This window comes from Mustela erminea, chromosome 7, assembly GCF_009829155.1.
Source record: "Mustela erminea isolate mMusErm1 chromosome 7, mMusErm1.Pri, whole genome shotgun sequence".
Taxonomy (NCBI): Eukaryota; Metazoa; Chordata; class Mammalia; order Carnivora; family Mustelidae; genus Mustela; species Mustela erminea.
Genome location: NC_045620.1, coordinates 19,524,905 through 19,596,993, shown reverse-complemented (window position 1 = coordinate 19,596,993; position 72,089 = coordinate 19,524,905). Strand labels below are relative to the sequence as shown.

The 72,089-nt window shown below is 43.2% G+C and overlaps 1 long non-coding RNA gene across 1 annotated transcript; it reads left to right on the top strand.

Moving 5' to 3' along the window:
• The first annotated feature begins 45,529 nt into the window (after positions 1-45,529).
• LOC116595253 lies at positions 45,530-52,283 on the top strand. Its single transcript, XR_004287578.1, has 3 exons — positions 45,530-45,647; positions 49,314-49,359; positions 52,209-52,283. It is a non-coding gene; the product is annotated as an uncharacterized LOC116595253 (long non-coding RNA).
• The last annotated feature ends 19,806 nt before the right edge of the window (positions 52,284-72,089 follow it).

The following is a 72,089-nucleotide window of genomic DNA, read 5'->3' as shown; positions in this document are numbered from 1 at the left end:
AGTGGTATAGTGCCGGTGTTCTCGAAGGCCCCGGGCCCACTCCTATTCCTTACAGGAGGACTAGCAAGAGAACCAAGAACCAAGGCTTTGGTCATCATGTGGGGGAAGCCCTGGGTTGCTGGCAGTGGCTCAGGCATTTTTTTCACAGGACAGGGAAGCACTACCATTGATTTCTGGAGATGCTGAAGAATGGCTTTGAGGAGGCAGAGCCCGAGTCAGGCAGGAAGACTGCGATTTCCTGTCTGCACAATTAACATCATTATGGAGGTGTAATCTTCCTAATTAGTTTATTTCATCAAGATTTGATTGAAGGCTTTTCTCATCTGCCTCTGTGGCCTCCTTCTACCTAAGGCTCATGAATAATAGGAAGCAAGATGTTACGTCTGACTCGGCTCCCTCCTAAAGAGACCAGCCCATAAATAAAACATCTGGGTCTTGCTGGGGAGGGGATGGTGAGAGGGGCTCTGAGTGGGAGCCCACTGATTGATGGAGACAGGAGAGTGTTTTCTTAAGTGATGCAGGCAGTGATTTTGTCTCTGGACCTGGGCCACAGAGCCTGGCTTTCCTGCGAGAGCAGCCTGCCTGGACGTAGGCACTGATAAATGGGGAAGGGGGGGCAGTAATGGGGAGGCTGTGGTACCTGCCCACAGACTCACTCTCTTTTCTCCTTATCTTTTTCTATTTCCTAACTAGACTTCTCTTAGAAGAGAGGATAATTATCCCTCCAGAAGTCTCTTCCTAATAGGTTCTAACAGATCTTCCTATTGTCATGAACGTGACAACATCTCAGTGATTTTTCAGCAACCTACAGAGAGAATGGGTCCTTGTCCAGTTCTGTCCTTTACTGGACCAGATTTCAGGGACTTGTCCATATCATGGAGGTTGGACAAATGGCAGACGGCACCTGTTCCCCTCATGCTTACCAGTGGCAGACATTGCTAATCGATCATAGCTGCTGACCTGGGAGGACACCTTCTCATTGTAATGCCCAGACGGCCATTTTCAGTACATGCGGGTTGGCCCAGGAAAACTGAAATCTATTTCTCATCCCTGGAATCCAGGATCCTTTTCAGTCTTAAGCTTTTTCTCTGATGATGGCTGGGAAAAATGAAAACAAAACAAAACAAACAAAACAAAACACAAATATATCCAAGTGGACTTTCTGCCCTTGGGGGTAAGAGATTGTCTGGAAACCAAAAAAGCCATCATACCCCAGAACTTGGAGGGGAAATTTTTGTCAAGATGGTGAGTCCTTGACAATGAGGGCAGGTGGCATAGGTTTTAAGGAATGCCTAATGATGACACCAGGCAAAACTCTGAAGGCATAAAATACACTTCAAGCCATTCAAGAATATTTGGGGTGGCAAATGCCCCTTAACAGTGAACACAAATCTTACCATTTATAGGATCGTGTTCTATTTAAACAATGGAATACCATTGCAATGAGAATGTCTATGACAACACACACATCAGTGAGGAGAGATCAGGCAACGGAGAAGACGTTAAATGAAAGAAGACCAACCAAAAAGAGGCCATATTCCATGGACACAGAATATGACAGCAGTGAAACTGCTCTACGTGGTAAGGCATCATGTCGGTGTCACTCTTGGGCAGGGTAGTGGCCAGGAGAGAATATGAGAAAGGCTTCTGGGAGGAGGTAATGCTTTGCTTTTTGACAGGGTTCTACTTTATGGGTGTACTCAGTTTGGGGCAGAATTCATCCTGTTCTACACTTGTAATGAGAGCACTTCAAAATAAAGTTGAAAAAATTCTGGGGGCTGGAGAGGCACACTTGCCAATGGGAATTCCCATTCTCCCAGGTCCTGGCCTCTGCTTGCTGCAGCTCGTCACATCTCCCTGTGATGTACGATGGGCATTCCTCCTGGTGAGACTTGGCATCATGAAGTGAAAAAGAGTTAGAGGCAGAGTTAAAACACCTGGACTTGATTTTAGGGTTGCGACTTGTGGGATGCAGGATGAGTGGCCTCAAGCCGGCCTCATGCACCGGTGAGTTTCAGTTTCCTGGTCTCGAAAGTGGGATTTGGCCTCACCTTCTTTCAGGTGAGCTTGGGTGCCCTGCCTCTCCAACTCTTGCCTCTAGTCAGTCTGTTGCACAAGAAGGTAGAGGGGTGGAGATTGTAAGCGGGTGGCGTTAGGCTGCTGTGGAGAACAGAGCCTTGAGCAAGGATTCTGGATTCCTTGAGCCTCTAATGGAAACTGACTCTAAAGTTATAGCTGAACCAGAGTCTCTTATTCAAGTCCTCAAACAAATACGACAATTACCCGGGGAGGCCTCCTAAGCCAGACTTTCCCCCACAAAGCAAAACTGGCCAACTTGCGACAAGCAGAGATTATCTTCTTAGCAGTGTGAAATCTTAAGGGCCACCCCCACAGGTTCTTGGGGGGAAAAATGTGCCATTTAAAACCCCATTGATCTCTTCCACTTCACAAATCTGTTTAAAATGTGGTTGAAGGAGAAGTTAAACAAACAAACAAACAAACAAAAAACAACCAACAACTATTGAAATTGAGAGGGAAAAATAAAAATCTCTCCATCCCAGAAACCCAAGGGGTTAATCCTCTCCTATGGCTGAGGAAATGCCAACAAGCCTTTGGCAACCTTCCTCCTTCTTTATATAACAACACTTCCAAAAGCTGATGCTAGGACCGCCCAGTAATGCTTTTAATTTGTGTGCAGTTGGGAAGGGGCCAGGATTTAATCGAAATCGTTAGGATGGCTTTGCTTGGAGTAGCTGAGTGCTCACAGTGGAGCTGGGCAACAAGGTAGCGCTGGAATAATTAAAAGAAATACCTAAGGTCATCATCGTTGTGTGCCTTATTCCAGATACCAGGCTACAGAGTAAAAACGGTGGGATTAAATAGCACTTTTGTAGCTGAAACAAAATTTGTGCACAGTTACGTTCCTATTACACTTCAATTTTCTCTCTTTCCTTCCACCTAATATAAGGAGTTGGGGCTCCATGTTTATTTAATGGAGGTGAGGGACAGGCCCTGGGAGCTGGCTCTTCCTCCACCAGCCCAGGTGCTCAAGGTTCCTATTCTTAGTCCCCTCTGCACTGTGGGTGGTCTGAACCGGCTCACCCTCCTGAATTACACGTGGTACACAGCTGCACGGAGAACATTCCACTCGCCCCACCTTCCCAGGGTAGTTCTACCCGCATGAGCCCCATGCTTGGGTAAAATGTGGAAAAACAGGCGCAGGCATTGGGATTTCCATACCTGCCCTCATTCCCATTCTCTTTCTGAGGGGAACCATAGGTCTCAAAGCCCCCAGGCAACATATGGTCAAGATTAGGAATCATGTCCCTTAAAGGCTGAATAATTCAGGTGAAAAAAGAGCACATCTGTGAAGTGGAGATATTCACCTGACTTATTTATATGTTATAAACACTTACAAGTGTCACAGGGGACCAACCATATGCCATAGCAGTTATTCCCTCAATCAACAAGGGTTCATTTACTTCCACAAACCAGCCATTCTTTCTTTTCCCCAATTCTGTAAAGCCTTGTGTTAAGTTCTATCGTGAGGATGAGAGGAAGAGCTGAGGCTACTGAACGCTGGCTAAAGACAGGTCTCACACACAGAAGGGTTCCTGTGGGTGTTTGTGCACTCATTCGGGCCAACAGGGCATCTTGTCTTTCTCTGAAGCACCCATGGTATCAAGGACAAAAGCCTTAGCTCTCTGTCGCCAATGATTTCAAGGACAAAGGCCTTAGCAGACATCTAGGACACACCCTGGTTCAACCTTATCTTGTTCTCCATTCTCAGCTCTTCAGACAATCAAGGTCATTGGTGTCATTAGGGGACAAGGGGAGGACTGTGATGGTGGGAACAGGCATGACCACACAAGTCAGGCACGTGGCTCTTTCCTGTCAGTGAATAACCCCATTAAAAAGAAACACACAAAAAACTATGACTTAGATACTACTATGATCTCCATGTAGGTGCCAGAACACTGAGTTTAGAGAATTTAAACAACTTACCCAAGGTGATTCAGATAGTATGGAGCAGAACTGAAGCTCCCACTTGAGGCTGCCTGAGCCCACATGTAAGATCCTCATGCTGAGGAGAAGACAGGGAGTGAGCCAAGGAAACAATAGTTTAGAGAATTTAGGAGATGATCTGAAGAGATATGCTAGTATATGCAAAGAGTGGAAAAACCATGAAGAAAGATAGATTCACAAAGGAGAAGATGTTAAGTGTGCTGGTCCTAGATCAGGGAGCTGATGGTAGAATCACTAGCACTAGTCGCCTTGGAAAAGAGGGACATCTCCTCCTTGAAATGGGAGGAAGATGGGTGAAGCTTTGGGATGCATTATATTTGTCATTATTTATTATTTATTTATTATTCATATTACCACATATTATTTATTTAATTTTATCTATTTATTTAAATTTATTTATTTATTAATTTTATTTATTTATTGAGAGAGAGAGAGAGAGTGAGCCTACGTGCACAAGTAGGGGCAGGGACAGAGGGAGAAGGACAAGCAGACTCCCCGCTGAGTGTGGAGTCCCATGCAGGGTGTGATCCCTGGACCCTGAAATCATGACCTACACTGAAGCCAGACATGTAACTGATGGAGTCCCCCAGGCAACCCTTGGGATACTTCTTAATGGAGGGGGCCACGTGTGGGATAGAGGGGAGGAAAGATGGGGCGTTCTTGCCGTTGTCACTTTGAGTTCTACACTTGTGAAAGTATCAGTTATCAATTGCTGCACAACAAGTCACTCCACAAAATAGTGGCACACAACAGGCCAGCATTTCTTCTCCTCTAGCTGCAGTCAGTAGATGGATCAGCTGGGACAGCTCTGAAGGCTGGGTCTCTCTTAGTGTTGTCTTTCATCCCATGTTTCTTTTCTTTTTTTTTTTTTTTTAAAGATTTTATTTATTTATTTGACAGAGAGAGATCACAAGTAGGCAGAGAGGCAGGCAGAGAGAGAAAGGGGGAAGCAGGCTCTCCGCGGAGCAGAGAGCCCGATGCGGGGCTCGATCCCAGGACTCTGGGATCATGACCTGAGCTGAAGGCAGAGGCTTTAACCCACTGAGCCACCCAGGCGCCCCTCCCATGTTTCTTTAGAGCATGGTGCCCTAATGGTTCCCAGAAGGTAAGAGTGGGAGATGCAAGAAACATTAAGGTCAAAACCCTGGAATGTACACAATGTCACTTCGCCACATTCCAAAGGTCAAGTCAAATCCCAATGCCAGCCCAGGTCCATGGAGGTAGAGAAATGGCCTCCATGTCTCAATGGGAGGAGATACAAATCCCAATGCATAGGGCCTGGTTAAAAGGACGCATGATTAGTCGGGACTATTATTTTAGCCATCTATCACAAGGTGGAGGCCAAGAGGAATGGGTGTGGTTGAAGCTGAGGTTGGAGGAGGTGAACTAAAAAATATCAGAAGAAGATTTCAAAAGACTCCATGGAGGGACCAAGTAAGGGCATATCTTTTTTTGGTCGTACAGCTTGAAGGCAGTTCCATTAATCTGGAGTATCATCCCACTTCAGAGGGTCAAGTTTGGGCTCCTGCATGAGAGGACACAAGTCATGACCTAGCTGTGCGGGAGCTGTTATGCAGTAGGTGCTCAGGAAATGCTAAGGACTGGACACCAGTTTCCGTTTCCTGTCTGTGTCTTTTAATTCCAAGGTGGGACATAGGAAGTAACATTTTCAGAATCCCATGAGAATAGCAGTGAGCGTGAGATCCTCTATTCATCTCAGGGTCCTCTGCTTACCCAAATCCAGCCACAGCAAGCCTTTCCCCCACTGGGGGTGCTTACCTTGGGCTGCAGGGCTGATGGCTATACATTTGACCTCCACAAGCAAATCGAGTTGGCGTCTCAGGAGAATACACTCATCTGGGCAGCTAAGTGCCAGTAAGGTCCCTCTGGTCCATATCCAGGATACTGAGTCTTAATTAATAGCCAAGGTAAAAACGTCCAGGAAATGCAGTGTGTCTTAAAAGGGCAACATGGAGGCAAAGGGCAGTGTCTCTTTTTTTTTTTTTTTAAGATTTTTTATTTCTTTATTTGACAGACAGAGATTACAAGTAGGCAGAGAAGCAGGCAGAGAGAGAGGAAGGGAAGCAGGCTCCCTGCTGAGCAGAGAGCCCGATGTGGGACTCATCCCAGGATCCTGAGATCATGACCTGAGCTGAAGGCAGCGGCTTAACCCACTGAGCCACCCAGGTGCCCCCAGTGTCTCTTTTTGAAGCAAAGATCAGAGACTCTGAATTTCACTAAGGAGGCTGGATCCCATATCCCAGTGAGTGGCAGTCCCTCAGGGTTGACCTACTGGAGCAGGGACTTTCTACTCCCTGCTACCAGTTCTGTCTGCTGAGAAGCCTGGCTATGGTTTCCTCACAGGTCCTGTTTGGTCTGGCTGCGTATTAGCTTATGTGATATTTTATACAACCCCCCCCTCCCCCATCACTAGGGGATATACCCAAATACTAACACTGAATCCTCAACATGCTTGTTTTGTTCACAAGTCACTTCCGGAGCCATCTACTTAGCTTCTTACATGCACCTTGGATTCCATGTGCCCAAATATTCCTGATTCCTTCAGCGTAGGCTTCCTGGCTTGTCTTCTATTTTCAACTTAGCCCATAGTAGCAGTCCTTGTCAGTGCCCTACCTATTTGGTAAGTCTTGGAAGGCCCAAGACTTCCACCCAGTAGCACAGGCACACCTTGGCCTAAGGCTGCTCTGCTAGCCCCAACCCCATGCCACCTGCCTGCTCAGCAAGAACTTTCCACAGTCAGACCACACCTGCCCTCCGTGATCTGCTCTGCCCCTTCTCATGTGGATCTAGCTCATGTTTCCTAATAACTTCCCTCTTGGCTCTCCTCTATACCCACTTGCAAGCATGAACATCAAAATCCAGATCTGGTGGTTGCCTGAAAACAAAGGACACTTTTCTTAGGGGGAATGGCTTCATGCAGCTCATAGTTTAAGGTGTTCCTTCTGATTCTTCTTGTGTTGCCAGGCACCATCTCCAAATCATGTTTGTCTTGGCTGTACCTGAAAAAGTGGCAGTTCAGATACTCAGAGCCCTGCTGCCACCAGCATCTAACAGAGGACCCTTAGCTCCTCCTGGAGCTCTGCATTTCCAACCCAAGGATCCGCCATGTTTGGATGGTTTCAGTTGAGTTTTTCCCCCCTTCCCTGATGGGCATTGTCCTCTGTTTCCCCCCAAAATAAAAGGATGATGTTGTTTCCCACACTTGAAGCCAACTCTTTTGTCAGCAGCGGCAAACAACTTAATTCTGCTACAAGGCAGGGCTGGAGCTGATTCAAGCACACCGCCAATGGCCAGCAGGAGAAAAAAAAAATCATTAGAAAATCAATTTTTACTTAATTGAAGATTCTTCCTCTGAACAGGAACAAAGTAGGATTTATCACCTCAGTTGCCTTGCCACCTAGGTGATGACCACACTTCTGCCTGCCTGGATTTCCGTTGGTAGATAAGATGTCTCTAACATCCAGGTCTAGCTGCACCATGTTGCTGATTTCTGAAAGTTTGAGCGTGCTCATGATGGCGGTATCTTAGCTAATGATTCCACTCAGGACATGGGCAAGGGTTGCTCCATCAAAGGTTGATGAGAAATAATACTCAGAAATGGGATAAAGAAGGGAGATTGACCGGCTGGTCTCTCTCTTCTTGCAGACAATTTAAAGTAAACTTCTCCCTAAGGCTGCTTATTTCTCTTCAGCACCTGCTACTGAGACTCCTACAAAGTGCCAAGCCATGGTTATCAGCATCTGTTGGGACAAACCTGGAGTTCCAGCAGAAGTGGACACCACACTGGGTCCCTGACACCCCAGAAATGATGAGCAGAATCATGGTTCATCCAGGAACCATAGTATCTGAGAAGCAACTGGAGAAATTGATGGCATTTCTTTTTGAGAAAGGGAGGTTCAGAGGAGCGGGAGGAACTGTCTTCAAACCTATGAAGGGGATGGTCTTGCTCAGAGTTGCTGACATGAGCAGAACCAAGGTGCCTCTCGAAGGGACAGATAATGGTGCAAATAATGAAGAAGCTGTTCCCAGGCTGCTTTAGAAATGTTTAGGATTGGTTTAGGAAGACTGGGCTTGAGGAAAGTTAACATTTTTGAAGTCCTAAACTTGCCATTATTTTCCCCCAAACAAAACAAGTTTCTCTCTCTCTCTCTCTATCATCATCTATCTTTATATAGTGATTGAACAGCAAATCTCAATTAATAGGGATATCTTAAGATATCCCTTGAAAACTTCATAATATAGCCCTTAGAGAAATCAGAACATGCTAGCATCACCTGAACTTTAGTTACTATGCTTTCTGCCAGCCAAGATGGAGTCTTCATGGAAGGGAATGCAGTGTACTTCACAATCTGACTCCAACCTTCCTCTCTGCTTTACGTCTTTCCCTTCTCTCTCTTACAACACTTCTTCTCTGTAATGTAGACACAGTGACATTCCAGTCCTTCTGCACAAAGGCCGTGCCTTCTCCCATCTGCTCACCTCTACCAACCCTATCCTGCACGGAGACTCTTTCTTCCATTGTCTTTGGGAAAAGCCCACTCATCCTTCCAGACTCAGAAATTGTGGGCCTGACCTCTCTGTCCCTGGAACACCATTTTGAGTTCTTCAGCATATTGTACTGTGAACTTGTGTTTATGCATTTGGCCCATTAGACCAAGACTCTATTCAAGGATGATTATCATGTCTTCTTATGTGTTTGGAAAAGTTGTCTCCACAAGGCCTGTTTGAAGGGGCAGGCATTGCTTGTAGAATGTTCATCCCAGAAAGGCATCAGTTTATATCATGAGTCACACATTGGGGAATAAAAGGGGACAGAGCTAAATTATCAAGCGGAAGTGTTAAAGGAACTTTAGATTCACCCAAGGGATATCAAATGTGGTTGTCATGGCAGGGGAAGGGCTCTGAAGGGGCACCGAGTGCCTTGGGCCTTCCAGAGTATGGAAAAGATTTTCTTCATTTATCAGCTACATTCATGAAGACCTCTGCTTCCCAAGAACTCTCAGAAACAGGTGAGGCCTGGATGCTCAACCATTTTCAGATGTGCGAACTCAGGCCCAGACAGGCTAAGGTATGGGATTCTGCTCTTGAGGGCGCAGGGGACTGTCAGATGAGATGCTGCCCAGAAGTGTGATGACGATCAAAGGGAGAAGAAGACCGACAGAATATTCTTAGGCTGCACCCAAGAGCAGGCCAGTGGGAATGTAGCACATGACTAGTCCTAAGCTCATTACACTTCCTCTGCTTCTGTACCATATTCCTCCCACAGCATTTATCTCTGAGTGGCTTGGAATCACCTTTCTAAAGGTTTGGGTGAATCAGAATTGGGGTCTCCACATAACACTATTTCAACATTGGTGTTCTCTGAATTTTAATCACCAGGAGCAAAGTCCTGACCATGGCCGCAGGTTGTTCCCAGCTTGGCTAGACCCTCAGTGGTCCACAGATATCTGTGGAGGAGAAGTAGGTGGTGAGGAACGTGTGTGCCCACTTCCTGGAAATGACTCAGGACTGACCTTGTGGCTACCTGAAAATTCTATTTCCTTTCCTCTACCTTTCCTCCATACTAGGGTCCTCTACAAATGGCCATTTTGGACACCTCTTTACCCCTGCAAGAAAACCATTGCTAACAGTTCTGGGTCTGGAGTAATCCAAAGTCTATTCCCTTTCTAACAAACGGGTCTAGGAGACTCAGTTTGAAATAAGCAAGGGGACAGATCATCGGGATAAATCAGATATGGGTGAACTTATCAAAGTTCAATAAACATAAAAGTGATGAATTTTGAAGTCACATAATTAACTCAGGATTACATGAGCAATAACTGAGTAATTACACCTTTAATAATGCATTGAACTTGTCAGGAATACTTACTCATTCTGCTCAAATTTTTTAACAAGATAGCCTATAGCAAGTGACTGTAATTAGATATTGCCTCTGAAAACATCGACAGCAGCTAATTGATACCTTTTATTATAAAGCTAGATGCCAAACATTGCCGTTGAGTGGATTAAGGAATAATATGAGATGTGTTAGGATCATAATACATACTTGCAAGAATCTAATGCAAGTGGGAAAGAAAAGCCCCCTCGACCCATCAATCAGGCACATAAAGTTGGTTCAAGTTTGCAGTGGTTTGCTTTAAATTATAGCCTGACAGCAATTGCTGCAGCCTGGGCTGTCAGGAAAGGAAACTGGGGGTGGAGGGGTGGGTTGGAGACGTGGGGGACGGGGCTCCTCCTGCTTCACGCTTTCAGGTGGACGACAAGAGAGGGGTCTGGAAGATTGGAGATGGTAGAAGGTCTCCATGTGGGGAGGGAAAGGAGAGAATGTGCATGTTTTAACCTTTTGAGGAGAGAGAATTTTTTTCTCACAAATCAGGCTTTTATGTGTTGTTTTAGTTTTCTCTAGTGCTATTTGAAACAGAGTTCGGATGTATATAAAGGTAAGAGAGGCTGTGGTTTGGGGGTCCTGGGGAGGTTCCCCATTGTCTGCTCCAGTCCCAGGGTATTTTCTCAGGGAATTTCCCCCGGGCCTGGATTTCCTATTAACAAGGTAGTCTTGAGAACCTTCTCAAGGGGGCAGGGGTTTAACTGGAGCAGGGAGCATGCGCACTGTCCCTAAACATCAAGCACTTCCAAAGGCCCAGGAGAGGGAGCCTCTCCGTGGTCAGGAGCCTTGCCCCTGGCTTGTTTGGATTCAGCTCTGCCAGGGTTCTCAGCTGCATGGTATCAAGTGAGCCCCACAACTGCTCTGTGCCTCAATGTTCTGGTCTGTAAAATAGTTTACAGTCTAGACCATCAATGTTTGCAGGATGAGGGCGTGGGCACAAACAGGGACTGTCATAGCAATGACCAAGTTTTTAAAAACTGTACACCAAGCTAGCGAACTCTTAAAGCAAATATTCTCTATCCTCCTGCTTTGACAAATAACACCCTCAAAATGAACACATGCAAGCTATGGTAGGTATATGACTAAAAGACATCGGAATCTAAAAGATAGTTGAATTTAATTATTATCGCATGGGTCTGGGTGTGCTGTGAGAGGAACAGAGATGTTTGGTGAGTAATCAAGGCATATGTGATCTACAAATTATTTTATATTTATTCTGTAAAATGTATTTATTCTTTCAATTTCTCAGCAAAATCACTAATGATGTTGTTATGATCAGATAGCATATAATTTTTGATCAATAGGCAAAAACGACATAAATATTATAATAGATATTCAAAGTGTGCATATATTTTCATATACTCTTATCTTAGATCCATAAGAATTGGAAACTGAAGTCAATGTTGAAAATGAAGTATCAATACCAAGAATAAAAAAGTAAACGTAAAATATAACTTTGTAATGTTTTAAAAAGTGTTAGTATTCTCAAATATTGAAAAGTACTTATTAAAAGTAATGGGTAGCATACGCAACTGATAAATTATTGAACGCTGCATCTGAAACGAAATATGTACTATATGTTGGTTTATTTTTAATTAAAAAATAAAAAATAATAAAAGCAAAAGGCAGAATAAAAAGTTCATTAAAAAAGCAAAAGGGCAAACGAAAATTAAAATAAGTATTAGTAATTTAATTGCACTTGAATAAAACTGTATTTTTAATTTATTGAGAAGTTAATCAAAATTTTGCAGAAAATTTTTTTTAAGAACCACCACTCTGGGATTTAATATTCATCTAGTTGTCTGTATAACAAAGTGGTATCATGCTTCATGCATGTTATGTCTAGACTTACATATATTCAACTTTCAAAGAAAGACGAATTGCTTAACGTTGCAAAATACTCTGTCGCTGCTATGTGCACTGTTTTGAATACTGCACTGATTTGTGAATAACCAGAGAACTCTAAATTGGAACCCGAAAAGAAGAAAGAAAATGGATGTTTGTCACCACCAAGAAATCATACTTTATTATAAGAAGAATCTATCGCATTCCTGCCCAGAGGGAAGATTTGACAAGCTAATTGATGCACTTTTTCTCTTTTCTCAAATCCTCCTCAACTCCAGAGCAGTGTTCATCTCTGAAGACAACAGACCTCATGACATTCGAACAGTCTCTTTGGGTTTCAAGGTCATCGATGGGGCAAAAGCAGTGACAAGCATTTCCCTGGGATCTCAGTAGTGTTAATCATGACAGTGGGTACATAGGGCGCTGGTTCCCATGTGACAGAGGCACTGTGACATATTTTAAAACATTTTTTTAAATAAACTTTTTATTTTAGAATGATTTTAGATTTGTAGAAAAATTGTGAAGACAATACAGAACATCCTAGACATATAGATGGCCCAATCTTTAACATCTTACACTACTATGGTAATCTTTGTTACAAGTGATGAACCAGTATTGATACACTCTTATTAGCTGAAGTCCATACATTTTCTCTGTTTTCCCCTAATATCTTATTTCTATTCCAGTATCCCAACCGGAATATCACATATATATTTAGTAGTGTTGTCTCCCTTGGGTCCCCTTGCCTGTGACAGCTTCTCAGACTTCCGCTCTTTTTGATGGCCTCGAGAAATTTGAGACTTGAATTTTGGAATGTAATTGGGACTTGTCTGATGTTTTTCTTATATTTTACTGGGCTGATAGGTTTTGGGAAGAAGACCACAGAAGTGAAGTGCAGTGCAGACTCTCCACAGGACTTATCATGGTCCACATTGACCTTGGTCACTTGGCTGAGGTTGTGTTTATCGGGTTTCTACCATGTAATGTTACTCAGTCCCACCCCCTGTACTGAGCTCCTTGGCAGGAAGTCACTGTAAGCAGAGACTTCCCGGTGGGGGAGTTACGCCTCACCTCCTCGAGGGTGAAGTATCTGCATAAATTATTTGGAATTTTTTTTTAAAGATTTATTTATTTATTTGACAGGGAGAGGCAGAGAGAGAGAGAGAATCTTAAGCAGGCTCCACTCCCAGGGCAGAGCCAGACATGGGTCTCGATCTCACCACCCCAAGGTCACAACCCTAGCCAAAATCAAGAGTCGGGCGCTTAACTGACTAAGTCATCCAGGCGCCCCTTTGATAAATCATTTTTTGTATCAGTGTGGACTGATGGATGTTTATCCTTTATTTTGGGCTATAATCCAATACTACTTTAAACAATGCTTTGCCCTTCTGTTGACTCCTGTGTCCCTTAGACATACTTCTGTCTTTCTTTTTTTTCTTTCAACATTTCTGTGCACATCCTTACTTTCTGATGCTATAGGAGGCTGTGAGCTCATCTTGTATACTTTCCGCCCCAGTCCTAGAAGCAGCCATTTCCCCATGGAGCCCATGAGGTTGTAATAAAACGATTTTTGTGTGCGCGACTGTGGAATGCAGTGTCCAAAGTGCAGGGTCCAGGAGAGGTCCAAGAGCAGCGCCCTTCACCCTCCCTCTATCATGAAGTCGACGGGGCGGTTAAAGGAGTGAATGTGTTCCCCAGTGCATGGAGCCATTGCTGGCACATAGTAAAGACTCAGTAAGTATTAGCTATTACATAACTGCATGCAATTGTCTTGCCTGTGAGTCCTGCCAACAGTGGTGATACAGCAATAGAAATGAGAGCCAATGTTTGAATGATATGCTACAGTGTAAAAGCACCCAGAGATCGGTTCCATCTAGAGATGATTTCTGTGGCTCACTCTCTGGGGCAAACCTTTGCAACCTGGGTGCAGGCAGGTTGTTCTTTAAGTAGAGACCAATCTTCTGATACCCTTGCCTGTACTCTGTGTACTTTCTACGTGGGGAGCTTTGTGCCTTAGTGGCTCCCTTCCTGGCATTCACCTTGGATGGACACAGCTCCCTGAGATTGCAGCAGAGTCACTGTGTGCCCGAGGCTTGCTGAGACCCCTGGAAGTCCCGCCTGACTACTTGGACATGTCCCACCTTCCAGCCCAACCCAGGCATGACTTGCAAAACGTCCTTATGCTGCTGTAAGAGAATGTAAATATTTGGAGGGATTTGGGTATGTGAGAAAAACACATAAAACTGTAATACCAGGCATTCTGCAGTAGCTGTCAAATGACTGTAAGGGACAGTTCTGTTCTGGAGGACACTGGGGAAGAGAAGGGGACAGGAGAGAGACTACAAGCACTTACTGAGTATAGTTGCAGAGGCAAGTTGCAAGGGTGCAGGTGCTGGGATCAGGTGCTCTGGGCTCCAATTGCGGCTCTGCCACTGGTCAGCCATATGACCTTGGGCACGTGATTCAGCCTCATTTTGCTTCAGTTCCTCATTGGTCTAAGGGGCACTAAAAACCTACCTGCAGGGTGCCTGGGTGGCTCAGTGGGTTAAGCCATTGCCTTCAGGTCATGACCTCAGGGTCCTGGGATCGAGCCCCGCATCGGGCTCTCTGCTCAGCAGGGAGCCTGCTTCTCTCTCTCTCTCTCTCTCTCTCTCTCTCTCTGCCTGCCTCTCTGCCTACTTGTGATCTCTCTCTGTCAAATAAATAAATAAAATCTTAAAAAACAACAACAACAAAAAATGTACTTATATCATAGTTTGGAAAATAAAACGAATTAATGTAAAATACTTCAAACAGAGACTGGCACATATTAAGGGTTATCAGAAGTTGTTGTTTTTCCTAGATGCCGGGAACCGTGCCGGGATTATCTCCTTTTGCCTTTCAGGCAACCTTTTCAGGGGACTTGATGTGCATTTGAGCAATAAACTCACACAGGAGAGGCTGAGGCTCCGGGAGGTTGGGTGTTGGTAGGAATGAATTTGGCCTCAGTGAGGACAAAGTCTGATTTTGGCAGGTGGAGGAACTGGAACTGGAACTTGCTTGGGTTTGGAGGGTCAGGGAGGAAAGACAGATCCCACATCATGGGAGGAGGTGACCCCAATGGTCTGGGGCTACAATCTGCCTTTTTTTTTTTTTTTTCTACCTACTGTGTGAACTTGGGAGTATAACGTAAGGGCCTTGAGCTTCAATTTTCTCATCTGTAAAATGAACATAGACTGACATATACCACCGTGGTTTATTGTATGTTTAAGTTCACGTATCTGTAAAAATCATTTTTCTTTGTGCATGGAAAAAGCATTTTTACATGTACAGCTTTGTAACTGTCCCAAGCATCTATCTGGTTTGTATGACGTTTCTTCAAGTCTAAGCCGCGGGAACTTGCCAGGCTCACCATCGACTGAACAGCAGGTGTGCAGAGGCCAAGAACACATTGCTGCCTTAAGTGTGAATGTTACATTGAAAATGAGTCCTTATTACAGAAATGATCAAATATAAAATGAGAGTCCTTGTAAGAACAGAGAAATGGAGCAGCGGAATCTCATTAAGTCCTCTCTCCTCCGTCTCTTTTGGTAAGCTCTCCTAAATTACAGACCTTCTCTCTGGGACCTAACCCACAGCCCCGGGCTTGCCCGGACTCCGCCTGTGGTGGCCCCAAAGGCAAGGCCTACAGCAGGGAGTGGGGTCTCACGGCAGTGCTGCGCACGTCCCGCCAGCTCTGGGGAGGTAGAGACTGCCTTAGGGGGTGCACGCATTCCTCCGCTTTGAAGAACTTCAGAGTTAAACATCATTAAATCATTAAACAGTCCCCCCCCAAGGGGAATTAATACACAGAGAAGCAAAGCTAATTTGGACTCTCAGGTGACTCACTCAGAATTGCCCACTTAAACTCTGACCCTTTAATTCATATAAATATGTCCCAGAATGTATTTCTCCTGAGAAGACTTTCCTTGCCTGCGTCAAAGTCTGGTCCTCTCTGCTAGCCAGGGTAGAGGGCTGCGGTAGCCTCACTGGAGCCGGTCTCAGCATCCCAAAAAATCTCCATTAATAATCTGCAGAGCAGAGAGCTCTCGGTGAGAGGACAAATTATTGGCTACCTCTGGGGACTCCTCAGCAACCTCAGATTGTAAAGGATTGCAAAGGTGGCTCTTTCTTGCCAGGGCACCCAGAGATGAGATTAAGTCAATGCTTCTCAACTGGGGGGTGGTCTTGCTCCCGTATGCTGTCTGAGAGGACATTTGGAAAAATTTGGAGATGATTTTGGTTGTCTTTCAACTTGGGGGGGGGGCGTGGTTTGCTACTGGTTGGATGTTGGCAGGTAGAAGCCAGAAACGCGCAGGCCAGCCTCCTCACCAAATGTCAACAGTGCTGAGACAGAGGAATCCTGGGTTAACTGCCAGAAGGTGACCTCTTGTGAGGACGGTCTTCCCTTAGGCAGAGGGATGCAGAATGCCCCCCACTCCCTTTGCCTCCAATTTCTGTCCCTGAGCAGACAAGGAGAAGAGGTATCTGGGTTGTGGAATCAGCCTACCTCACCTTGAAACTCTGCTCTGTGACTCAGTAGTTACAGGATTCTGGGGAAGTGCCTTCGCATTTTTAAGTATCAGTTTTCTCATCTGTGAAAATGGGGTAAGGAAAGTCATCCTTGGGCCGCTGTGGGAATTTGACCCTCCTGTAGTCATTAGTACTGAATACACGTCTGCTGTGATGGCCGTCCCAGGACCGAAAAAGCCTGGTTTTGGGTTTCAGGCGCTGTACTGGACGCAGTGTCTGTAGAGTCAAGCTGAATGTACTTCCCAACTGACACCGACATTTCTCGAAGTCAGGGAGGCTCCCTTCCCCGTCACTGATCCTGTGGCCCTTCCTCGGGCTTCAGCTTCGACCACCAGGACCATTGCAGTAGGCTGCATCTCCAGCCTCAGGGGGGCAGTCATAATGTCTGCCTGAGTGAGCTGTTGGAAGTGACCATCTGAGCAGATCACTCCCCTGCTGAGTCTGACCACAGACCCCAGGTGCCTGCCTGCAGACTAAAATTCCTACTCCCTACCACACCCCCCAGGCCCCACACCTGAACTCATACTATTTGTCTTGCTTCCAGATGCACTCACTTTATACTGTTTCCCTAATATATCAGCCCCTGTCTTCCTCTTAGCCTCTGCTCAGGACATTTCCTCTGTCTGCAGTGTGCCATCCTTTTACAGTTTTTCCCATCACATGCTTGATTTCCAAGATTCAGGCCAGGGGTCACTCTGCTGGGAATCCTTCCCCAAAGCTCAAGGCGGTCCGGGCTTCCTTCCTTTGCACGCCGATGGCACAGAGGACATGCTGTTAGCACACCACGCTCCTTATAGTGCTGGACTGGGGCGACATATCTGTTTCATCCACTGATCTTTTCACAAAGACATTCTCCTAGAAAGAAACCATGGACACCAGACTCTCCTAGCTCTTCCTTTGGGTCAGAACTGGTCACTGCTATGGGACATCCTTCATGTCCAGCCTCGTTGTCCTGGGGTCCAGAAGCCAAACTTGGCTCTGCAACTTCCTAGCTCTGTGGCCCTGAGCCAGTTACTTAACCTCTCTGGGCCTCAGTTTATTTATCCATAAAAGTGGAGGAATGACATCAGCCCCCCAGGTTTCTTTGTGCAGATGAAGTGAGACTGTTCATGCAGATAACTCCATGCCGGGCCCGGCATGAATGCCCATCGGTCACCCTTGTTCACGGCGCGGGGCTTCTCAGCCTTGGAGGGAGCGGTCAAGCCGGCGTTCATGGTCATCTGGGAGATCTCCTTTAGAGTTCAGCTGGGTGTAAGGCAGGCTGAACTGCCTGGGCGCTGGAGAGCATGCATGTGCCCGCACATGTGCCTGTGTGTGCCTGCAGGTGTGCTTGTGTGTGCATGTGCCTATGTGTGCCTGTGTGTGCACGGCTGGGTGATGAGGGGGTCAGTATTGGGCAGCGTGGTTCAACACCGCATTCAGCCATCAGCGGCTGCTCTGACAAGCGGGAAGCTAAGCTTTGCTCAGTTCTGAACACATCAAAGCCAGGGCTGGGGTGTCTGCAGTCAGGAGGGATGATGGGGGTTGGGCTCCCCTGCTGGGGTTGGCTCCTGCCAGAAGGAAGCGCAGGAGGACCCTCAAAGGTCTGCAAGCGGTGGAAAGGCATGAAGGCCCTTTGGTGACAAGCCCCAGGGAGAAAGGGAAGAGCCAGGCAGAGTCTAAATCTCCCCAGAGCCATATGAGTTGGCCTCAGGGAAGGGAAAGAAGTAAGGGAGTGGGGGAGGGAGGGCGAGCAAGAGTGGAGAGAAGGGGAGGGGAGGGGAGGGAGGAAGGGGAGAAGTGGGAAGAGAAGGGGGGAGGGGAAGGGAGGTTTTCTGTTGTCAGGCTCCCCTCTAAAGACTTATCTTGAAGGATGAAAGGCAGGAGCGGGTCAGCCCTTTAGCTTCTGTCCTGAGCTCAGCCACTGCTCCCAGTGTCCTTGGGGAGATGTCCCCTCCCCTCTCTGGTCTCAGTGTCTCCGTCTTCACAACGCCATGGCTGTGTCATCCGGAGATCTGATTCTGGGTGTTTCCACGTTTGCCTCATGGGGTCTGAGTTAGGACCTGCATCGCCTTAGCCTTGTCAAGGGAGAGTCCCTCTTCTCTGGGCCTGTGGCTCTCTCCCCCTTGTTTTCTGCACACCCTGTCCCTTGAGGGAGCCGCCCAAGCCCAGTGCCCCCCAGCTTTTGTCCCCTCGCTCTGCTTGTGAACCTGTTCCCTGTGAACCTGTTCCCGGCTTGTTTCAGGAACATGCCAATTTCATGCAGTGGTTCAATGTGCGAACATCCGGGTCGGACATGTAGAGCTCCGTGTGGGATGTCCTTGGGCAAAGACTTGAGCTTCTGTAAGTAAATACCTTTAGTTATCAGGTGGGGATGACAACGGACCTCCCTTCATACGGTCGATGCAGGAACGGCTGGGGAGAACACAGGGCAGCACTCAGGACCCAGCTCATTGTAGCTGCTCAGCGATGGGCTCTTTCCTAAGTGACTGGGTCTGGTTTAGTTCTTTCCAGAACTACTGGCCCCGTACACTCAAGTGCCTGCTCACTCTTCCTTCTCCACTTGCCTGTAAGGTCCTCAAGGGATCCGTGCTTGGCCCACAGGAGGCGTTCCTGTCCCTCCCCGCTCCTTGCACACCAAGACAAGAGCTTTAACCAGCGTTAACAACCTGGGGCTGGAGACTGAGATGCCAGTGGTCGCCGGGGGCCAGGGGGATGTGGTGTGCTCCTCTCAGCTCCGGAGAAGGGACACCCACCCCTCTTCTGCCTCCGTGTGTGAGAAGCCCCATCTGGTCATCCCACAGGCTCCTAGAACATGCTTCCTCCCTCCCCTCAAAGTCCCAGGCAGCATGTCATGTGGCAGGACATGGAGATGGGGGCTGAGGTCCTGGGGCACACCACTTCGTGACACCCCCCCCACAGGGCTGCACACCCCAGGAAGCTTATTGGGGATGCTCGCACGGTGGGTGTGGGGGGAGATCATGGGCGCCCCCCACACTAAGCGGGAGGAGGGAGGAGGGGAGAGCTACTGGGCGGGCGGGGGAAGCCCTTGTGCAGGATAAAAGGACACGAAGTAAAAATCGGCAGAGAGAGTCCTCAGTCCGCCTGCGGTCCAACCCTAAGAAAGGACAGAGGTGGTGGGGCTGAGGCAGGAGGAGCCTCCGACTGCAGCGTGCTTCTGACAGAGTTCTGGCCAGACCCATCAGTGGGGAGTTTCGGGGCCAAAGGTGTGTCCTAGAGGCATCCAGGAGGCCCTACTCCTATATTCTCTGCCGCTTGGTCATCTGTTGGGAGCAGTGCAGGAGCTGGGCCTGACATGAAGGACAGGAGGGGTGCACAGGTGCGTCCGCGGGAGGCTCTCATTCACCTGGGCTCCCTGTAGCAGGATCCCAAGAGGGAGATCCATGACAGCCAGCCCCGCGATGACTTCATTCCAGAAGCCTCAATCCTGAAAGCATCTGTGACAAAGCCAATGGTCTCCCTTTCCAATGGACACGCACACACGTTTACTCACTGTGTGTACACGAGCAGACAGACAAGCATAGGGCCCATACGGGTACGTATACATATAGTGTGTTGTGCACTAAGCCTTGCTTGAACTGGTCTAAGGTCTTTTAGGGACAAGAGAAATGACCTTGAAAAGAAATCCCCTCTCCAGGAACTTCATCTGTCTCACCTCTAAGATGAGAGGTGCCACTGTTTTGATGCTCATGTTGTACAAGTTTATGCATCACTCTTATCCCCCAATGCAAGAGAGACAGTGAGTATCCGTGAATAGTCCCAGCAAAGAAGAATCACTCATTCACTTAGCTCCCATGGACTGAGCAACCGGGGGCCTGCTTGCACTTATCGTAGACTGGCGAACAAGTGATATGGTTCTTGTCTTCTAGAGCAATATTCCAGTGGTGACACAGAGGGGGAAAAAAGAAGTAGGAAATAATCAATGGGAGACCCTTGTAGGGGATAAATCAGATTCAGTGTCAGAGAAGCGCCTGGAATAAGGTCTGCTGAGGTATGCCACACACTGTTCATTTGTCCCCTGTGACGGGTGATTTATCTGCCCCCCCGTGTATTTATGGGTCATTTCCTGCGTGCCAAGCATGGTGCTATCTGTTTGGTTAAGTGAATTCTTAGTCAAGATCGTGGACAAAGGCCTTCCTACTGGACATTTTTCCAGACACGCTTGGCTCTCTGTGCTTGTCACAAGCTGGTAGGCGCCTCTCTTGTTAATTAAAGCAGCCCACAGTCCAGGTTCTTCATGGTTTTCTCACAAAGGCCATGTGAGGTGGCCAGGAGAAAGTGTCTTCGGCAGATGGTTGGGGGCCCATGGCTCGTCCCGCTCCGCTGGGGGCAGGCCCGGGTCCCCCTGTCCTGTTTGTCACTCTGCGGCCCAGGGTGGAGCACGACCCAGATGACTTCCAGCTCCCGGTGGATCCCACCCAAGTGTTGGCTTTTCCATGGAATTCGGGCACATCTTTTTGTTTGACCAATTTGTGAGTTTACATGTTACCAAGAGTTGGATATTCTTGCTTCTTCCGGTGAAGGGCTTGCTTTTCATTACCCTAAGACTGGAGACAGTTACATGGCTCTACTCTGGATGTTCCTATGCTTTCATTAATTTAAATAATTAATAGTCAGCCCTTTCCTCTACCACAGTGCTCTAAGATTCCACATGTATGTGAAGATTCAAACCCAATACATGGCATGGTGGATCTCCTTCAATAAGGACAGAAGAATGGGTGTTTTTTTTTTTTTTTTTTTTTTTTTTAAAGCAACACCAACCACCACTGTGAAGAGCCCCAACCTGTTCCTTGCATGGGATGATTTTTGTTGTTGTTGTTGTTTTTTAAACAAAATCTGCTTTGGGTACCTCACTACTACTACTGAGTTCTGCTGTCTTGGCCACTTTACTGACTTCCTTGCAGCTCCGTTTCCTCCCTGGGAAGATGGTTTGGGGGCATATCCTGCCTTCTGTGCTCTGCCTCCAAAGAGGGCTTTTGTCTCATTTGGAAAATGCTAGGAGAGGCTGCAACAAGAGCCAGCCCAGCCCCTCCGTCCCTGGGACCTAACGGAATGGGGTTGCTTTGTTGGGCATCTTTCTCTTGCTGTGGCCCCTTCAGACCTCGAGGTTGCGGGAAAATCGGGTGACTTTTGTCAAACGGCTGCACTTGGCATTGTGCTGGAGGTCACGGTGCTCAGTCAGAGGCGGCGGTAATGTATTTATTTGTCACCCCCGCCCGTCCACGCCTCCGCCTTCCCTTCCGGCCGTTCTGCCCAAGGCCGTTGGGGTCCGACAGAGATCAACAGTGTTTCTACAGAGATGAAGCGGCTCCTCCAAACCTGAATTAGATGTTAAATCTTTTTGAAATGGGGAGGAGGTAAAGGAGGGAGGAATCCTATTGTGCTAAGAATTTATCCTGTGTTGTTTCCTATGAGATCATGTCCCCGGAAAGATTTGTTACCCAGCGAGTTGCAAACTGCTGTTTCAGGCTGATGGGTGCTGCCAATTCATTCTGATGAATTCTGCCAGTCAGAAAAGTATTTTTCCCTCCTTTTAGTTGCTGAGCCTGTTTGGAAATGGATGAGGGCTTTCAGAGCCGGGGCAGCGGATGCTGGCATGCCCGGGATGAGTGGAATTGGAGATGTTTCCATCTGTAAAGAAACGCCAAGCCAAGACTATTGAGCCCCAAATCGCCCTTGGCCCCCATCTGTATTTCCAGGTACCTCTTCTCCCAGTCACACACTGGGAAATTATTTCCCCGTTGATCTTCTCATGCAGATCCCCCTACACCTGCTCAGCTTCTAGGTTGCAGACAGCCCTGATGTCCTGTCCCTTCTAGGCTGGGAGGAAGCACCGTGAGCCAGACTCCAGAGTCAGGCAGACCTGGGCACAAATTCTGGTTCCATCCCTAATGGGCTGACCTGGATAATTTACATGGTCTCTGTGACCATCAGTTTCCTCCTCCATGAACTGGAGATAAACACGGTAGAAGTCTCCTTCACGACTGAAATTGACTACCAAACTTTTGCTCTTCAAATATGGGAATTGAACAGATTAAGATACTTTTTTTTTTTTTTTTTTGGTTTGTTTTTAAAAGCAAATTCCTTTTATCTGATCTCTTGCCATTCATGCCCTGAAACTCAGGGCATGAACAAAAGAGGGAAGAAACTGTGAATAGTTTCAGGGTCTAGTTCAACCCCATCTCTCCCTTTCTGGACTTCTCTGTGTCTCTTTTGCTTGTATAGAGCTTCCTCTTCTTGGTTTTGCAGCTTTGAATCAATAATTTCTGGCATTTGCTTCCATTCTCCCCAAGGTAAGCATCTTTCAGATTGCCTTTCTCAGTCTTATACCCAGGGGTGCTTCCCTGGGACCCACCGTGGTCTTTGGTCACCACCAGTAGAATACCAGTGCATTCTGGTCCTGTTGTGTGCCAGGGGCAGCTCAGTCCTGTTCTCAAGATTGTGACATTCCTGAGGAAATCTTCTGTCCGACAGATCCATCCTCCTTCTCCCAGATGCCTCTACCTCATCTCCATCACCGTCAGGGGGTTCCTTCCATTTGCGGAGGTTTGGACTCTTGAAAATGTCTTCCAGACAGAAAGACGTGTGGAAGGAGCTCTGGGATCTTCTGTGACTTTGACTGCAAGATTCATGTAAGGGTCTCTTCTCTGTGGGCCTCTATTTACTCCCCTATCCAAAGAGATGGGAAGCCCTCAGAATACCTGTCCATTTTTCCAGGGCCTCTGTCATCTTCTGGGACTACTTTTTGGAGACCCTTGAGACCCCGAAGAAGATGGGGGAAGGTGGGAAGAAGACCACAGGAAGGACCTCTTGTTCCAGTAGGTTCTATGGTGAAAGAGGGATTCCAGCAACTTCCACACTCATCAGGCCATGCCACCCCAATCCATTGCCTTCACTTCTGCACCCAACAAACTGTAAGCCAGGTTAGCCCAGGCACCCACACCGCCATCTAGGCTCCCAGTGTCCCCCTCCTGCCCAAACCACTTCTCAGAAGCCACCTTTCTATGCAGATGTTTAGGCCAAGCTGAAAGCTTCCCTGAACAAACCGTCAGCGAGGCGGTACCTGGTGATAAAACTGAAGGCATGCTGGGGACCTGCAAGGGAAGGGGGAGTCCAGACAAAGATCTTTACTTGCACATCTCCGGGGACCTTGAAGCTGAGTGGAAATGACCTGGAGGCCAGGGTAGTGTGTATGTGACACCCAAGGATGCTGTCCATCACATGGACAGGGCAAGGGCTGCCTCTTCCAGACTCTTTTGAACAGTCCCACATAGTCAGGAACCTTCTAGGGACCTTACCTCCTCAGTCTGAGCCTCTTCCATGACAGCTGTAGGACACTCATTGGAACAAATGGGTATTCTTTGCAGATAGATGCTCATCTGGGCTGAAAGCCCCCTTCTTTAGAGTTCTGTTTGGCTATAGAGCAGCTTGGGGACCAAGTGTAAATCCCAGTACATGGCATCAAATGTGTCACATTTAGTGGGGAGAAAGAGAAAGAAGGAGGGAGAATTGAAGGAGAATGACTCAACCTGGAGCATTGACATCAGAATCACCTGCCCCTGTTCTGATCAGGCCATTCTGGGTCCCAGGGATGTGAATTTTAATAAGCTACACGAGCAATTCTTAATGCAGAGTGGGAGAAAAAAAATCAAAGATATAGATGACTTTGGTGTTGGGCTTACTTGTCATTTATGAGCAATTCCTACAAAGAAGAGAGAACTTGACAATGGTCAAGTTCAGAGACTACTGTGTATGAACGTCAGGCATGCTCGCCAGTGTGTGACCTTGGGAAAGCCACTCCATGTCTCCCTTCTTCCCAGCCTTGGTGCCCATCTATAAAAAAGAGATGTTGATAGCAGTGCCCAACTCATGGGGTTGTTGAGAAGTGAATATTTATATATAAAACACTTAGGAGACTGGCACATCATAAGTGTTTTCAAAAGAAAGTATGAACAGATCCATCACAGAAATACTTTTCCAGGAGCTTTGCTGGAGTGTTGGACAGAGGGGTCTACTCTGTTAGTGTGAGGGCTGCTGATGGGTTTAATGGTCTGGGAAATGAATGAAAGTCACTATCTACCTTATGGATCTACAGCACCAAGGGGGACAAGGATGGGGCAGCGCCAGCAGGAAGGACCACTCAATCACGCCTCTGATTTGACCTTCCTAGTGGACGTTCAGCTACTTTTCACACCCTGAATTATATAGAAACTTCTGGATTTCTGCCACACAACAGGGGAGCCAAGGCAGTCTGGAGTACTAATAGAAGCTCTCTCTTTGCTCACCCAGACTTTTCTGTTATATTGATTCTGCATCAGCTACCTTTATGCTGTTGTGGGGATAGCCTATAAGGTCCCCTCCTACAAGTGTCCAAAGGGGGGACCAGAGTCAAAGCCGAGCTCTTTATCAACTTCTCGACTTTCCCACTTGGGCCTCAGTGCAGACAGGAAAAGGAAAAATCCCCCATCTCCTGCTGTCTCTTATCCTTCTATCTTCCACAACTTTCTAGGGTCAAAGGAGACGCTCTCTTCTATCTTCACCTCTAATCCCCAAGGAAAGAATGAACTGGTTCCCCTTTCCTCTTTATTCTGGAAGGGAGACTACTTCTCTTCTTTCCAAGAGGCAGGCTTTGCCCCTTTTCCTGGAGCTACAATGATAGATAAAACAGAAGTAGAGAGAGAGAGAGAGAAATCATCTATAAGGTAGCACACAAACACAGGTATTTCAGATATATTATACTTATATGCACATAAATGATGCCCAATAAATATTTACTGAATTGTGCAGGATGGCGGAAAGAGCAGGGCCTCAGAATTCAGGCTGGTCTATTTCAGATATTGGCTTTGTCACTCACTAACGGTATAGAGTGAAGACTGGCACAGTGGCCATGTGTGGGAATGAAATTTTTTATGCCACATCCCTGTAGTGATTTAAGCAGGGCCTGTTCGCTGTGCTCTCTACAGGCATGAACTTAAGATTTTGTTTTACAAGCTGATGATTATATTGGCTGTCAACAGAGCTTAAATCCTGGCATCTAGGAACTCACTTAAATACTTGTTCAAAGAATATCTGGGTCAGAAATCCTCCCCTTTTCCTTTTAGAACTGTTAAAATTCAATAGGAAAGTGACCTGTTCAAAGATGAACTCTATTTTATAAAGATGTTTTCAGTGGGCCCTGGGTAAAAAATATTTCATAAACCAGAGGAAGCCACTAAATCAAGGAGTAGAAAAAGAAATAGACTTGCTTGAGCAGTACCATTTTGGTGTGGGAAGGTGATATATGCAACATTTTTTACTATATTTGGCTGCAAACTCCAGACAGTTGCTGCCTTGATCTATGACGGAGATTCTGTGGCAGGGCACCATTTGAACTAGCCCTCCTCGGGGCCTTTCGCTACAACAGGAAGCCATAAATGATGATGATTGGGTGAATATTTTGAAAAGAGGAGAAAGAAGCAGTTTCAAGTGGAAAGTTCTGGCGGATTCATGATGTTCCTGAATATGCTGATTGGGCCACAAGGAATTCTGCTGGTGGGACATGGACCATCACTGGTAGAAGGCATGGGTGTATCTAAAGTAGCTTCTGAAGGGGGGCTATCTCTGTTGTCTTCTGTGTTCCCTGGGATGCAGACTGAGTTTAGCAGACAGAGTTTAGCAAGTGGGGTGTTTACCCTAAAGCTACTGCCTTTAGGGTCCAAACCTGTGGATAGGAGGTAAGGGAAGCAGCAGTGGGAAGAGGGTCAGTCCCACTGTGATACAGCTCCAGAGTCAATCTTGGCTGAATCTGGAGCTAGAATTGTCCCCAGCTGGGGTGAAGTGTTGGGCTTTAACATGATGGTGTCAACCAGTCATGGGATTCAGGGTGAGCTTGGGTGAGATGGCTTGATTGGGCAGTTGAAACAACTGCAAAAGGCCTGGCAGCTGAATGGTGTGGTCAACAGCCTTCCCAGTGGCTGAACCAGAAGGCCTCCACTGAGACGAAGTTTGGGTGGTGCATCCCATTGTCCACTGTGCTCTTGTAGGGAAGCTGGGAATGTCAGGTCTGTTTGTGGTTGGTTGGAGGTTTGACCAGGGTTGATCTCCTAGGTTTCTCTAAATAAGTGTCAATTACTAATTGATCCAGTAGCTTCTTGCTGTGCCATAGATTTGGGCAAGAGCCAGCACACAGCAATCCTTGCCAGTGATCCATTCTGCTATAGAAACGTCCTCCCTCCTGCAAGAGTGAAGAATCCATAGAGAGCAGTGTCTTTATGGTTGACCTGGGCTTTGGAACCAGGCTGAATTGCAAGCCTGGCTAAGCCACTTCCCAGCTGGCCAACCAGAGAACAATGGCTTGACTTCTCTGAACCTCAATTTCCTACCCTGCAAAATGGTAACAATTAATGGTATGTTGCTATAAAACTCTCTCCCAGAGCATGCAGTCAAACTTATTTTTACTTGTGTGAGCAGTCGTGGCTCAGAGAAGGGAGAGGAGCCATTTATTTACCTTTTCCAAGCTTAATGTTAGCATGATGGCAGCAGAAGTCTTAGCCTGGATTTTGTGGGCAGAGGTCTTGTAGGGTCACATGCTGTGGTTCAGCGGAGTCTTTGGGGTCAGCTCCTCCTCTCAAAATCCTGGAGATGATGGAAGCCACAAAGTTAGCCTCTGGGTTGCCTTGACAATGGGTGTCCTACTTGATTGAATCATGGATCATGGTCAGGGAGTGGCAATGTCAGGCCCTGGAGTTTCAGTTGTACATATGCCCAGAGATGTGCATAGAACCACGTGACTGTGTCTGAATGCTCAACACTGCTGGTTCTCAAAGTGGGTCCCTCTACCAGGAGAGGGAGCATACACTGAGAACTTGTTAACAATGCCATTTGTTGGGCCTCATCCCTGACCTACAGAAACCCTGGGGTTAGAGTCCAGGACCTGTATTTTCATAAGTCCTCCAGGTGATTCTGATGCATGTTTCTGTTTGAGAATCAATGGTGTAGATAAGAAGTCAACAAATACTTTTCTGTAAAGGGCTTGACAGTACCTATATTAGGCGATGCAACCCATGCATTCAGCCTGTCAGAATGACTTCAATCTCCCGTGTCAGTGCAAAAGCAGCCACAGATCCTATATACACAAATGGGTGTGGCTGGGCTCCAGGAAGCTTCTACAGCAGGCAGGCTATGGGTTTTCAGTCTCTGGTAGAGGCATTTGCACGACTTCTCTCCTCCACTATTAGACGCTTATTGCTTTATTCATGTGTTCAATAGCTCATTCTATTTCTCTATTGTAATTTGGACCCCTGCATGCCTGGAACTCTGCTAAGGACAGGAGATGCAACACTAAATAAGAGACACACCAGCCCACCAGCCCAGAACTTAAAGTTGGACAGGAGACCTAAAAAAGCAATTCACAAATAACTACTAAGATTAATACATGACACAAAGGAGAGAGAATTAGAAGAGTTCAGAGGTGACCTTATCTAGTTGGGGAGGGTGGAAATGGGCTTTTTTTTTTTTAAGATTTTATTTATTTGACAGAGGGAGAGAGAGATCACAAGCAGGCAGAGCAGCAGGCAGAGAGGAAGAGGGGGAAGCAGGCTCCCCACCGAGCAGAGATTCCCAATGCAGGGCTTGATCCCAGGAAGGACCCTGAGATCATGACCTGAGCAGAAGGCAGAGGCTTAACCCACTGAGCCACCCAGGTGCCCCTGGAAATGGACTTTTTAAACAGTTGTCTTCCTTTCTTCCTTTCTTCCTTTCTTCCTTTCTTTCTTTTTAAAGAGGGAAAGAGATTGAGAGAGATGGTGGCAGAAGGGTGCAGAGAGCAGAGGGTGAGAGAGAGAAACCATGCTCAGTGCAGAGGCTGATGTGGGCTCGATCTCAGAATCCTGAGATCCTGACCTGAGCCAAAATCAAGAGTTGGACGCTTAACCAACTCAGTCACACAGGTGCCCTTAAGGACCTGTCTTTTAAGGTGGAATCCTGACGATTCATGGAATAATCTACTATTGTGGCTAGGTGTCTGGTATTTTTGTAAGGATTTTGTGCTTATAGCTCATTTCATTCTCCCATAACCCATTGATGGAGGTAGCATTTTTATTCCTGGCTCACAGAAGAAGAGAGGGAGGCCCAAGAAGGATGCACAGTGTGCCCCCAGATTTGAGCCCAGGCAATTTGGGTCTAGAAGCTGTATTCTCGTCTACAGCTCAATATCAGCTAAGTAACGGGAAAGAGAAGAACATTTTAGGCAAAGATAGCAGTTTACATCATAGTGGGGTCAACAGTCTCTACTTTAATAATTTTATTTTGGAGAGTCTATTCTAATTTAGACTTCATGTTAGACATGAAGGATGCTGCAGGAAAGAAACCAGAAAGGCCTTCATGGAGCTTACAGATGAGTCTAGAAGACATACATCGCTGAAAACTAGGGGAGAAAGAGCAGGGTTGGTGAAAGCATACGCAGGAGTTTAGGGGATGATCTGAGGCTTCATTTGATGCTAAGCAAAGAAAAAGCAGAGAGATTAAGACCAAATCCACCTTCTTGAAATTTTTTGTTCAATGACATGTCTAGGCTTTTTCTGGTTAAATCCAATTTCTGGCCATAGTTTGTGTATGTGTGTGTGTGTGTGTATAATATTTTATATACAATATAAATTTATATATATAAATTTTATTTATAATAAAGTTTTATACAAATAAATATATGATTTATATTTATATAAATATATAAAATATATATTATAATGTATATAGTAAAATTTTATATAAATAAATATATTATAAATTTTATATTTATATAATATAAATACATATAATGTATATAATATACATATATATATTTCTGGCCATAGTTTTTTATATATATATAAATTCCAGAATTTTTATATATATATAAATTCTGGAATTTATATATATATAAAAAACTATGGCCAGAAATTGGATTTAAGAAGCAATATATGTCTCTATTATTAATAGATTAATAGTTATATATAATAAAAATATATAATATAGTATTTATATATTATAGATTATGTTATATTCTATTATATATGTTATATATTGTATGCAATAATATTAAATAATATATAAAATACTATATAATTATATTTATATATTTATGTATTATATAATATAATATTTATTTATATATGCAATGTTTCATCATTTTGAGAAGGATAAATCATTATTTGGTTTGGGGTTACTGGATTAATGATTAATTAATAAAACAAAGTAAATGCTCACTTAACACCCTATCTCCAAATCATATATTCTAGATGAATCAAATAAGTATATTTTATAGCAAAATTCTATCCTAGTATAACTAACATAAGCATCTTGACGTATTTAAGTTTAAAATCCCTCAAAAATGTAGTTCTGTCAGAATATATATTCAGAGGATAAGAAGCAAAATGAAAGTAACACCACATGGAGACAAATTTTCATTGAGTGTGGCAGAAAAAGAATTACTATCTACTCTATAAAAGGAATTCATACAAATAGCAAAGGAAAAAGGTGCATAATTCTGAAAGTTAGATGTGAACATAATTTCAAAAGACATGGACAGGACCTAGCACTCACAATAGAAAATAAAAATGGCTAATAATTGTAGACAGTAGTTAATCTCAGTGGTAATCAAAGATATTTGAATACAAAATCAGTGTGATACAGTTTGTCAACTACGTTAGCAAACTTTATAAAAACAATCGTATTCTGAGGAGATTACATTTGAAACGAATACTCTCACAGTTAATGGCGTTCAAAATCAGCATAAAATTGGGAAAACTTTGCAACCCAGCAACTATATATTAAGACCATTCAAAATATTCACACCTTTTGACCAAATATTTGCATTTGTGGGAATTTTTCTAAGGACATTGCATTTCTTTCCTAGTGCTGCTGGAGTGAGGTACCACAAATTGGGCATCTCAGAACACAACAGAAATGCTTTGTCTCACATCTGGAGACCAGAAGTCTGAGATCAAGGTATGAACAGAGTTGGTTTGTTCTGAGGACTGGGAAGGATAATCTGTTCCATGCCTCTCTCCTAGTGTCTGGTGATTTGCTGGAAATCTCTGGCATTCCTTGGCTTGTGAGGGCATCATCCTGAATTTTGCTTTCACCTTCACATGATGTTCTATCTGTGTGCATGTCTGTCTCTGTCAAGACTTTCCCCTTTTGCCAGTCTGATTGGATTTGGACCCACCTAATGATCTCATCTTAACTCAATCATCATCAAAGGCCCCATTTGACAGCTTCTTCTATAGGGACCTTATAACTCCTGGATGTTCTAACCCTAGTTGAACCTAACCCCCTAGCCTCCAGCTCAGGGGTCTAAACTAGTCCCTCATGCTTATTCTTCCACCAATAACCTGCTTCTGGAATATCAAATCCTGTTCATACTCCCTCCTAATTCTTTTTTCTTTGTTTGTGGGTTTCTAACTATTCAGCTTCAAGTTCTGCTACTTGTTTCAATTCCTTGGCTTTCAAGATTTACTTTTCCCTGGAAAGCTTGTAAGTGTTAGATAATTTTATTATGGAATCATGGAATTATAGAAGTTCTCAAATGATTCCTAAAAAGATATTTTTTCCAAGTAAGGATCATCTCACTCTTCTTTGTAATAATATTATTTTCATATTTAATACTGATTATAATATTATGAAGCATCATAAGATATGATTTTGATAATGAGTGGATATATTAACTGTGGCCAAAATTTTGAACCTCTTGTTAACACTCCCTCAGGACATATGGCATCAGCTAAAATATTGTTAGGCGTCCTAAGAGAGAGCTATGTTAATTCCTCATGGCATTTTCCATTTGCTTTAGGAAAAAACATTACCATTGACCTCACCATTGTCTTCTGAGAAAGGATGCTTCTGTTAAATGAGAAGCTGATTTGTATGTAAGCTGATTGTCTTGACTCATTTAGCAATCCAGATCTACAAATAGGAGTTAGCTAGTGCAGAATAGTTCGCCAAGGTATAGACAAGTCATTTGAAATCTTCTGGGAAATGGAGGAAGAAACAGTAAGAGCGAGAAGGTGGGAAGAAGAGGGGAGACAGCACGCAATGGGAAGGGAAGACCAGGGAGGAGCTCCACATGGGTAGCTCTCTTCTGGAAGACAAGAAAACCTATCCTTTTTGAGTTCTTATTGTGAGATCTCTTGGTGAAACTCCAGCTATGCATGAGTGATTTCTGTGCTATATTCCATTTGTTAATATGTATAGTGTTTTAGCTGAAGAAAAGCTTGGCATTCATCCCACAATGAGGCAAGCAGGAACCCCAGAGGTAGAGGAGACAATGAGATTATAAGGCTTCTAAGTACCCTGGACTTTGGAGAAATTTAGGGAGGCCACAGACTAGAAAAGTGGGCTTCCAGAAAGTTGTGCCTGTGTCTCCATGGCTACGAAGACTCCAGCAGATCTATGAGTTACATGAGCATGACCAGCTTTGCTCTCTGGTAGGAGTGGACCTTGAGATGCCTCTCTACCAATTTCCCTCCTTCTTGGGCTGCAGCTGCCTTACCAGCTGTCCCCAGGCCTCTTCTAGATGGGAGGAAGCAAATCCTCCAACCTACACATTTTAAGGGACTTTTTTTTCTTTTTAATTGAGGAAAGTTTGCACAATGCAAATGAACAATGGGTCTCATTTCCAGCCTCCCCCAGAAAGGGGATGCTCTTTGATTGATGCAGGAAGGAAATTGAGGCTAGGCTTTCCAGACACCAGTGTTAAAATGAGGAGACCAGCTTGAGATATGTTGCAGAATAGGAAAGCCAAAAACTATTTTCCAATCACTGATCTAAAGCTTTCCAATTTCAAGCCCTATGGGATTTAGCATTTAAGGGATAAACAAGGCAGTGTTGAGGTTACCCAGAGAAACATGAACCGTCTGAACATTTTAGACACTGGACTTACCTTTGGATGAAGAGAGAAGGAATATACATTCACCAAGCACATGGTTGACCCTGCTCTGGACAGTTGGAAGTGTTTTCTCATTTAACATAATGTTACAATGTCCCTATGAAGCATGTGTAATTAACCCACTATACAGATGATGGATTTGAGGCTCAGTAAAATGACTGTCCAATGCCACATGGCCAGTGTGAGCCAAATGCTGCTGACATGGTTTGCAAATGATTGGTCTGGGAAGATGATCTGGCTGGCAGCTACTGTGCTGAACAATGCAGAGATAAAACATTTCCATGACTGCAGAAAGTTCTCTAGAGAGAGTGAAACAGATTGAAACAGCTTTAGGCAATAGAAGAGGGTATTTATAAAAGTAAGGAATTTCATAGGAGTGAAACAGCATAATCAGGACTCCAGGAATCAGGTGGGACTCCCTAACTTAGGCTCCACAAAGAGTAGGTATGGAGGTTCTGAGATGGCAGCAGAGTCTATGACCTCCCTCCAAGACTGAAGGTGCACAAGTTGGAGGACATTGCATGGGTAGTGTAGCTCAGTGGACAGGGCTGCAGACGGACTTTAGACGATATCTGCATCTTGAAGGTGGTCACGGGGAACATGACATAGAGTTAGTTTTGTCCCCGGTTGGATAAGCGGCTGGTCTGGTTGAACCTGCATGGGTGAATAGGCCAGAGCTGTGGCAGAGCTGTGTGTGTGTGTGTGTGTAGGGCAATTAAGCACGCTTCATTCCTTGACAAAGCAGCTCATTCTCTTGCATATCCTGGATTCCAGTTTGAGTCTCCTGAGAGCATGACATTAACAGTGGAATCTCAGAGATGTTTCAGCACCCAAAGAGCTTTTTCTTTGCCCTCTGTCTGTGAGGACCTCTTTTCAACTTCTATCCACTTAGAAATTTCTCCCTATGGGCTTTAGAAGATGAGTTGGCAAAGGTTGTAAAACAGCTTTCTCTTTCGTGTGTGTTGGAAACGTCTGTCTAGCTCATTCATAATTATGCACATTAGTCTGGAATAAATAGAAAAAAACCTGACTGATGTAAAGGACCTCCATTCCCACTATGTCTATATTCACTCAGCAATAATTGCAGCAGAAATATCTCTGCTAGCTCAGTATCTTTGCCATCAAAATTAGGTCCTGAGATATCTCTAAGAAGCAGTTAACAACCACTGATTTTAGTATCCCCTTCCCCAGTATATCTGCATATAGAATACTCATACAATATGCTTCTGGTGGGAGGAGGGGGGGTTCTCTGTTAAAATCTTCCATACTTTGTTTTCATACTGGAGATTTGTAGTGCACTAAACAAAGGCTCTGAGACTTTGTCTGTTTGTCCTGCAGCAAAGAAACCTTTTAAATTCTGTTTTAGCCAGAATTTCCCAAGCTGGTTTGGAAAGCCAGACTTCTTTCCTTCCTCCAGTTCTCTCCCTCTTCTTCTTTCCATGAAGCATCTGTAGAATAAAGCTCTATAGAATGCATTTTGGGAAACAGTAGCATAAGTACAACTGAATCATGACAGAGCATAAGGGAGGGGTGTGTGTGTGTGTGTGTGTGTGTGCTGCCTTTCCATTCTCAGGGAATATGAAACAATGTGGCATTTGAGGAGGTTGTGATTTCCATGGGCCTTTCTTGAAAAGTCTAGGAATAACCCTCACAACTTTGTGTTCCCTTTTAAAGCCATGAACCACATTTTATTGTTGAGCATAAGTTCTACATAACTGTTTATTCATTAGTTCAGTTTCAAATATACCAACTCCATGATCACTACAGGCAAGATGTCACCTTCTTTTCTTTCCTTTTTTTTAAAGAGAAAGAGAGAATGAGCAGGGGGAGGGGTGAGGGTGAGCGAGAATCCACAACTAGACTCCCCACTTAGCATGGAGACCATCAAGGGCTCAATTCCAGGATTTTGAGGTCATGACCTGAACTGAAACCAAGGGTCGGCAACTTAACCGACTGAGCTACCCAGGGGCTCCAAGATATTACCCTCTTAATGCAATCTTCAGAGATGTTGTATCTAATCCTTTGATAAAAATTATGGCAGACAGATGTGGTTTTACATTACATTAGTCTCTTACCAGCTTTTATTTGGTATATTACATGTTTTCCTAACCTACTTTCCTTTCTCACAATGTCACTTGAACTCTCCCACTTGCTCCCTCCCTCTCACCTTGACAAAGATTATCACAGAAAAGATTCCCCTACTTAAAAAAAACCCACGTCATCCCAATCCCCACTGCCAATAAGATAAATCCCAACCAATTTCTCTGTGATGTGCTTTGCCAGTGCTATTCCTCTTGATATACCCTTTTTCTAACTGGCAAATACCTAGTCATCTTTAGGACCCAGTCCAATTGTCAAAGCACCTGAGGAGTATTTGTTGGTGTTTTCAGGAAAAATTATTTGTTCCCTCTTCTATATTCTCATTGCATTTTGTATTTACCCACAGTTTTGGCTTTTGGTTTTTAAGATAAAATGAGAATTATGGGAAGGAAACATGTATCAAAGAGAATGTTGGGAAAAAAATATGTTGAACTCAATCTCCCCTGTCTTCTAGCCTCTTTGATAAACTGACACCATTATCGTCATCTATAACTATTATACTCATTACGGTCTAAGCTCTGGGCAATATATGTCACATACGTTTTCTCTTTGATCCTAAGGACAAAAATGGATATTTTATTTCCACTCTACAAATGGTCTTATTCAAGGTTGTCTGGCTCCAAAATTGCTGCTACATGTGATGTGCCACTCAGGGCACTTCCTGTTTATAATAATTACCTGTAATTCTCAAGCTAACTTTTCAAGGTGATACTAATATCCTCATTTATCATCAAAGAGTGTGAATCTTATTTGTCCAAGATCATCTAGTAGGTGGATGACAGATTTAAACCCTGTATTCTTTTCAGTACATAATACAACCTGAGGTTTCCATCATTAAGGAGATAGAAGCCTAAGGTTTAGAATGGAGATGGGGAAGCCCTGCTGGGTCCTTAGTCATAAAAGTAGGTTCAGATTTACATCACCACTTCCTCATATCAGGGAGATCATATGATAGTTGTCTTTCTCTGCTTGACTTATTTCGCTAAGCATGATACGCTCTAGTTCCATCCATGTTGTCGCAAATGGCAAGATTTCATTTCTTTTGATGGCTGCATAGTATTCCATTGTGTATATATACCACATCTTCTTGATCCATTCATCTGTTGATGGACATCTAGGTTCTTTCCATAGTTTGGCTATTGTGGACATTGCTGCTATAAACATTCGGGTGCATGTGCCCCTTTGGATCACTACGTTTGTATCCTTAGGGTAAATACCCAATAGTGCAATTGCTGGGTCATAGGGCAGTTCTATTTTCAACATTTTGAGGAACCTCCATGCTGTTTTCCAGAGTGGCTGCACCAGCTTGCATTCCCACCAACAGTGTAGGAGGGTTCCCCTTTCTCCGCATCCTCGCCAGCATCTGTCATTTCCTGACTTGTTTATTTTAGCCATTCTGACTGGTGTGAGGTGATATCTCATTGTGGTTTTGATTTGTATTTCCCTGATGCCGAGTGATATGGAGCACTTTTTCATGTGTCTGTTGGCCATAGAGTATTATGCCTCCATCAGAAAGGATGAATACCCAACTTTTGTAGCAACATGGACGGGACTGGAAGAGATTATGCTGAGTGAAATAAGTCAAGCAGAGAGTGTCAATTATCATATGGTTTCACTTACTTGTGGAGCATAACAAATAGCATGGAGGACATGGGGACTTAGAGTGGAGAAGGGAGTTGGGGGAAATTGGAAGGGGAGGTGAACCATGAGAGACTATGGACTCTGAAAAACAATCTGAGGGTTTTGAAGGGACGGGGGGTGGGAGGTTGGGGTACCAGGTGGTGGGTATTATAGAGGGCACGGATTGCATGGAGCACGGGGTGTGGTGCAAAAATAATGAATACTGTTATGCTGGAAATAAAAAAATATATATATATAAAAAAAAAAAAAAGTAGGTTCAGAAATTATAGTGGAATGGTGGAATGACTAACTGTTAAGGGTGGAATGATTAATTGTTAAGAACATACAGTGGAAAGAGGAACAAGCTAAATAACACCACAATGGTGTAAACAGCAAAACCCAGACAAATGAGCCTTTTTATTCAACTAACAAATTGTAAGGAAAAAAGAAGAGGAAAGAAAAAGGAGAGAGAGAAAAAAAGGGGAGTATGGAGAAAAATGCTAATGTAATCTAGGGAATTAAGTGATATGTCAGCAGTTGAAATGTATGTCTCTTATTTCAATCTTGAGTTTTACAGGAAAATCCAGGGAAATAAATTATAAGAAGATCAAGGGAAATCTGACTGCTGATTAAGGATTTGATAAAATTAAAAATTATTGTTAATTTTTTAGTTGTGATACTGTAATTATGTTTAAAAATGAAGCTCCAGTTTTATATAGATAAATATGAAACTACTTATTGATGCAGTAATAAATATATTGGATATGCTTTAAAATAATCTGGGAGAGGAACCAATGGTAGTAATATAGACAAATCTCAATTGGCCATAAGTCTATAATTGTTGAAGTTGGGTAATGGGAATTTGGGAGTTCACTTTATTACTCTGTCTAAATTCAAAATTTCTAATTATAAAACATTAAAAGTAAGTGATTAGCCAGATATGTCCATTCCATGAGCATAAGGATTGATAGGCATTTTGAGTATTTTATTATCAATAGATTAAGATATCAAAGAAGAAAACTTATCTTTGAGCCACATTCTTATTCTCGTAGCCAGTTTGCTAGGTCTGCCCACTTAGAAATAAATTGCTGGGGGTGAGGGAAAATCACAGCATTTCTCATAGTGTCATGAAAGCCTATATTTTATTTTATTTTTTAAAAAGATTTTGTTTATTTATTTGACAGACAAAGATCACAAGTAGGCAGGGGGGGGGGGGAAGCAGGCTCCCTGCCGAGCATGGAGCCCAATTCGGGGCTTGATCCCAGGACCCTGAGATCATGACCTGAGCCGAAGGCAGAGGTTTTAACCCACTGAGCCACCCAGGTGCCCTGAGCCTATATTTTAAAAATGGCTTTGGGTTTACCCTTTGATTTATTAAAATACATGACTTCTTGTTCTAGGAACAATTTTGCAGTTTTATAACATGTGAGCAGTCTAGAAGATTCTAGGAGTGAACCCATGTTTGCCAAAGTGACATTGGTGTGCGAAAATTAAGAGTTCCCATAGCAACTCCTTCTACCCAGTGATGGTTGGTCCTAGATGAAGACATGCTGATTTCCCAACAAGAAAGAGGGAGTGGGGAGCAAACAGCATGAGTTGGGTCCTGGGAAGGACTAACTGCTTGCTTCAGGAAAAGGAAAGTCACTTTTTTTTTTTTTTCTTTTAAGATTTTATATTCAAGTAATCTCTGCACCCAACATGGAGCTCAAACTTACAAACGCGAGATCAAGAGTGCATGCTCTACTGACTGGGCCAGCCAGGTACCCTGAGGAAAAGTCACTTAAATCACTGAGCCCAACAGTAAAGCCAAGTCAACTTCCATTTGGGTCAAGGTTGATATGTAAGAAGTCTTGTTGCAAGGGTGGGGGATAGTGGCAGAGGGACTTGGGCCTTGACAGAATTTTCTTCATTCTATCAAAGTCAAGCTCACTCCAGGAGGCCTAGCAGGATGTGCATATAGCACGTTTGGTCAAAGAGGTGTTGTGGAGGGCAGGTCTGAGTTGGGAGGCCATGATTCTTGGGCTACATTACCCACAGCATCAAGGGTGAGAATCAAGAACAAGTATAGGAGATGACCAAGCCTTAAGCAATGTGTAAGGGCTTAGGATGGAAGCAAGTGGGTGTGTATTGTGTTCTTTCTCACCCACATGTGGGCTGACTGCTATATACAGAATGTGACCATTTCTGAACTCATTTTCCTGATGGACAGAGCCATGCAGTCATCCTCCCTAACTGAGTCTTCATTGCCCAGGACTGGGGAGGGCTAAGGCAGCTGGGGGCAGTAGTCAGTGCCCACAGCTGTGCTAGATCAAGTTACACTGAGTGATTTTCCCAGCTGCCTCTTGGCTGGCCCATGAGAAAATGCAAGGCAGCACAGAAGACGTGGTATGGCCTCTTTGCCAGCCCAGTTTCAAGCTGAGCCTGAAGCTAATGCTCTTGGCTCACAGCCATTGACCTTTATGGCCAAAGGTGCCCTGAGTCAGGGAACATCAAATGCGGCAATGGACACTCCACACTTCAGGCTGTTTGCTTATCTGATGGAGCTGTTCTTTTGGAAAGCTGCGTTAGTCCTGTAATGCAAAGTGACAGAGAAAATAAAAACACCCAGCTGAGAAAAAGCCGCAATGTTAATGTGAAATACAAACTTTCTGTTCATCTGAATCTTAGTTTATTTTAAAACAGAACCGTAACAGCCTCGGATCCTGGGGACCGGGAGGGGCTGTGGCTGCAGCTGCCCGGCTCTCAGATCCTTCCCCAACGTGCCTTTTGGTCTTAATTCTTTGCACTTTTCCCAGGAGTCAAAGTGGTGTGATGTGGGTTTGCCCTCCCTGAATAGGACTCCAAGACCAACGAAGAGCGAATTCTGGGGTTTACAGTAGAGGAGACTGAAACTAATGTCACTGGGTTCTGCCCCCAACCCTGCCGTCGCTCTGACTGAGAAAAAGCTTGGCCCTAGGTCCCTGGGAGCTTTGTTCTGGAGGAATCTGGCTGTTGGGCTTTATCTGAGCCAAGTTTGGGGTCTGATCCCAAACTTCCAGCTGGCATTGAACAGCATCTGGTTGGCGTCTTCTCTACCCCATTTCCTGGTGTTTGCCTGCATTTTTTGGAATTAGCTCAGTTTTCTTAATATTTTTTGTTGTTGTTGTTTCTGAATGTTTTTCGAACACGATTATCCATATAAGAATGTTAGCCATATAAAAGCCCCGGGGAGAATCTTGCTATGTAGGCTGCTTCCTGTCCTCACTCTACCTCCAAACTGGAAAAACAGGAGCCCATGGTGGAAAATGAAGAGAAGCAGTCCAAGTTTAGAAGAAAAGCAGGAAATTATCCCAGAGGAGAGGCTTTCAATGAGGCAAGGGGAGGCAAAGGATATCAGATTGCACCTAAGAAGACAGATCAGAAAAGCGGCCGCTGGGTGAAGGGTTGGTGGTGTCCTTAAGTCAGTCTGGGATGGTCAGAACCAGAACGCAAACAATCCGGGAGTGCAGAGGAGTGAGGTGAAAAGAGGAAAATTGCCTCTTCCAGAGATTTCTCTTGAGGGCCAGCTCTCCACTTGGGGTGCACATGAGACTCCCCTGGAGAGCTTTTTAAAAAATACTGATGCCTGCCCTCCATCCCAGAGGTTTTGATGTAACTGGTTTTTTAGGGTATTGTTTGGCTTATTTTATTCTATTTTAAGATGAAAACCAATGGAATTTTTGGTAGCCTGACTATAAGTAGTCAGTAGAGAGGAAGAGATTAAAAATACCAGGCGGGTGGTGGATGGATGATGTCATGAGATTGCCCAAGAGGTAGCAATTGGGATCAGAGCCCAGGTGGTTGACCTTTGACCTGGGCAGGTGCGCTCAGAGCACAGGGGGGCTTCCTTTGCCAATGTGTGTTCTCAACTAGATGGTTTCCAGTCTTTGACAGCTGATGCTACATTATCTTCTGAGAATTCTTTTTTTTTTTTTTGGATCAAAGCAGAGTGTCTGATGAGGTTTTGGCTTGGTTTACTGACACTATTGTCCCTGAGGAGACATAACAAATAATATGGGGGAAACTCCTTCCCCATGCTTAAGTCTAATCATAAATGCATTTGTGGTAGAGGCAGGAATGATAGAAACTGGGGGTGGGGAAAGGATGGACAATAGAAACTTACTAAGAGTGAATAATGACTAGGGAAGGGAAGGGTGCCCATATTTAGACACCTACCTGAGCCCTTCTGTGACAGCTTCTGAAACCATAGGAACAATTCATTCCAAATGCACTTGGCTTTATCTGAAGATATTTTATTCGAGGAAACCCAAGTTCAAGTTGGTGCTTTGTCTGCATGAGTCAGTCTTCATGTGTCGTGCTAAAAAGGAGAAGAATTCAGTCTAGAACGAACCCAGGAGCCAGGGAGACAGAGACAGGGAGACTGAGACAGGGAGACTGAGGCGAGTGCTGAGATCGCAGGTGAAAAGGCGTGAAGACATAGTGGCAAGTCACGCAGACAAGGTCAGGAGGGAGAACAAGATTGCTGGTGAGGAGGTGGGGCTAAGCAACGGGATTGAGGGTGGGGCATCCCAGATGATGCTTGCAGGTTTTCCTCCTGGGCTCTGTTGTTTCCTTGACAATGCAGTGTGGCCTGGGCCTTAAAAGGACTGGTAGGAATACCTATCACTAGGTCCTATAATTCTTGGTTCACATCTATCACAGTCTTTAGAAAATGTATTTTTTTTAAAATTGTTTTTGTGTAAAGATCAGATGTCCGACACACACACACACACACACACACACACACACACACACACCCACGTGATCTAGGAAGTATACAGTAAAAAGGCAGAGTACCCCTCCATCTCTCCTACCCTGTAAATCCAGCTCTCCAGAGGCAAACCTCATTAATATTTTCTGGGTATGAATTCTTAAATGGGCACTCTTTAAATACCATTTTTAAGGGTAAAACTAGGTAATTGTATAATACTATGATAAATAAAATGAAGAAGAAGGGTTGTAAATCTCCAACACAGCTGCACAGGGACCTGTCTCTGACAGGCTCAAGTTTTTGAATGATGTCTACCAATGGTGAGGAAAATAGGCTCATTTTATCAGAGTGATTTTCAAGGAAAGGTGGATAAGAGGGAGGAATTTAGGCAGACAAAGACAGTCACATCCTGTAAAGGTGTATAAAGAGGGATTATCAAATTTTGCAGCAGTGAATCCCGGCTCTGAGGCACCATTGGAGAATGGAAGGCTACTTGTGCACATTTAGACAGGAAAGTTACGATCCCCGGAAGCCAGGATGCACTTGCTAAAATAAATCAGGAATTAGGCTAAATCACCATTCATTCTTTTAAAAATAAGGTCTTGAGGTTGGTCATTCCAGGAGAAAGAAAAGAGATCGTATTCCTGAAGTTAATCAGGGACTTGAAATGTGATTTCCTGATATCCGTGGAGACAAGACAGAGGTATGTGTTCTGGATAGTATTGAAATTGGGACAGTTTTTAGTTAACAATAACCAAAGGATGCTATGAACGAAGGAACCTCGACTGAAAAGTGGAAGGAGCTGTATTGTCGCTCCATCCTGTTTTATGTTTTATTTTCACTGCCATTCGTGAAAACATATATACAGTGTCTGGTACACGACAGGTGTACACGAAGTATTTGCGAGATGAGGTGTGAGGGTGAATGCAAGAACAAGATAACGGAAGCTCACCTGCACCCGAGAGGGACAGATGACTAACAATTCGGGTGACACAATTAGGAAAAAAAGAAAGATAAAGAAGGACCAGGCAGTGGACTGGAACAATTAACCTGCCAGGCCGTAGGTGGGAATGCAAGGGTTCTCAGTTTTTGAAGCATAGACAAGAGGCTAGGCAGCTTCGGCTTAGGTCAAGATCTCAGGGTCCTGGGATCAAGCCCCGCATCGGGCTCTCTGCTCAGCAGGGAGCCTGCTTCCTCCTCTCTCTCTCTGCCTGCCTCTCTGCCTACTTGTGATCTCTGTCAAATAAATAAATAAAATCTTACAAAAAACAAAAAAAAAGAGGCTAGGCAGCTGTAAGAAAACTGTGCTCTTTCCTGAGCCTCCTGGTTTCCTAGCTTCATGCTGTTTTAACATGGCAACGGACTTGGGCAGAAGCTTGCAGAGTCCTACCAAAGCCCCCTCTCTCCTCCAGCGCTCTCAGAGACAGTCCGTGGTGCTGCTAAGACTTCCACAGTTTCCCGCCTATCGATCTCTACACCCTAGAAACTCTCCAATGCCCTGCAGTGGCGAGACATGGTTGCGGTTGATGGCAAGAAGGAGCCCATGGCCCCTTGGCCTCTGGGTCCTTTTGTGGGAAGATGTTCAGTCTCTTTCTTTGCCCTCCTCGAGCATGCAAGTGAGATGTCCTTTGCTGTTTTAGAGGTCTTAATGCCGGAATCTGAACTTTCATAGCTGGTTCAGCCGGTGCTTCAGAGGAACACCAGCATCGTGGGGATGCTGCTGTGGCCTGTCTCACCTCCCAAACCTTCATGTCGGTGGGGGGTGGCAAAAGAAGGACTGTCTCTCTTTCCCTTTTCCCCAGCCCCACATTATCCTCGTACGTATTTCTCCCATTCAGTGATGAATAGGCCTTTTATTTTTAGGAATGTATGTATGTATGTACTTATTTATTTACGTACTTTATTTATTTGACAGACAGTGCAAAACACAAGAGGGGAGAGGAAGAAGGAGAGACAGAAGGAGGCTCCCTACTCGCCGATGCTGGGCTCGATCCCAGGACCCTCAAGTCATGACCTGAGCTGAAGGCAGATGACTGAGCCACGCAGGCGCCCCCAAGTAGAACTTTTAATGAGAGCTTTTAAGATCCACTCTCCCCCGCAATTTTCTCATAGACAATACAGAATTATTAACCACAGTCTCCATGCTGTACACGACATCCCCAGGACTTACTTATTTTATAACTGGAAATTTGTACCTTTTGACCACCTAATCCCTTTTTGCTCACCCCACTCCCACCTCTGGCAACTGCCCATCTACCAATTATATCTCAGTTAAGAAAAGCAGGAATTTGCCCTTTGTGGAGCGGTAGCCCTGGCGGACACAGAAGGGACCTCCCTGCCAGGGAGGCCAAGTTGGGACGAGCACTCGAGGTCATCTTGTTGTTGAGAGCACAGTGTCTATCTGATTCATCCCCCGCCCAGGGCTTCACATTCGTGTTCCCTAAAGGCTAGTCCAGATCGCCTGGGGGTTTGTTGGAAAAGCAGACTCTCAGGCTCAGCTCCGGACCTGCTGCATCCGATTGTGCAGTTTAGCAAGATCCCTGGTGATTCACAGGCACATGAACGTTTGGAAGCTCGGCTCAGTGTCCCCCAAGACAGGATGGGGAGGAAGCAGTCCTCGAACATTTGCTGTGTGACTAGGCAGGGAGTAAGGGGGCTGGGAGAGAAGGAGAGAGAAGGGGAGGGGAAGGAATGGAGAGAAGAGGAAATCATACGAATCAATGGAGGTGAAAACAGACTGAATTTGGGGCAAGTATGACATAGAATATTGGACCTAAGTACACGTGGCAACACGGAGCAATTGCTACAGGTTTTTCCCACTTTAATCAGAAAAATAAATATCACGTACCCTAGAAGGAGTCCCTCATCTACTCACATGTCACTCCCTGCCTCGGAAAAGTGTTTCTTTTTTTTTTTTTTAATTTTTTATTTTTTATAAACATATATTTTTATCCCCAGGGGTACAGGTCTGTGAATCACCAGGTTTACACACTTCACAGCACTCACCAAAGCACACACCCTCCCCAATGTCCATAATCCCACCCCCTTCTCCCAAACCCCCTCCCCCCAGCAACCCTCAGTTTGTTTTGTGAGATTAAGAGTCACTTATGGTTTGTCTCCCTCCCAATTCCATTTTGTTTCATTGATTCTTCTTCTACCCACTTAAGCCCCCATGTTGCATCACCACTTCCACATATCAGGGAGATCATATGATAGTTGTCTTTCTCTGCTTGACTTATTTCACTAAGCATGATATGCTCTAGTTCCATCCATGTTGTCGCAAATGGCAAGATTTCATTTCTTTTGATGGCTGCATAGTATTCCATTGTGTATATATACCACATCTTCTTGATCCATTCATCTGTTGATGGACATCTAGGTTCTTTCCATAGTTTGGCTATTGTGGACATTGCTGCTATAAACATTCGGGTGCACGTGCCCCTTTGGATCACTACGTTTGTATCTTTAGGGTAAATACCCAGTAGTGCAATTGCTGGGTCATAGGGCAGTTCTATTTTCAACATTTTGAGGAACCTCCATGCTGTTTTCCAGAGTGGCTGCACCAGCTTGCATTCCCACCAACAGTGTAGGAGGGTTCCCCTTTCTCCGCATCCTCGCCAGCATCTGTTATTTCCTGACTTGTTGATTTTAGCCATTCTGACTGGTGTGAGGTGATATCTCATTGTGGTTTTGATTTGTATTTCCCTGATGCCGAGTGATATGGAGCACTTTTTCATGTGTCTGTTGGCCATCTGGATGTCTTCTTTGCAGAAATGTCTGTTGGAAAAGTGTTTCTAAGGAGGTTAAATATGCCCATGCTTCTTTGGGTCAATATTTTAGGAAATGCATAAAAGGGAATTTCTCCCTGGCTGAGGAGAAAGTTGGGGATGGTTCCATCCATGCAGTTGGCTTGGCTTGAGTGATACACCCCTGGTGTCAGGGAGCTCAAAGTCCAGTGTGGGGAGAGACAAGCCTGTAAACACTCCTACACAAACAGCATAATCCATGCATTCCTACACGTGCTACTAGAGCCCAGAGCTCGGAACTTCATGGGAGCTCACGGGAGGAAGACTGGTCTTCCCTGCGGAAGGGGTGGGGAGGGGTGAGGGGGGTTACCCCACAGGGTACAGTGTTTGAGGTACACCTTGAAGACTAGGTTGGCGTTCACCAGATATTCTAGAACAAGATAGTCATGTGCACGGTGGTGGTAAAGAGCAAGGCGTGTGTTGGGGATGGAGGTAGGGTGGTGAGGCTGACAGGCAGGATGTGGGGAAGTGGGAGGCCAGGGGACAGGAGGTGAGCGAGATGGGTGGGGTCAGATCAGAAGGGCTTTGAGCGCCAGTCTAAGCAAGGGAAGGTAGAGGTCGATATTTTCATTTTAGAAAGACAATCTGAAAGGCAGTGTGGGTGATAAACAGATAGAGGTGGGGACAGGGGGAGAGAGGTAGGGGACAAAGGCCAGAGAAGGAGATCATCCTGGAGTGAGGAGACCACTGAACAGGGCAGCTGCCTGCCTTAAACAAGACCAGATGGTCCAGAGAGAGGGACTTAAGGCTGTGACTTACCATGGGGGCAGACGGACTCGGGAGTGTTTCAGAGAAGTTCAGGAAAGATGTGGGCTTTTTTGTGCCCTGACTGCTTTACTTATGGACAAATGATCCGCAACAGTCACAGACCTGGCTGCTGGGATTTGGAGGCCGGCTGTGGAAAGGACAAGAACACTTGTTAAGTCCAGAAGCTGTTTTCTATCATTATCATGTTTTGATTTGCTTTTTAAAGTAACTCTTGCCATTCTGGGTAGCTCTAGAGAAAACCCCTTTTCACCACCAGGATAGATGTTTCCCTGGTAAGTAGCTCACAGTTATGAAGAATCTGAAGTGAACTTTGGTCAGCCTCTTCCTCGGGGGTCCATGGAGCTCCTCTAAAGGCTCATCAATATGGTGCAGCACATGGAAGAAGAAATATGGGTAAGAAGGTGGAAAGGGGGGGGTTGTCAACTATTTTAGAGTTCACAAGAGTCCAAAAGTCTACTCCGCTAAATCTGAGTATTTGAACTCAGAAGTAAATGTCACTTGGCTTTCTGGGACGCCTGTGTCTGGGGTAGGGTTGGGGTGGGGCAGTGTTATAAACTCTCCTATTAGAATGTCTCTGACCTTTCCACCACCCAGACTTACTATGCGGCCAGGAATGCCGCATGACCCCTCTTCACTTTTCCTGTACTCCAGAGTTTCTAAACTGAGGCTCTGTGGTTCTCTAGAGTCTTGGAATATCCTGACATCAAATGCAGACTTGATGTGTACACATGTAGCTTTTTGATGTTTTCCTGACATGGATTCTATAGCATTACATGAGATTCTCAAAAGACTCATGACCTAGAATAGGGAAAGCATCGTAACTCCACACATCACCACCCCTCCCCAGCCCTGAGACAGCATATCATCTCCCTTTCCACCAATGTGAGTCCCCAAACATTCTCTCCAGTCACCATCACTGTCTGGAATGTCCAACCATTGTCTCAATTGCTTGTTTGACTGCTTTGAAGACACACAGCAATGAGTACACCCCAAACCTGGCCATGTTCTCTTCTCTTCAAACTTGTGTCCCCTCCTTCATGTGTGACAAAATGCTTCATACTCCTTTCTTACTGTCTGCAGCCAACCCAACCCTTACTCCTGATAATACTCTGTTATTTAGAGAACAGAATCCAAACTTGTAAACGGGCTGTGGGAGCCCTTAAATGAGTGATCCTGCCTCATCTCCCAACATCAAGCCAGCTAGCACTCCACCTGCAGTGTGCACATGTTCACACCTCTCTGTCTTTGTGCAAGTGGGTCCCTCTTCCTGGAATACGCTTTCCCCATTTGTGGGCCTGACAATCACCACTTCAAAACTTGTCTCAACTCAACTCAACTCAACTCAACTCAACTCAACTCAACTCAACTTAACTCAACTCAACCATATCTTCTCTCCAACGTCTTCCTAACTATCAAGCTATCTCCTTCTTCCATGCATATACAATGCTTTGGCATTGCACTTAATCCATTTCTTCACTTCTGTGCCCACCTCTGCAGCTGGGCCTTGTGTATCTTGAAGTAATTCCAGTGATTAATCCACTGAGGAATCTGTGTTTGGCTCAAGAGGGCTGGGCACTCTGTGGGTGTCAAGTAAGCATGTGCTTTGAATTGTATGAACTCAACATTCTACATAATCATCCTTTACACCCATCTGACCGATAGAAGAAAAAGCTCTTGAGCCAAAGACCTAACAGGATCCTAGTTTGGGAAGCAGTGATCACCTAAGTAGACTCTTATGTTGAATATTTTGCAACAAGAGCTCTTCTTGGGTCAAATATCACCAATAAGTAGGGATCATCTTGGATTTATGTATTGATAATTTCTTATCAGAAACTGGTAGTTACCTGGCACATTCAACATCATTTATTAAGCTAGTACCAGGTGCCAGTGTCTGCTGTATACTGTAGGTGCAGTCAGAAACAGAACAATTATGTGCCATGTCCTTGTGAATTTACATTCTAGTTGTGGCCCCCTTATCTTTATTTTACCATTGGCTTCCAGGTTTTAACCATGTGATCATTTCTGTCTGAACAAAAATATCTAGTTTGTGGGTTTTTTTTGTTTGTTTGTTTTTGTTTTTGTTTTTGAGGCATGTCCTATACTACTCTCAGGTGTTCTATTATAGTTAAAATCAGAGTGGTCTTAAATTATCATATTAGGAACAATTATGATGATTGTGAAGAGCTGTTCAGTAGGAAACTTCCTAAGACCTCTGAGGCTCAGTCTTATTTAAAGGATGACAAGGATTAAATGAGATAATGCATATAGAGTAGAACATAGTAAACAACTGATAAATATTTGTGATTAATATTAACATTATAATTATTAGATATTTTCATGTAATTCCTTCTACCCTAAGCCAGGCTACACTCAAAAATAATACTAAATGACAAAATGCAGAGTTGCCCAGGGTCATGAGTGACCAATGTCCACTCTACAACACAACTAATTAAAATGGCTGCAATTTCCAGAGTTCCCTGATGCTTCCTATTCCTTTGCTATGTTAATGAGTTATAATAACCCTTTAAAAGAAAACCTTTTAACATATTTTCTGTTTATCTCAAATATTTCCTTCCTTTGTCCTCAAGGTTGGGCAGTAATTAGACAAAAAAAAAATTCTATTTTCCTTTCTTTCTCAGATCCCTCTCAAGTTGAGCAGGCCCTGGCTCCTTGCCCACCCACCTTTATTCCAGATGTTACCCTGGCGAACCTCTCAGGCTGTAACCAGGCAACCACTGGGAAGAGGGCCCTCCTGGCTCAGGGCCTAGAAACAGAAGAAAAACAAATAGGAGGATGTCTTGAGTCTTCTACTTACTTTGGTTTTCCAATCTCATTTCCCTCGAACTTTTATTATTTTTGTAATGGAAACTGGGGTTGGTATCTGGGCTGTCCGTTCACACACCAAATGTCCGGTCTGTTCTGGAGGAGGGCTAGATCTGGGCTCTGGTTGGACTTGATCCTATATTGGTCCTGATTTGAGACTATGGCAGCCAAGGAAAACATTCCTACACCCCCTCTCACCATACTGGAAAGGAAAGCACTGACCATGTGGCTTTGTAGTGATGAAGTTTGGGGCCCAGGAGAAAGGGTTCTCAGGCAACCCAATAACTTTGTACAGATAAAACTCGGCATCCAAAATGGAATCTTGCTGCCTAGTTTTAAGTCCAAAAACATCTCTTCTAAGCACAGCACTCTCCCTCTTGCGTGGACTATAGGTTAGTCCTCTCTGAGGCCCACTTGCTGTGCATTTGGAACCCCAAGTCTCCCTTCTTGATTCTGCTGGAGAGATAATTTTAGATACAAAAGTAATGATATGATGACCTTATTTAAACCTATCCAGTGGCTTTCTAGAGCCTCATTTCCTGAAGTCTGGAACCCGGTCTTTGAGGATTCATTCATTCATTCATTCATTCATTCATTTAATCAACATTTATTTCCCAAATACCTATCCTATGCCAGGCATTGCCACTCCTCCAGGGTCTTTGGATGTACCCTGTTAACAAAAGAGAGATGGACCCTTGCCCTCATGTCACTTGCATTCATGTGAAGGGAGACAATATATTAGCAAGTAAAAAACATGATATGTCAGATGGTGTAGAGTGTCATGAAAAATAAAGCAAGGCTAGTGGATGAGGGTACAAGAGTGGAGGAAGTCTATGAGAGGTTCACTGAGAAAGTGACATCTGGAAAAAGATAAGTAATTGGTGGCAGATCCAGCCAAGATAGAAATATCTGGAGGGAGGACATTCCAGGCAGAAGAGAGAGCAGGTGCAAAGGCCCTGAGGTGGGGGCATGTCTGAGGTATTTGAGTTATAATAAGGTGGCCAATGTGGTTGGAGGGGAATGAGGTAGGGAGAGAGTAACAAGAGATGAGTTCAGAAAGGTAGCCGGGAGGGGGGCCATATTTTATAGATTCCTTAGAACATTATATGGACTGTGCTTTTCACAGGAGGTGAGATGAGGGTTTTGAGCAGAGTCGTGACATGATCTGATTTACTCTCAGAAGGGTCATTCAGGGTCCTATAGATTTTTTTTTTTCTTTTTTCTTTTTCCTGAAAGTCAAGGCCAAAGCAAGAAGATTTGCTGGGAGACTCGCAACAATCTGGTAAGAAATCTTGGGGGTGGGGTGGACAGCTGTTGTTTTGCTCATGTCTCTTGTTTGATGATTCTTGCCAAACAGACATCCACTTTCTGGTTGAATTCCTCTAGCCACAGGGAACTCACTTCCCACTCAGGCTACCTGGACTGCTCTGAGGATACTGAGTTTTAGTTATTCCTTTTAATGAGCTGGAGTCTATATTCTATAGGTTCATCATTTTGGTCCTATGCCTTGAGTTCCTTAAAGCCAAATCTTGCTCCTCTCCTTAGTGATCATGTCCTCTTAGGTCTCCTCTTCTTTAGAATCAATATCCCCAACTCTTGACTCCTTCATGTTCCATCCTGGGTAACTTCCTGTGAAGGTTCTTTAGTTTGGAGAGCTATATTTTCACCATCTTGGCGATCTGGGGTCACATGGAAGCAAAGACTGTGAATTGAATTTCTGTCCTTCTGCAACATTACACCACTGATATTTCCATGTCTCAGCTTATCTGTCCGCCTGCCTGTCTTTCTGTCTATGTATCTATCTATCTATCTATCTATCATCTATCTATCTTACAGTGTAGACTAATTCCTTTCCATATCTTCCTTTGGGGGCCTGATAAGAGTTAACTTCTAAACAAACTCATACCACTTTGCAGATGATAGTAAACACCCAGTATAAAATTATCCTTATAAAACATATCTTTCCATAATGTGGTCCAAAGCATAGAGAATATTTTTACTAAATCTAGCATTTCCTGCCATTAACACTTTCCTTTTGCAATCTCCAGATAGTATTATGAGGGAGTTTTGTGTTCTAAAAAGCTACATAAACACTCTCACCTCATAATCCACTGTAATAGCAGTAGTTAGACTACCACAGGCCCTTCTGTCTTCTCTGCCTTTGCTCCTAAGTGTAACAACAGTAAAGTGTTATACCTTTTAGCTGGTTGAGATAATGTCTCTTAAGAATGAGCTGTGAGAGGTAGAGAGCGTTATACTGACATTCTGAGAGCAAAATGGATGTACAAAGCTTGGCAAAATTCCCATTCTAGTTGGTAGCCAACAAGCCATCACACATGCATTTCTTTTGGAATTATTTTGTTAAAATAAAAGCATACTCCAAGTAATGGTGGAACAGGTGAATTTGGGAGTAGCAAAGATGAAAACTGTTTCTTTTCTATAAACTGTTACAAAGGGGTTGGAGCATGTGCTGGACAAAGAGGGACAAATGCATTTTAGATCTATAATCATTTATCAATTATCAAATGCCTGTCAAAACAACGGACTGGGCTCCTTATTTTGCTATAAGGATAAACATAGGAGTTGAGTCCTTGGTAGACTTTAAGAGGGGAAGAATGACATGTGTTCAGATATTTACAATGCTAGAAGGAGAAGAAAAGCAAAGGTGTGGCATTAAGGAGGCAGTGATTAACACCCTGAAAATTGTTTATCAGTTCTCTAAGAATATAAGTATAAAACATACCAGAGAGCTCTAATAACACAGAAGCAGCATGAGCTTAGCATAAAACAGGCCTAATTCTGAAATTTGAAATCTGCCCCTTTGCAGAAACTTCTATGTCCCACTCAATATCCATTTTCTCTTCTTCTTTAGAAAAAACAATCAATTATCATATGATTTCACTTATTTGTGGAGCATATCAAATAGCATGGAGGACAAGGGAATATGGAGAGGAGAAGGGAGTTGAGGGAAGTTGAAAGGGGAGGTGAACCATGAGAGACTATGGACTCTGAGAAACAATCTGAGGGTTTTGAAGGGGCAGGGGGTGGGAGGTGGGGGAACCAGGTGGTGGGTATTAGAGAGGGCACGGATTGCATGGAGCACTGGGTGTGGTGCAAAAACAATGAATACCGTTATGCTGAAAAGAAATAAAAAACTAAAAAAACAAAACAAAACATCCTATGAAGTCCTTTACCCAGAAGAGACATGATCTTGTATAATTGTGTTTACTTCCAGTCTCTGTCACTAGCAGTGAACAAAATTCCTAACTCATATATCCTACTTACTGTTAAATGGAACATAGAAACTAGCATGTAGAAGTCATCCAGTAAGCATGTTTTCTCTTTCACCCACCCAACACACCCCCTTAGAGGAATCTTAATTTGGAACCTAAGAAAACTTAGAGACAGGATTAAGGAGACATCATTTTAAGGTAGGAGAGACGACATTCAAAAGGGAGCTCTCAGGGGGACAATTATCTTTTTGTGTGTGTGAAACATTTGTTTCAAGTAAGACCTGAAGAATGAAATTTTGAGAAGTTTACAGAAGATGTGAAGCACTCCATGTTGCTCCTTCCTTGTCAAGTCACTTGTGGTGCCACTGAGATCACATGGAAAGATTTTATAAGGGTCCCAATCAGAACATTTTTAAGACATTAGCCAGGCTTGGGTAATTGGTAATAGAAGTGGCCTGTCTTGGAGGTTAGGCACAGGAAACTAGACAGAGGGTCAATGGAGGACAGAGTTGTTCAGATGTCAACCATTAGAATTAGGCTTCTTATAGAGGTTAGTTGGACCAGGAGATTGTGATATCCTGGAAGAGTAATATGGCACTGTAACACTAGAGATCAGGTAAGGGCAAAAACAGTCTCCATAAAAGGGTGGCCAGAGAATGGACTCTGGGTTCCAGTTAAGAATGTTGTGCACTTGCCTTCAGATAGCAGCTATATGAGAGAAGACTATTTAATCAAGTAGGATTGAAGATAGCCAAAGTTTAAATGGTGTGTGTATAAGAAAGGATTTGAGAAAGACCAGCTGGTGCCAGCAATGCATTGAGCTAGCTCTAGTCAGTAATGGAGGCTGACAATGGGATATTTTTTGATGTCTTCTTCATTTATTTGACGACCTTAACAGCTACCCATGCTCCTCCAGTGCAAAAGACACAATGGAGGTACACCAAGGCTGCTTCTGAAAGAGGGATGTGCTGCTGATCCAGCTTTTGAGGATGCTCAAGCAGAACCTGATCAGGAAGGAAAACATCAAGTCAACTTCGGAAGGTGAGGATCTCTAGGTCCTAAAACAAACATACACAGGAATTTTTATAACAGCATCCCCATAGTCGCCCAAAGCATAATAGCTGAAGTGTCCATGAGTAAAAGACTTGATAAAAAAATTGGTAGGTTATTACAAGGAGTCCTACTTAGCACCCAAAAGGATAGAAGCCCTGGCCCATGCACCAACAAGGGTGAGTCTTGAAACCTAAGTTCAATAAAGGAAGTCGCACCCTCGTTCCTGCCCAGCCAGTTCCCACCTGCACATCACTCATGGCAGCCTCCATTTTGATTTCTTTTTCTTCCATAGATGAACTTTGCTTGTTCTAGAGATTTGCACAAATGGAACACACAGTATGTACTCTTTGGGGTAAGGCTTCTTTCACTTAGCATGTTTTTGAGATTCAGCCGTGCTAATACTACACGCATGAGTAGCTCATTTATTATGACTATTTCTACTGAGTGGTGTTCCAATGGTTCTCCATCTTCCAATAATCCATGGATTACTCATTACTCTTCTATAGATGGACACTTGGGCTCTTTCCAATGTGTGCATGTGTGTGTATGTTTTAACCGTTATGGGTACAGATGCAATGAACATATTGTGCAAGTCTTGTAGACATATATTTTATTTATCATGCGTAAATAAATAGGATATTTATGTTATAGGTGATATTTAACTTTATAAGAAAGTAGTGGACATTTTCCAATGGTTGTACCATTTTATACCTTCACTACAACATAGGAGATTTCTGATCACTCCACGTAGTTGTTTTTCAGTGCTGTACATCTTTTAAATTTTTGCCGTTTTGGTGTGCATGTAGTGGTATCTCACTGTGGAGAATACTGTTGTTAGATATATGAAGTAAAAATACATAGATCTATAAGGAAAACCATTTATCTTGGAAAAGATGAAAATGTTTAAAATATTTGAAATACAGTACTGTGTGTTCTTCCTTAGTAACATTAAATAATAATATCTAGCATGAGATCAAATGACTTTCATTTTGAGGCCATAAGGAGAATACATAAGATGTTAAGACAGTTGTGATAACTACCTTAATATGAACTATCTGTGATATCTATGGTGATTAAGTTCAAGGTATAATTATCACTTACAAATTACAAATAATTATTGCTTATAGTCCTAACAGAAGGAAAGTGAAGGTGTAATATTTTCCACTGAAGTTTACAGAACCCAGGTGAAAAAACTCTGGTAGGGAGGCTATAACAACATTCTAGCTGAGAGGATGGTAAGATTAGGGAATCTCGTGGGTGCTATCTAACTCTGAGGTTCTAGCTGTTATGACACAACCAACTCTAAGGTCAGGACATCAAGTGAACTGGATAGAAATGAGAGCTTGGGAGCAATTATCAAGGAGGAAGGTTGGTGCCCAGAATAGCAGGTAGATGGCAAGGTAAGAAGAGGCAGGTCCAAAGCAAAGGAAGCTGAAGCAGTTGCGGGGACTACATGAAGCAGGACAAATCTCCTGCTCTAACTCAGTGTTTCATCACCATGTCTGCTCTTCAGAATCATCTATGGTGGTTTGAGAAATAAAAATAAAGTGTCTTGGTTCTAGCCCTGAAATTTTTGATTTCATTTTGGGTGGGGTCTGGAAATTGGTATTTAAAAAAAAAAAAAAAAGAAAAGAAAAAGCCTTGGTGGGTTAAATGAACCCTGATGGTTGTGAACTACCATTTTATTTATTTATTTTATTTTTAAAAAAGATTTTATTTATTTATTTGACACAGAGATAGAGAGCACAAGTAGGCAGAGCGTCCGGCAGAGGGAGAGGGAGAAGCAGGCTCCCCGCAGAGCAGGAAGACCGATGTGGGGCTCCATCCCAGGACCCTGGGATCATGACCTGAGCCGAAGGCAGTCGCTCAACCCACTGAGCCACCCAGGTACCCCGTGAACTATCATTTTAAATAGGAGGTTTGTGCTATGATATAACTGACGTGTTTGGGGACATGAAGGAATGGCTGGATGGGACAGCAGGCCAGTGGGGTCAGGCCAGTGGGGTCAAGGCTGAGAAGAAGCTGGGGAACACATGGGTGATTGTGGAGGGACAAGTTAAAGGCTGAGAGATAAGCTAGGATGGGAGAGGACTGCAGGCTCATTAGGAGGTTTTCTTGCAGTCTTGGCTGGGTATTCATCTCTTTAAGCGTTCAAGACCAGGATTAGCATCACTGTGGGTTATTTATGTGGAAGTGGATATGAGCTCGTATTAGTCAGCCTTCTCCAGAGAAACAGAGCTAATAGCATATGTAGATATATATATTCATATACATGAGACATCTAGGAGTTGGCTCTTGTGATTACGAAAGCCAAGAAGTCCCATGATCTGCTGTCTATAAGCTGGAGACACAGAAAAGTCAATAGTGAGTAAATCAGTCCAAGTCCAAAGGCTTGACAATCAGGGGCCTGATGGTGTTAAGTCCAAATCTGAGTCTGAAAACCTGAGAACCAGGTGCGCAGATGTTCAAGGGCAGGCGGAGATGGAGGCTGTCTCAGCTCAAGCAGAGAGCGAGTGAATTCCCTCCTTCTTCTGCCTTTTTGTTTTATTTGCTCCCTCCAGGGAGTGGACCCTGAGACCACATTGGAGAAAGCCATCTGCTTTACTCAGTTCACCAATTCAGTTGCTAATCTCTTCCTGAAACAACCCCACAGACACACCCATAAATAATGTTTTACCAGTTAATCTGGCATTTTGCCGCCCAGACAAGTTGACACAGAAAATTAGCCATCACAGAGCTTTACATCTGATAGAGATTTAAAAACAGACAGTTTTTATTCCTTGCTTACTTACCTCCCTTATGCTCAGTGTCAGGTGCTAAAAATCTCCAGTATTCAGAAGCACCCGATTACCAATAATGGTTTTTAGATTTTTGTCTTTGTGTTCTGAGTCTCAGTTTTTTTTTTTTTTTTTTTAAGGCTTGGGTGCAAATCAAAGTCATCTGTGCTAACTGAATTCAATGGAAACGTACATCAACGATACCAGCTTGGCCTCTGCACACTGAGGTAGATTAGACTAAACATTTCACCACACCCCCTTAAACAGCTTTAAGGTTACTGGCACATGTAGAGGTCCCGCTCACCCTGTCTTCTATAATGTTAAACATATTTCAGTAAAAGTTGGTTTGTATAGAGAGGCTTTCGAGAAAATGAAAAGAATATAAGATAAGGATAGAGTTGTTTGTAATAAACATATAGAATATATATATTAGAACACTATCCTCAAAACAATCACATTGAGAGGATGATTATATTAGAGTTCCATTGCTCAACACGTCCCTAAGGCTCCTTTCTAGGAACTAGCACCAGAGCCATTTCTGTGATCACAAACTGTGATCAGTATATGGGACCTGATGGATATGCTTTCCCAAATTCGCTTGGCATGCCCTGCCTGCCAAGCTCTATTCCGTTTGCTGGGTGGGAAGCTCCACCAGCCACCACCATTCCTGGTGTTGTCATTGACCTTGGCCTCGCTGAGGATGGTGGCTGGGTTTTTGAGATGGCTTCCACTGAGCCTTCCATAGTGAGAGCCCAGGACCCAGAGTGCCAGCACCAGGGAGGCTAAGGCTCCTTCACCTACCTCACTGTGATGCAGTTCCCCATCACTGGTCACTGAGCACAGCAGTTCTTTTTCTCTATGCCCAGAGGGGCTGGATCATACAACTCTGAAGCAGGTATCCTGTGGGGAAAATGTAACGAAGTAGAAGTACGAGACGGGAGGGAATGGCAGACAAATACCAGCCCCCTTCCTTCTCTGATGGGCTATTCCAAGGTGTGGTAGTTATTGATGGCCTATCCAGGGGCACTCTGTATGGACCAGCCACTACATGTGTTTTCTCATAATGCTATGAACAGTGTGTTCAAGTTTTGCCCCACCGTTCTGGCACTGCATTTCCCAGCAGAGCATTAGCCCGTAAGCTCTGCGTCAGGCTGTTTTCTAGGGCACATGGCCTATTACCACACAGGACTCAATCGTCTTTTTCATTAAGACTCATCCAGACTCAAGGAGTACAATCTCCCTGGCATTTAGGAGAATGAGAAGAATATTCCCAGTATGCTGCAAGGAAAGTCCAATAGAGTGGTTTCACAGTAGAAAACAAGGTTTGGCCATCTCATGGGTCGAGAATAAGACCACAATATTTATATATATTTAAATGGAAGTATGATTAACATACAGTGCCGTCGCTTCAAACCCCTCAGATTGTTTTTGAAGTGGTGGGAGGTGGGAGATGGGGGGAGCCAGGTGGTGGGTATTAGAGAGGGCACGGATTGCATGGAGCGTTGGGTGTGGTGCAAAAATAATGAATACTGTTATGCTGAAAATAAAAATAAAATAAAATAAAAATAAATAAAAAAGGGGGAAACAAAAAAAATACAGTGCCGTATTAGTTTTAAGTGTACAATAAAATGATTCAATAATTCTATACATTACTCAGTGCCCATCAGTAAGTTTGCCCTTAATCCCTTGCTCTCTTTCACAGCTCCCCCCATAACCTCTCCTCCAGCAACCACCTGTTTGTTCTTTGTATTTAAGCCTGTTTTTTTTTTGTTTGTCTCTTCTGTTTTTTGTTTGCTCATTTGTTTTATTTCTTAAATTCCACATACGAGTGAAATCTATACTATTTGTCTTTCTCTGCTTGACCTATTTCACTGAGCATAATACCCTCTAGGTCCACTCATGTTGCACGTGCCAAAATATCATCTTTTTTATAACTGAGTAATATTCCATTATGTATATAGATACACACACACACGCACACACACACAACACCACATCTTCATTCATTTATCACTGGACACTTGGGTTACTTCTATATCTTGGCTATTGTAAATACTGTAATAAACATTGGGGTGCATATATCTCTTTGAATTAGTGTTTTCATTCTCTTTGGGTAAATGCCCATTGTAGAATTTCTGGATCATATGGTAATTCTATTTTTAATTTTTTTGAGGAAACTCTGTAACTGTTTTCCTCAGTGGCTACACCTATTTGCATTCCCACCAATAGGGTACCAAGGGTCCTTTTACTCTGTGTCTATAACAATACTTGTTGTTTTTAGTGTTTTTATTTTATTTCCAAAATATATACAATTATGTGCAACTTATACAAATATATATACAAATATATACAATTTATATAATTCAACACCAAAAAAACCCCACAAATAATTTGATTAAAAATGGGCAGAGGACCTGAAAAGACATTTTTCCAAAGAAGACATGCAGATGGCCAACAGGCACATGAAAAGATGCTCATCATCACTCATTATCAGGGAAATGCAAATCAAAACCACAATGAGGTATCACCTTACACCTATTGGAAAGGTTAAAATGTAAGATCACATGTCTTTGGAATTATGTACTCTGATATGTTTGTTTAAAACAAACAAAGGCACAAATAACCTGAATATTTTTATGTAGAACAATATTCCATTCTCTTTTTCTGTTTGTTCTATTTTCCTTCATAGATTTTATGTGTATCTGAAATTGTATTATTCCCTCCTTTTTTCTCTCTCCTTAGTTTACTGAAATGAAAACTCCACAGGGATCTTATCTGTCGTGTTTATAGCTAAATTCCTACCACTTTGGGTAGAGTAGCTAGAATCCTTGTATTGCAAGGTTAGAATAAACTTAAGGTATTCTTAAGCATTCAGTTATTCATTGATTTATTGATTCATGGATTTAAGAGACATTTATGCAAACAGATCTGTTTTTTCAATTATTTCCCTTTAAAGTGTCTGAATATTTTCCTCATGAACATTTCCTGTGACTGAGAGCTCACTGGCCTTAAAGATCCATGTATTGGTTTCAAGCAGAGCTGATAGTCAGCTGATACGGACTTATTTAAATGCATGAGTTGGTAATATAATGAAATACTTTCATTTTAGTTAATAAGTATATAATAGTTACTGTGAGAAACTATATGATTAATTCATATTATTTCTAATATGCACTCATTAGTCCAAGTTAATTATCATAGGATGTCCCAATGATCATAGTTAAATAGGTTTTCTGACACAGAATGATGGAAATGATTATGAAGATGTTGAATAAAAGAATATCTTGGATAGTTTTATAAGAATTAGAAAACTTTGAGTGTAATTATTAATTCAGTAAACACTGGAAGAGCCTTCTACATCATGTATAACATCATTCTGGTAAAGAGAATTTTCTATTTAATGATTCTGAAAGTATCTAATGGTACCATGGCTGCAGTGGCCATGAAACCAGGTCCTGAGGACAGGTGGGCATGGATGTTGGACAACCCACTGGGATGGGTCCATTGAGTGGACCAATATGACAAAAGCTTAGGGGTGTGTAATCCTTGTCTCCTGCTCCAGATCCACCCATATTGGAAGCAGCTTTGCATACAGTCAAAGGCCATGCCCTGCAGGTTTGGGGCACGTGGAAAGTGCTGACATTCAGGCTGGGCCCCTTTCAGCTGCTCTCTGGATGCATTGAAGTGCTGGACATCAATAATTTCGTGACTTTTACCTACATGAAGGAGTCAGTGGGCACTTTTCATACCATTTTATTATGTCAAATCATGACTCAGGCAGGGACATCATTAGCTGGATCCAACAGTAGACCATGTAAGAAAATTGACTTGGAAATGATCGTAATGCTTTAAAAAATGTTTTGTACTATGCCTTCTATGAACGATGATGTTGCCTGGTCATTAGAGTATTTAAAACTCTCTGTGTTTGTTGTTGCTGCTGTTGTAATTGCCCTTTCTCCTGGTGAAAATCATTTTTAAACTGGTTTAAGACTCATGAGAACCTGCAAGAACAGGGCAGCATCCTGTGTAAAATTCACCAGATTCCCCCAATAATAATAATGTACACAAGCACAGTACAGTGTTTAAATCAAGAAACTCCCATGACGTAATACCATTAGCTTGAGTTCAGAACTGTCCAGAGTTCACCAAGTTTTACATGCTCTCGTGTGTGTGTGTGTGTGTGTGTGTGTGTGTGTGTGTGTGTATGTTGGGGGCGAGGGGTTACCTCTATTTTTAAAGAGTCTTTTCTTAGGTTCTCTGTGCCAAGATCTTGGAGTTTTAGCTATCATTACATGGAGGTGGAGGTCGAGCCCTACATGGGTGCACCCCCACAAACTCACATTCCTTTCTCTTAAGAATATTCGTCCCATATGGAGAAATAGACCATGTTTATTAATCACTCCAGAAAGTATGTAATTTCATTAGATTGAGCTCTGTCTCTGGGCATTGAGTCATAGGAGGGAACGGCTCCCCAGCGACCCAGATCTCCTACGACACGCTCTGTGGAGACCACACTTTGGGGCCAGCTGCTCAAATGCACTGCTGGAATCCCAGGCAGAAATGTGTAATGGCACGCCAAGGGCTGCTGAGCTGTCATGGCTCAAGCAGGGTTATTTGTGGCTTCCAAAGAGGGGCTGTAACCTTTTATGTTATCCACAAATCTCAGCCTTCAAGAGTCAGGGAGAAAATGCAACCATGCTGTTTGACCTAGCTAGCGCTTTACCCACCTTGCTCCTGTCCCCCTCCCACTGCTGTTCCACTCTCAGTACTGAGAAGCCTGTATAACCATTCCAGAAAAAAATGGACACTACCTTTGCAGGTGGTGGACCAAGCTCACCTGAAATGGCCAGATATCCCTTCTGATTAGATGAAGGAAGGTCCAAGAAAGTCAGTTACAAATGGAAACTTTTAATTTTTATTATTTTCATTAACATATAAAGTATTATTTGTTTTAGGGGTACAGGTCTGTGATTGGTCAGTCTTACAAAATTAACCACACTCACCATAGCATATACCCTCCCCAAAGTCCATCACCCTACCACGCCATCCCTTTCAGCCCTCTCCCTTCCAGCAACCCTCAGTTTGTCTCCTGAGATTAAGAGTCACTTATGGTTTGTCTCCCTCTCTGGTTTCATCTTGTTTCATTTTTCCCTTCCTTCCCCTATGGTCCTCTGTTTTGTTTCTCAGATTCTTCATATCAGTAGATCATATGATAATTGTCTTTCTCTGACTGACTTATTTCACTTAGCGTAATACCCTCTAGTTCCATCTACATCGTTGCAAATGGGAAGATTTCATTTTTCTTTGACGGCTGCATAATATTTCTATATATATATATATATATATATATATATCACATCTTCTTTATTCATTCATCTGTTGATGGACATCTGGGCTCTTTCCATAGTTTGGCTACTGTGGACATTGCTGCTATAAACATTTGGGTGCACATGCTCCTTCGGATCACTACATTTGTATCTTTAGGGTAAATACCCAGTAGTATAATTGCTGGGTCATTGGGTAGCTCTATTTTCAACTTTTTGAGGACCCTCCAAGCTGTTTTCCAGAGTGGCTGCACCAGCTTGCATTCCCACCAACAGTGTAGGAGGGTTCCTCTTTCTCTGCATCCTCACTAACATCTGTCATTTCCTGACTTGTTAATTTTAGCCATTCTGACTGGTGTGAGGTGGTATCTCACTGTAGTTTTGATTTTTATTTCCCTGATGCCAAGTGATGTTGAGCACTTTTTCATCTGTCTGTTGGCCATTTGGATGTCTTCTTTGTAGAAATGTCTGTTCATGTTTCTGCCCATTTCTCGATTGGATTATTTGTTCTTCGGGTGTTGAGTTTGTTAAGTTCTTTATAGATTTTGGATACTAGCTCTTTATCTGATACGTCATTTGCAAATATCTTCTTCAATTCTGTCAGTTGTCTTTTGGTTTTGTTGACTACTTCCTTTGCTGTGCAAAAGCGTTTTACCTTGTTGAACTTCCAATAGGTCATTTTTGCCCTTGCTTCTCTTAACTTTGGCAATGTTTTTAAGAAAAAAGTTGCTGCAGCTGAGGTCAAAGAGGTTGTTGCCTGTGTTCTCTTCAAGGATTTTGATGGATTCCTGTTTCACATTAAGGTATTTCATACATACCCTTTGAGTCTGTTTTGGTGTGTGGTATAAGGAAATGGTCCAGTTTCATTCTTCTGCATGTGGCTGTCCAATATTCCCGACACCATTTGTTGAAGAGACTGTCTTTTTTTTCCATTGGGCATTTTTTCCTCCTTTGTTGAAAATTAGTTGGTCATAGAATTGAGGGTACGTTTCTGGGTTCTCTATTCTGTTTCTTTGATCTATGAGTCTGTTTCTGTGCCAGTACCTTACTGTCTTGATGATTACAGCTTTGTAATAGAACTTGAAGTCTGGAATTGTGATGCCACCAGCTTTGTTATTCTTTTTCAACATTCCTCTGACTATTTAAGATCTTTTCTGGATCCATATAAATTTTAGGATTATTTGTTCCATTTCACTGAAAAAAGTTGACAGAATTTTGATAGGGATTGCATTAAATGTATAGATTGCTCTAGGTAGCATAGACATTTTCACAGTATTTGTTCTTCTACTCCATGACCATGGAACATTTTCCATTTCTTTTTGTCTTCCTCAATTTCTTTCATGAGTGTTCTATAGTTTTCTGAGTACAGATTCTTTGCCTCTTTAGTTAGATTTATTCCTAGGTATCTTATGATTTTGGGCACGATTATAAATGGGATCAACTACTTAATTTCTCTTTATTCTGTCTTGTTGTTGATGTATAGAAATGCAGCCAATTTCTTTACATTGATTTTATATCCTGACACTATTAAATTTTAGTTTTGGAGTGGAGTCTTTTAGGTTTTCCACATAAAGTATCATATCACCTGCAAAGAGTTAGAGTTTGACTTCTTCTTTGTCAATTCAAATGGAAACTTTTTAATTTGAGGCCCCAAACATTCTGTGGTATTTGCCAATAAGACAGAAAAGTCAAACTTCTTGACTGGGACACTTTGAATGACAGTTGTGCACTAGTCATGTCTGTCTGCACTCTGGTATCATCCATCAGACCAATGAGGATGTCACAGCTCAAGTGTCTCCTGTGCTTTGCAGGGTACTAGGAGAAGAGGTGTTGGTTTTTTGTTGTTGTTGTTGTTGTTGTTATTGTTGTTTGTCACTTGACATAAAAAGCATGGCTTTAATTACTTTTCCTCTATCAATTTCTTTGATCTACCTGTATATTTATTCACTTACTTCATTCACCAATGAGACAAATCAGTGAAATGATTCCAAGTGTGGGCTCTGGAATCAGACAGTCTTGGGTTTCGATCTTATCTCCAATGCTTACTGGGTGTATGGCCTTGAGATTGGGCTGGTAACATGGTTGAACTGTGTTCCCTCAAAGTTCATCAGTTGAAGTCCTAACCTTTAGTACCTAAGAATAGAGTCTTTAAAAAGGTAATTAAGTGAATAGGAATTCATTAAAGTAGGCCCTAATCCAATATGATTGATGTTCTTTATAGAAAGGGACAATGTGGACAGAGACAGGTAAAGAGGGAAGACACCAGATGGATGTCAAGAGAGAGATCAGAGTGATGGTTCTACAAGCCAAGGAACACCAAAGATTGTCCACAGTACACCAGAAGCCAGAGAGACACCTGGAACAGGCCCTTTCCTCACAGCCCTCAGAAGGGACCAATGCTGCCAGTACCTTGATCTTGGGCTTCCAGTCTCCAGAATTATGACACGATAGATTTCTGTTGTGTAGGGCACTCAGTATATGGTACTTTGTTATAGCTGCCTTAGAAAACCAACACAACTAGTTATTCAACAATTTGAGATTAATTTTCTTATCTCTAAAATGCAAATGGTAACTATAGCAATGATACTTAGTATGGTCCCTAGTCCAGCAACATCAGCATCACCTGTAAGTTGTTAGAAATGTAAATTCTTAGGTCCCCATTCCAGATTTACTAAATTAGAAAAATTTTGGACATGGGACTCAGAGTTCTGTGTTTTAACAAGCCCTCCTTATGATACTAATGCATGCTTAATTGTGAGACTGCATAGTATTATTGTAAGGATTATATCAGAATAATGTTTTTAAAGTTCTTGGCATATTGCCTGATATATGGTAAATACCTAATATATGATTAACTACAATCAGATCTTCTTAAACGTTTATAGAACACATCAGGTGTTCTAGTTAGTAGAGGTGTAAAGACATATAAAATATTGCTGTTCAATAAGCAGGTGGAATTCACAACCATGGGAAAGACATATATGCAATGATTAACAATAGTGCTGTTAGGTGTTTTAATATTGTCATTTATTTTTTATTTTTTTTTTTTTTTGTCAGTATGCAAATTCTTTTTTATTTATTTTTTTTTGATTTTTTTTTTTTAATTTATTTCCAGCATAACAGTATTCATTATTTTTGCACCACACCCCGTGCTCCATGCAATCCGTGCCCTCTATAATACCCACCACCTGGTACCCCAACCTCCCACCCCCCGTCCCTTCAAAACCCTCAGATTGTTTTTCAGAGTCCATAGTCTCTCATGGTTCACCTCCCCTTCCAATTTCCCCCAACTCCCTTCTCCACTCTAAGTCCCCATGTCCTCCATGCTATTTGTTATGCTCCACAAATAAGTGAAACCATATGATAATTGACTCTCTCTGCTTGACTTATTTCACTCAGCATAATCTCTTCCAGTCCCGTCCATGTTGCTATAAAAGTTGGGTATTCATCCTTTCTGATGGAGGCATAATACTCTATCCCCAGGGGTACAGGTCTGTGAATCACCAGGTTTACACACTTCACAGCACTCACCAAAGCACATACCCTCCCCAATGTCCATATTCCCACCCCCTTCTCCCAAACCCCCTCCCCCCAGCAACCCTCAGTTAGTTTTGTGAGATTAAAAGTCACTTATGGTTTGTCTCCCTCCCAATCCCATCTTGTTTCATTGATTCTTCTCCTACCCACTTAAGCCCCCATGTTGCATCACCACTTCCTCATATCAAGGAGATCATATGATAGTTGTCTTTCTCTGCTTGACTTATTTCGCTAAGCATGATACGCTCTAGTTCCATCCATGTTGTCGCAAATGGCAAGATTTCATTTCTTTTGATGGCTGCATAGTATTCCATTGTGTATATATACCACATCTTCTTGATCCATTCATCTGTTGATGGACATCTAGGTTCTTTCCATAGTTTGGCTATTGTGGACATTGCTGCTATAAACATTCGGGTGCATGTGCCCCTTTGGATCACTACGTTTGTATCCTTAGGGTAAATACCCAATAGTGCAATTGCTGGGTCATAGGGCAGTTCTATTTTCAACATTTTGAGGAACCTCCATGCTGTTTTCCAGAGTGGCTGCACCAGCTTGCATTCCCACCAACAGTGTAGGAGGGTTCCCCTTTCTCCGCATCCTCGCCAGCATCTGTCATTTCCTGACTTGTTTATTTTAGCCATTCTGACTGGTGTGAGGTGATATCTCATTGTGGTTTTGATTTGTATTTCCCTGATGCCAAGTGATATGGAGCACTTTTTCATGTGTCTGTTGGCCATCTGGATGTCGTCTTTGCAGAAATGTCTGTTCATGTCCTCTGCCCATTTCTTGATTGGATTATTTGTTCTTTGGGTGTTGAGTTTGCTAAGTTCTTTATAGATTCTGGACACTAGTCCTTTATCTGATATGTCATTTGCAAATATCTTCTCCCATTCTGTCAGTTGTCTTTTGATTTTGTTAACTGTTTCCTTTGCTGTGCAAAAGCTTTTGATCTTGATGAAATCCCAATAGTTCATTTTTGCCCTTGCTTCCCTTGCCTTTTGCGTTGTTCCTAGGAAGATGTTGCTGCGGTTGAGGTCAAAGAGGTTGCTGCCTGTGTTCTCCTCAAGGATTTTGATGGATTCCTTTCGCACATTGAGGTCCTTCATCCATTTTGAGTCTATTTTTGTGTGTGGTGTAAGGAAATGGTCCAATTTCATTTTTCTGCATGTGGCTGTCCAATTTTCCCAGCACCATTTATTGAAGAGGCTGTCTTTTTGCCATTGGACATTCTTTCCTGCTTTGTCGAAGATTAGTTGACCATAGAGTTGAGGGTCTATTTCTGGGCTCTCTATTCTGTTCCATTGATCTATGTGTCTGTTTTTGTGCCAGTACCATGCTGTCTTGATGACGACAGCTTTGTAATAGAGCTTGAAGTCCGGAATTGTGATGCCACCAACGTTGGCTTTCTTTTTCAATATCCCTTTGGCTATTCGAGGTCTTTTCTGGTTCCATATAAATTTTAGCATTATTTGTTCCATTTCTTTGAAAAAGATGGATGGTACTTTGATAGGAATTGCATTAAATGTGTAGATTGCTTTAGGTAGCATAGACATTTTCACAATATTTATTCTTCCAATCCAGGAGCATGGAACATTTTTCCATTTCTTTGTGTCTTCCTCAATTTCTTTCATGAGTACTTTATAGTTTTCTGAGTATAGATTCTGTGTCTCTTTGGTTAGGTTTATTCCTAGGTATCTTATGGTTTTGGGTGCAATTGTAAATGGGATTGACTCCTTAATTTCTCTTTCTTCTGTCTTGCTGTTGGTGTAGAGAAATGCAACTGATTTCTGTGCATTGATTTTATATCCTGACACTTTACTGAATTCCTGTATAAGTTCTAGCAGTTTTGGAGTGGAGTCTTTTGGGTTTTCCACATATAGTATCATATCATCTGCGAAGAGTGATAATTTGACTTCTTCTTTGCCGATTTGGATGCCTTTAATTTCCTTTTGTTGTCTGATTGCTGAGGCTAGGACCTCTAGTACTATGTTGAATAGCAGTGGTGATAATGGACATCCCTGCCGTGTTCCTGACCTTAGCGGAAAAGCTTTCAGTTTTTCTCCATTGAGAATGATATTTGCGGTGGGTTTTTCATAGATGGCTTTGATGATATTGAGGTATGTGCCCTCTATCCCTACACTTTGAAGAGTTTTGATCAGGAAGGGATGCTGTACTTTGTCAAATGCTTTTTCAGCATCTATTGAGAGTATCATATGGTTCTTGTTCTTTCTTTTATTGATGTGTTGTATCACATTGACTGATTTGCGGATGTTGAACCAACCTTGCAGCCCTGGAATAAATCCCACTTGGTCGTGGTGAATAATCTTTTTAATGTACTGTTGAATCCTATTGGCTAGTATTTTGTTGAGTATTTTCGCATCTGTGTTCATCAAGGATATCGGTCTATAGCTCTCTTTTTTGGTGGGATCCTTGTCTGGTTTTAGAATCAAGGTGATGCTGGCCTCATAAAATGAGTTTGGAAGTTTTCCTTCCATTTCTATTTTTTGGAACAGTTTCAGGAGAATAGGAATTAGTTCTTCTTTAAATGTTTGGTAGAATTCCCCCGGGAAGCCGTCTGGCCCTGGGCTTTTGTTTGTTTGGAGATTTTTAATGACTGTTTCAATCTCCTTACTGGTTATGGGTCTGTTCAGGCTTTCTATTTCTTCCTGGTTCAGTTGTGGTAGTTTATATGTTTCTAGGAATGCATCCATTTCTTCCAGATTGTCAAATTTATTGGCGTAGAGTTGCTCATAGTATGTTCTTATAATAGTTTGTATTTCTTTGGTGTTAGTTGTGATCTCTCCTCTTTCATTCATGATTTTATTTATTTGGGTCCTTTCTCTTTTCTTTTTGATAAGTCGGGCCAGGGGTTTATCAATTTTATTAATTCTTTCAAAGAACCAGCTCCTAGTTTCGTTGATTTGTTCTATTGTTTTTTTGGTTTCTATTTCATTGATTTCTGCTCTGATCTTTATGATTTCTCTTCTCCTGCTGGGCTTAGGGTTTCTTTCTTGTTCTTTCTCCAGCTCCTTTAGGTGTAGGGTTAGGTTGTGTACCTGAGACCTTTCTTGTTTCTTGAGAAAGGCTTGTACCGCTATATATTTTCCTCTCAGGACTGCCTTTGTTGTGTCCCACAGATTTTGAACCGTTGTATTTTCATTATCATTTGTTTCCATGATTTTTTTCAATTCTTCTTTAATTTCCCGGTTGACCCATTCATTCTTTAGAAGGATGCTGTTTAGTCTCCATGTATTTGGGTTCTTTCCAAACTTCCTTTTGTGGTTGAGTTCTAGCTTTAGAGCATTGTGGTCTGAAAATATGCAGGGAATGATCCCAATCTTTTGATACTGGTTGAGTCCTGATTTAGGACCGAGGATGTGATCTATTCTGGAGAATGTTCCATGTGCACTAGAGAAGAATGTGTATTCTGTTGCTTTGGGATGAAATATTCTGAATATATCTGTGATGTCCATCTGGTCCAGTGTGTCGTTTAAGGCCTTTATTTCCTTGCTGATCTTTTGCTTGGATGACCTGTCCATTTCAGTGAGGGGAGTGTTAAAGTCCCCTACTATTATTGTATTATTGTTGATGTGTTTCTTTGATTTTGTTATTAATTGGTTTATATAGTTGGCTGCTCCCACGTTGGGGGCATAGATATTTAAAATTGTTAAATCTTCTTGTTGGACAGACCCTTTGAGTATGATATAGTGTCCTTCCTCATCTCTTATTATAGTCTTTGGCTTAAAATCTAATTGATCTGATAGAAGGATTGCCACTCCTGCTTTCTTCTGATGTCCATTAGCATGGTAAATTCTTTTCCACCCCCTCACTTTAAATCTGGAGGTGTCTTCGGGCTTAAAATGAGTTTCTTGGAGGCAACATATAGATGGGTTTTGTTTTTTTATCCATTCTGATACCCTGTGTCTTTTGACAGGGGCATTTAGCCCATTAACATTCAGGGTAACTATTGAGAGATATGAATTTAGTGCCATTGTATTGCCTGTAAGTTGACTGTTACTGTATATGGTCTCTGTTCCTTTCTGATCTACCACTTGTAGGCTCTCTCTTTGCTTAGAGGACCCCTTTCAATATTTCCTGTAGAGCTGGTTTGGTATTTGCAAATTCTTTCAGTTTTTGTTTGTCCTGGAAGCTTTTAATCTCTCCTTCTATTTTCAACGATAGCCTAGCTGGATATAGTATTCTTGGCTGCATGTTTTTCTCGTTTAGTGCTCTGAAAATATCATGCCAGCTCTTTCTGGCCTGCCAGGTCTCTGTGGATAAGTCAGCTGCCAATCTAATATTTTTACCATTGTATGTTACAGACTTCTTTTCCCGGGCTGCTTTCAGGATTTTCTCTTTGTCACTGAGACTTGTAAATTTTACTATTAGGTGACGGGGTGTGGGCCTATTCCTATTGATTTTGAGGGGCGTTCTCTGAACCTCCTGAATTTTGATGCTCGTTCCCTTTGCCATATTGGGGAAATTCTCCCCAATAATTCTCTCCAGTATACCTTCTGCTCCCCTCTCTCTTTCTTCTTCTTCTGGAATCCCAATTATTCTAATGTTGTTTCATCTTATGGTGTCACTTATCTCTCGAATTCTCCCCTCGTGGTCCAGTAGCTGTTTGTCCCTCTTTTGCTCAGCTTCTTTATTCTCTGTCATTTGGTCTTCTATATCACTAATTCTTTCTTCTGCCTCATTGATCCTAGCAGTGAGAGCCTCCATTTTTGATTGCACTTCATTAATAGCTTTTTTGATTTCAACTTGGTTAGATTTTAGTTCTTTTATTTCTCCAGAAAGGGCTTTTATATCTCTCGAGAGGGTTTCTCTAATATCTTCCATGCCTTTTTCGAGCCCGGCTAGAACCTTGAGAATTGTCATTCTGAACTCTAGATCTGACATATTACCAATGTCTGTATTGATTAGGTCCCTAGCCTTCGGTACTGCCTCTTGTTCTTTTTTTTGTGTTGAATTTTTCCGTCTTGTCATTTTGTCCAGATAAGAGTATATGAAGGGGCAAGTAAAATACTAAAAGGGTGGCAACAACCCCAGGAAAAAATGCTTTAACCAAATTAGAAGAGATCCAAAATCGTGACGGGGGAGAAAGGGGATAAAAAGAGGTTCAAAAAGGAAGAAAGAAAAAAACAGAAAGAAGAAAAAAAAAAAAAAAAAAGAAAAAAGAAAAGAAAAGAATTAAAAAAAAAGGAAAACACCTAAGAAAAATGTAAAAAAGAAAAAATATATATATTAGATAAACTAGTAAAAAATCGTTAAAAAAGAAAAAGGTAACAGTTAAAAAAAAAAAAAAATTTTTACCTGAAGGCGAGGAAAAAAAAAAAAAAAAAAAATGAAAAAGAAAAAAATTAAATTAACTGCAAGACTAAAAAAAAATCACAGGGAAAAAGCCATGAGTTCCATGCTTGGCTTTCTCCTCCTCTGGAATTCTGCTGCTCTCCTTGGTATTGAAACCGCACTCCTTGGTAGGTGAACTTGGTCTTGGCTGGATTTCTTGTTGATCTTCTGGGGGAGGGGCCTGTTGTAGTGATTCTCAAGTGTCTTTGCCCCAGGCGGAATTACACCGCCCTTACCTGGGGCCGGGGTGAGTAATCCGCTCGGGTTTGCTTTCAGGAGCTTTTGTTCCCTGAGCGCTTTCCGTAGAGTTCCGGAGGACGGGAATACAAATGGCGGCCTCCTGGTCTCCGGCCGGAGGAGCCCAGAGCCCAGGGCCGCACTCCCCAGCGCGCCCTCAGAGAACAGCGCCCAGTCACTCCCGTCTGCCCGACCTCCGGCCGCGCTCCGAGCTCTCCGAGCCTGCGACCAGTTCAAGGTAACACTGAGCTGTGAGCCTACTGTCGGCTCTGTCTCTGTAGCCGGCTTTCCCGCTCCAATACCCGCAAGGTCTGCGACACTCAGACACCCCTGATCCTTCTGTGACCCTGCGGGACCTGAGGCCACGCTGAACCCGCGTGGGCTTCGCCCCGGTTTAGCCTCTGGAGCGATGTCCCTCAGCGGAACAGACTTTTAAAAGTCCTGATTTTGTGCGCCGTTGCTGCGCCGTTGCTCCGCCGCTTGCCGGGAGCCGGCCCCTCCCCCCGGGGTCTATCTTCCCGTCGCTCTGGATTCACTTCTCCGCCGGTCCTACCTTTCAGAAAGTGGTTGTTTTTCTGTTTCCAGAATTGCTGTTCTTCTTCTCTTCGATCTGCCGATGGATTTGCAGGTGTTTGCAATCTTTAGACAAGCTATCTAGCTGATCTCCGGCTAGCTGAAGCAGTCTCAGCCTGCTACTTCTCCTAATATTGTCATTTAAAATATGCTTTGGTAACATAGTAGATGCACTAGGACAGTGGAAAGTCAAGGCAGATGTTGATAGATAGGTGATAGTTAGATAGATGTAATCAAATAGAGGAGGAATCTCCAAAATGTGATTTATTATTATTAAAATGATGCTTTGTCTTTAGATAAGTTTATCTAAATTCCTAGAACAGACTTGTGGTATAAGATACTATTAGAAAAATCATCATAGTACCTAACTATTAAGGCCATAATAGTAATGCCTAACATGTTATTGCTGGGACGATTAAATTATATCATGCATGCTGTGTTCTTAGAGCAGGGCTAGGCACATGGGTAGTTCTCATTAAATTTTGTCATCATTATTATTATTTTCATATTGTTTTCATTGTTAATGTAGAACTGAGGCTCAGAATAGCAAAATAACTTGTTAACAAAGAACTTGCTATAACTCTTCTGCCAAAGAGCCTCATTTCAAGCCTTCTGCAGATGGTTCCCATCTATACTGTCCCCACTATATTGTGCAGTTTCTTGTATGAGATAGGTAGGATTCTTTCAGCCCTTGCTACTATTCCCATGACTGCCCCAGTAGAATATCTGCTCCTGTAACTTGTGTCCCCCATTCGAATGACTGTAATAAGACATCTCACTTCAGTGCCCAGTGGCTGCATGTTGTGATGTTTCCAAGAGAATAAAATGTGAAGTTCTGGGATTATGATTTTTGGGTGGATCATCACAATGGTGGACATTTGGAGTAAAGGAGATTATGCCAGGCTACAAGATTGTCCAGACATTCAAGAAACCATTTTGCTGTTTCCCTTTTAGTTTGGGGCTGACTGTCAGGACAGACTTTCTGTGAAGGTCCCTTTGTAGTATTTGAGAACCATGAAGGAGAGCAGAGAACTTTCTGACCTAAGAGATCTGGAGAACATGAGCTCTGAAACACAGCCTAGAAGCACTTGGCTTGTGAAGTAGAACAACTTTATCCTCCATGAACATGTAATTCAAAATAGTTGACCTTGACTCAAGGCCTTTGAGCCCTTGGTCTGATCTTCACTCCAACATTGTCTCCTGCCATGTTTTTGCAGACTCCTGCAGTTCCAGCCAGACTATATATTCACTTACCTACTTGCCTGAGCACCATCACACCTTGTCAGGTGGGTACAGGAGCAGCTGTGTTTGGCAAGGGAAGAGGCCTCTTAAGCTGTTGTCACAACTGTTCTTGTGGTAACCTTGGCATCTTGTCCTAGACCATACTGAAGGAGCTTGTAGGGATGTATAGTTTTAACAAAGTCTTTATTTTTTCTTTTCCTTGTCTCTCTACTTCTCTAAGTTATTTTTTCCAACTTTCTGCCCTCATTCTTCAGTGCCCTTCATGCGACCACATGAGTGATGTTCTGGAAAAATGATGGGCATTGAATGATGCCCCGCCCTTCCTGCTGAATCTGTTCTATGATGGGGCTTACAGATACACTGTGAGCATACCAGCATGGGAATAAAGAAGGGAATGGTGATGTTCCTTTGTGTCTTGGGAGTGGATATCAAAATGTCCTTCCAGCCACATGAGACTCAGACCCAACCAGCTGAAGCCAATTCTCCCCAACATATCCATATATCCCTATATGCAAACAAGTATTTCACCCAACATGTATTTATTGAGTACCTCTTCTATTGTTGCACATAGCCAAATCCTTGCGGATGTGACTGCAAGCAAACAAAACCTATTTAAGTCCTATTTTATTAATGTTGACCATGAGGAAAGCTATTTTTAAGAGTTCATTGATAAGCTGACAT